This window comes from Mastacembelus armatus, chromosome 12 (genome assembly GCF_900324485.2).
Source record: "Mastacembelus armatus chromosome 12, fMasArm1.2, whole genome shotgun sequence".
Lineage (NCBI taxonomy): Eukaryota > Metazoa > Chordata > Actinopteri > Synbranchiformes > Mastacembelidae > Mastacembelus > Mastacembelus armatus.
In genome coordinates, this window is record NC_046644.1 from 9,618,697 (window position 1) to 9,690,785 (window position 72,089).

The 72,089-nt window shown below is 38.4% G+C and overlaps 1 protein-coding gene across 3 annotated transcripts; it reads right to left on the minus strand.

Annotated features, from left to right (window-relative positions):
• Positions 1-2,684: 2,684 nt before the first annotated feature.
• sfswap (splicing factor SWAP) lies at positions 2,685-42,363 on the minus strand. 3 transcript variants are annotated; one of them, XM_026297231.1, is made up of 20 exons: positions 42,002-42,139; positions 40,139-40,282; positions 39,516-39,679; positions 37,359-37,490; positions 35,483-35,559; positions 33,555-33,780; positions 33,241-33,341; positions 32,308-32,458; positions 29,531-29,789; positions 29,059-29,211; positions 28,805-28,898; positions 22,767-22,836; positions 21,746-21,849; positions 21,487-21,616; positions 17,777-17,967; positions 13,944-14,308; positions 11,982-12,113; positions 11,458-11,598; positions 9,037-9,109; positions 2,685-3,432 (listed from the first exon to the last, which is right to left on the minus strand). In XM_026297231.1, exons 2-20 carry the CDS (start codon positions 40,165-40,167, stop codon positions 3,367-3,369), a joined length of 2,658 nt encoding a protein of 885 aa, XP_026153016.1. In that variant the 5' UTR covers positions 40,168-40,282; positions 42,002-42,139; the 3' UTR covers positions 2,685-3,366. The 3 variants fall into 3 exon arrangements, with proteins under 3 accessions (XP_026153016.1, XP_026153014.1, XP_026153015.1); XM_026297229.1 differs by lacking the exon at positions 40,139-40,282 and having other exon boundaries at positions 42,002-42,363; XM_026297230.2 differs by having other exon boundaries at positions 40,139-42,144.
• Positions 42,364-72,089: the final 29,726 nt, after the last annotated feature.

Consider the following 72,089-nt stretch of genomic DNA (forward strand, 5'->3'; position numbering starts at 1 on the left):
GCAAGACACTTGCAATTACCCTTATGGAAAACTAGCGCATGCTGTCTTAAATGAATCCAATAACGGCTCGCAGAGTCCATATTTATATGGTAGCTCTTTCCTATTTGTTATTAATGTAATGTAAAAAGGCATTGCTGTTTAGGGAACACTTCATTAAATGCAGTAAAGAATGTGAGTCCAGCTACATTCTGCACTCTTCTCTTCGGAAAACTTCGAATACGCACATCTGGCCACTCGCTGATGGAGAAAGCAGGTGTTTGATTTGATTTTTTTTTTTTTTTTTTAAAGAGAGCTTTTCTTTAAGAATGTGAATGATACAAGTCAACCTAAAGAAAAAAATGTACACAAACAGGTTGTGTAAATTAAATAAAATAAAAGACTCTTAATAGTTGTCTTCTTGTTTCATTGCCAGGTTTTAGGAATTATGCTGCTGTCTTTGCTTTAACAGGTGGACCTGTGATCTATTGCTTTACTGTCCCACTTCAGTCAGTGACTAAGATCAGTTTCAAATGTTTAGTTCACTTAGAGCTACTTTAAAATACTTTAAAACAGCTCCACAGTTACCTAGCAGTCCAGTGTGAAATCAATAAAGAACCTTTCAGCTTTCCCTGAAGAACCCTTGCACAAAAAGAAGGCACTGCCATATATAGACCTGTTTTTGGCTTCCAACAGCATTGCTGCACCTCACTTTGACCTTTTCTGTAAGATGTTCAACTCCATCCCTTCAAAGTGGAGAAATAGAGGAAGATAAAGTTAAGGCAAGGCTCCAGAATTACCTTCACTCTAAATCACCAGCAGAACTTGTAGCGTTGAAGTGATCAGCGTTGGTGTTTCCCTAAAATACCACGACTGTGTGGTGTGTCAGATATTTGTGTATCGACTCCAGCGCCCCACAGCCCTCAAACAACAAAACAATAAAACACACAGAAAGCTTCTTAATTTGTACAATCAACTGGAAGAGAACTCCATCCTACTGCACTCTACAGTATATCGTTTCTTTTTCCCCCACCAGCTAGTCATAGTATTATGTAATCTGAGAGAAGACTTCACCTACCGTACATTTATTCTCAAATAAAATTCGATCCATTATTACTCTGTGTTCATGTTAATGTGTTGTGCCTGAAGAGACAAAGTAGTTTTACCCTTGAAGATAAGACTCTTGTAGGAGCAAATTCAGGACAATAAAACAGAAACCAATCCAGTCCAATTTTACACTCTGTAGCACTCTGTGCAGCACTCTTGGGACCATCAGATTGAATACAGACTGAAATTTTGCCAGAATGCGTGTTCTTCCTGAGTGCTGTAATGGGACCACAATTCAGAAGGTAAACATTTAAAGTGGCTGAGTTGTTGGAAAACAGCTTTTTGATGGTTCTACTTAATTGGCAAAGGTCAGTATATGATTGTGGTTAAAGACGCATCAAGGCAGCTTGTGGACAAATTGAGATGTGCCACAGTCTACACAGCACTGCAGTCCCCAGTAACACACATAGTTTGGTACATGTGGCTAGAAACATGGTACCACAGGCTTGTCGAAAATTTAATCTAGCAAACACAGATCTGCCATTACTGGAAACAAGTTCATGAGTTGCCTTAAATTCAGTTTACTGCTGTATGAACCTAGGATTAATAACAGAATTCAAAGGAAGGGAAGTACGGTACAGACCGTTCTGAGCCAGCGTGGTGTGGGGAAGAAATATAAAGAGAGAGAGGAAAAAAAAGGCAGCAAACTGTTTGTATCAGCTGTTTATGTTTGACAGGAGGGAAGGAATATTCAGTGTTTTCATGGCCTGAGGCTTGAAAAAGCTCTTTACTTTGTTGGTGAGGGCCCTAATGTTCCTGCAGAGTTTCCCTGATGATGAAGGCTGACCTTTGAGAAGGTTTAAACTACTTGGAAAGAGCAGATTAATCTGGAACACCCTTAGGAACTTCAGTCTTACAGTTAATAACACATATGGAAAATTTTGACAAAACCTGGGTGAAAACGTCCTATTTGAATCCCAGCACCAATGTTAAATGATGTTTAAAATGAGGTCCTCACGTGACAATCATAAATACCTTTGTCACAATTTTCTAACCCTGACCTGACATTTTTACCACAGGACAGGGGAGAGTTATTAAAAATGAATAGTACTGCAGTGTCAACCAAAAACAGGACTACACCAGCATGACAGAACTCTAGAATAACTTTAGAAGAGTTAAATAAAACGGGCATAGCTCACCTCTTTTAATGTATTTTTTGTGGTTTGCCTGTTAGTTTCAGAATTGATTTAGACATTTCATCGATTACTTTGAAAGGTTATCTTTCTGCAGATTTAATCCTTTGTACCATACCTGAGGTCATCACGTAGTGAGATCTACTAACAATTTCTGTACCCTGATTTAACTATGCACAGTCTCAAACGCCACCTCAGCAGCAGCGGCAGCAGCAGCAGCAGCAGCCGACTGGAGGATATCGCCCAATCAATTGTGATATTTGCATGGTTTATCAGCAATGCTGCTGTGACAATAAACTTCAGACAGTCAATAGAGGTGACGGTTTGGGGCCAGTGAACATAATTTCCTCCCTCTTATCACTGTACTGCAAAATAAAAGCAAGTGAGGTGAAGGGGCTGGGAGGGGAAATCTATGTTTTAGCAAACAAAGGCTAAAAAGGAAAAGAAGGGAACCTTTAGTAAATCATAACAGAAACTTTATTGACAGTTTGGATTAGAAAGTAGTCCTGCATTAAATTCATTACCATAGAAACCAGGAACAGAAACAGAAGGCCACTCACTAGAGCTGACAGACAGAGTAAAAATATTAAAACAGCTTCTAAAGTGGATGGGTGAGGTGCTGGAGAGAAAAGACAGCTGGGAGCGGAAATAAGAGGGAAAACAGCAGAGAATAGTAAATGGAGGCGAGAAGTGCAATTATGAAAACAACACAACCCTTCATAGAAGGAGAGAAAACAGGCCTCCAGCAGCTTTAAGTGATGCTGCAAACAATTACTGTCAACATGTGTAGAGAAAAGTAGGGTGTTTTAAAAGAGGAGGCAAAATAACATATGGATTATATCCACTTTTGATTCTCTCTGCACAAATACATGTCAACATCTGATGAGCTGCTATCTTAGGTCAGGTGTGAAACCAAATATTTCAGCTTAATGAGTGATATTACTTCACTCTTACAGTAGTGACATAATGTAGCCAAACTGAATCTGTTTTTCAAATCAAGGTTAAAAAAAAACAAAACAAAACAAACAACAAAAAAAAAAAAAAACAGGGAGCTGAAACAGATTCAGGCCAGATACATCTCCGGGAAATCGGAGAACGCTGTTTGCTGATCAGCACAGGTTGATGTAACTTGTAGAAAAGCCCCTGCCCTCTAGGAATTGGGTGGTGGGAAGGTCTTGGAGGTGGCAAGCATGGCTCGCACTTTGGCCATCAGATCCTGAAATCAGAGGACAGAAAGATTAATCTGATGTATTTCACATCTCCACATATTTCTCCTGTCATAAGGTAATTAAAACTGAACTTGATGTAGCCCACTAGGATACACACACTGAATGTGAGGAACGCGGGTATGTGACAAGGCTGTCAAGTGTTACTGTTGTAGACTTCAAGGTATAATAATACAGCTGACAAGTGGTGCGACGTCGTCATCATGAAGTCCTGTGGGATATTTACATCAGGCTGCATGTGAACCAGCAGTGGCTCTAAATCCTGCACAAAGTGATGACGGTTTAACGATTAAAGATCTGCTATGGAAAAAGATCAACTGGTCTAGATTCAACAACTGTGCTGGGGACCAACACAGTGCATCTGAATCACTGACAGGAAAACAGCGAACAAAACATTTTTGACCAATTGACAAACGGGAAAACGAGATATGGTCTGTAATTCTCAGGGTATTAAGGCTCCTCAATTATGAAACATTTCTCTTATTGTTATTAAATCTAATTGCTTCCTGCAGTGCCAAACAGCTCTTAATAATTCTGCTCCCACTGGGAATCAGCTCTCCAGTCTGTAGTGCTATTCAGCTTCCAGATGCTTTTAACTCAGTTTTGTTTTAGCTCATATTTTACCGTCCTTTCTGTGTGTGTGTGTGTGTGTGTGTGGATGCATCAAACTCCACAGATAAGTGCGAAAGCGTGAGCAGCATGCAAGTGTACGAAAGTCAACTGGAGTCTACCGATCAAGGCGGAAATGACAGTGAGGTGAAGTTAGAAGAAGGTTTGGCATTCAGTGAGCAACTATCATAGCCTGTTTAAAACTGATATACTGCTGTGTAATAAAGTATGTTTATTTTTGAGAGTGATTCCTCACTTTTAGTCATGGGGAATGCCTTAATCTTCAAATAACTTTAAAGAGGAACATACTTTAAATACAGAATAATACCCTGCAAGCACAATTTTCCTCCTACTCAACTGCTAATCCTTGGTTTCAGCAGCTGACATGCTCAGTGGCCAACAATAAATGTATTATGTAAACAAGTTTAAAAAAGAGAGTGGGGAAAAAAAAACCCCATAACATATAGAAAAGCTGCACTTACAAAAACGAGCAGAGCTCAACAGGGAAAAAGCAGGGAGCTCGGAGTGGTGAGCTGTAGAAATGAAATTTCTGGTTTTCATTTTCCTTCCCTTCCCTCTTCAGGTAGAAATGTAAATTTGCTGACCAGGGGCCAAATGCTTGCATTACTGAGTGGGACGTGTTAATTTGCATCCCAAGAGTGATTCATACACGCATGGACAAACATCCACCCTTGAGCTCTCCTGACAGATGAGACAAATTAACAGCTGTAATCACAGAGGGAAGGAGCTGTCATATCAAATCACTCAAAAGGCTGTTTCTCTAAACCCTGGTGTATCTGTATCTGCGCGCGCACACACACACACACACACACTCTTTGTTCACAAAATGTGGCAAGCAAACAATACTCCAAATTATTCTCAGCTAAGTGGAAAGTAGCTCTAATGCAGCTGAATTCTTGTGAGCCGGAAAATGAAAATCCATCAAATGTTGTATCACGTTAACTGATCGTTGCAATTTACATGACAGCTCTCACACGTGATGGATAATATTGAAAATGGATTAGGCCCGCTTACTACCACTCAACACACAGAATGTCAACCTAAATATTCCTTATCATCCCACATTTAATAAAAACATAAACAAAAGATTACATCTGAAAACAATTTAATGAACCAAACCCAAGGCTCAGTCTGACGGAGAAACACACTCCACGCTGATCTCTTATCGCAACACGGTAAAGTGTGCAGTGACATTTAAATCTGATGTGGCACATTTTACCCATGTTTTCCTATTACATCAATAATTCAAGTGGACACCCACATTAGTGCACCAGTCTAGAAATGAACAAATCTTATGGAGTGCTAGAGGTGAGCAGCTTTAGTGAGGTGAGGTGTCATTTAACAGAACGTGCCAGTTTTTACATCGAGGCAAAGCCACAGACTGATACGTGAGCCTTTTTTTTTTTTTTTTTTTTAAGTCGAGATCGACAGATTTTTGCGAAATCAAATTCTATCTCTGTATATAAGTTTTAACTGTGAGTGCCAGAGGACGTGACTTTAAAGACAATAATGCTGTTTGGACATAATACTTTGCTGTTTCTACTTTGTAAACACACTTTTTGGGGTTTTATTTTTCTCATCAATTCTTGCTCCCAGTTCTCCATCTCTAATCTTAAAAAATAAAATAAAAATAAAAAAAAGTTTACTAACAGTTGTGGAAAAACTTTCTGTAAAAGGAAAGCCACAATTAACCTCATGAACACTTTGTATAATCGCTACCCGGGTTCTGACACTCAATGAGGACTTCGCTTTAAAAGGGTAACCTGTTTGAAAGCATCACGCTTGGGAAGAAATTTCACAAATTTGCTTCTAATTGCAAAGACACACACAGCAACATCGGATAATTAAAGCATAATGCACTATAAGGGATATCCTGAAGGAGCGTGATTTTTACTTTACTAGATACTTGCCTGGGATCCTGAACGGTTTTCCTTTTAGACAAAGGCTATTCTAAAAGTGCACAAAGTACCTATCAAAATGTAAACCACAACCAAACAAAAAGCAGAGAGAGAGAAGGGCAGGGGGACAAAGAAACAAAGACAAACAGGAATCAAATGAGAGATGGGATGGGGCGAATAGCAGCCGGGCACCCTCAGGGAAACAGAGACCATTAAGCAGATGAAGATGTGCTGAATTATTCAAGATGTGTTTGTAAAACATCACAGATGGGGTATAAGTAGTTAGTGGTTCTGGATCTTGTTACAACAGCAGTGAACAGCATGTTTTTCATGAGCCAGCTTATGTTGGCATGTTGAGATGAAGGGAGGAGAAGAGCCTGTGTTTGTGTGAGGTAATGAGAAAGAAATAAGATGTTCTCATTGATGAGGGAGAAGCATCGGGAGATGTGAGACGTGTGGTTTCGTATCTGGCCAGTAAACGCTGGAAGCTCAGTAACTCTCCCACCCACGCACAGAGGTCCGTACCCAGACGAGAGAAGATGCTCTGATTTTTTCCCCTCTAAGCTGTACCAGTGTTCACACAACAGCTAGTGTTGCCTCCCCATTCACACTCTATTGACCTCCATTAGCTACAGTCCCAATGATTCTTGGATTCTGGTCATCACTTTTATTTGTAGACATTTCTCACACCAACTTTTATAGTCTCAACCCAACATCATTTAATTTTCATATTAACGAAGCAACACTTCACACACACTGTGTCCTACTTTCTTGTTTTAAAACATCTATTTGCACACTGGTTGCATGAGTCAATAAACCAAAATATTGCAGGCCTTCATGCAATGCAGGGAAACAGTATGAATGAAACTACTGACATTTTATAATTATTAATCAAAGGCGATGGTAAAAAACCAACACAAACAATGCAAACATACACAGGACAGCTGTGGGTGTTTCATATTGAAATGATTTAAAGCTTCTGACAAGTCAGTGTAATTAACTATGAAATTTGTTTGAAGGGATGTTTCTCCATGTTTCCACAATAGTCAGGATTACACATCAGTATATTCCAGTAATGCTGGACTAGGGTATGGAAAGCTAGAGGAGAATAAATTACAAAAAAACAAAAATGTAAACTCAATGATAACAGATTGAACTGAACATTGGCTTGCAGCTCACGTTGCTCATTTAACAACAGGCGAGAGATCAGTGACATAAAACTAATATAAAGAGAAATGAAGACAAGTAGCTGTTAAGAATCTAGTAATCTTTGCATTTCTTTTTTTCCCCCCCCTTCCACCCCATTTAGTTTTTGTCAATCACACAACAAATGTTTCTTACAGAGCTGGTACGTGTGCATGCATTTCTGAAAGCAGTAGAATATCTGTCATAAATCAGACACTGTCATTTTACACATGGTGGAGAAGGTGTAATGTGGTTTGAATTTTTGGGTTGATTTTTTTTTTTTGTTTTCATGGCAACAGTCTGGGAGAGATGTCCTTTTCTGTGTCAACATGACGTCAACCACTTTAAACACCTTTTATTCTGAATTTTAGAACACTGATTGCAGGCCACTACTGCCCAACATCAGTGTCTAATGTCACTAACGCTCTTATGACTGAATGACTGCAAATCTGACGCCAGATTTAAAGAGATGCTGCTCTGCTATGTCACAGTTGGCAGAGAGCACTGTCACAGAGTGGCTGCATGCAGAGACTTTAATGTGATGGCTGTAATTTTGTGGATGGAAGTATCTATACTGTCGTTTACAACTTGACAGGACACTGGCTTCTGTGTGCTCTTGGGGACAGCTGCAGTCATCCAATCAAAAACACCATCACATGTTTGTGTTAAACAACCAATAACTGATTTGTTTTTTTTGGCTATTTTGGGGGAGCTAATATTACACATCCAGTATTCAATTAGCGCCTTGTTTCAGGTCATTAGTGAATGTCAGTCCAATATTCACTCTCTGTACCAACTTCTAAAGAAAACGTTTGACTCGTTAGCCACTAAATGTTCCACTTTCATCTCCATCTCCATTCATCTAACCACGTCTTTTGGCCTCCTGATGATGAGCAGACAGTATATATTGTACAGTAGTTTGTTTTGTTGTTTTTTGCTGAAAAGACCTGCCTGTCAGAGCTGAAAATGAAAATGAGGGCAATAAGATTGAAGCAAAACCATAATGCTGGTTGCCGGACAGCAAAATCACGAGTTAAGACTCGAAACAAAGCTCTATAAAGCTGAGGGCAGATTTAGATTCTAGCATTAATCCTCTGCACGTTCATCACATTTCCTATTTCCAACTGTTTTCACATTGTCAACTGATATATTATTATCAGCAAAACAAAGAGTTTAGCTGTGGGAAAGTCTGCTTGACAACAAACAAACCACATTAGAAAACTTTTACTAACACAATGCCTCACATAAGCTTAGCCTTCTGTGAAAGTAAGATGTTCACTTAATAAATTTTAAGCTTCAGACGACAACTTATTGAACTTAACCTCCAGTATAGCCCATTTTGTCTGAATTTACAAGTACTGGAAGACAAACAGTTGAAGGGCAGCGCATTAACTCTGCATTCCTTCTCAGCAGTGAGGTGAAAACCCATGTCCCAAGAGATAGTTTTTCTAGTTTTCTTTGCCAGGTTTGCCAAGGCCTCCGCTTTCACCTGCCACCCCACTGGCATCAAACAATATTTAGCATCTCTCCTCTAATATTCTTGGCTACGCGCCCAGAAGGTGCACAGGGGGCAGAAGTGCAATTTCAGCCAGCATGAGAGGCTACAGCTGCAAGTGTGAAAACATTTGTTTGTGCGTTAAAATACTTCCGCATAGTCAACACAACACTGACACTGGATGCACCTCTGTCAAGTCGACAAAACAAAAGAAAGTTGGAGAAGCACTAGATTTAAAGAGAAAGAGCTATTCAAACTGGACGGCTTCAAGTAACAGTTCACTAGAAGGTTCTTCCTGTTTGCCTGGTGGAGCAGTCAATGCTTGTACTGGGCAGGCTGTAAAGTTCAGCACAGGATATATTTGAGATAAAAGCATAAAACAATACCTGAGTTATTTTGGACTGAACAGAGGATACTATGGATGAGGACACTGCCTTGTCTTTCTCCTGGGAATCACCCCTGTAGATAGAATAGAAACAAAGAAAGTGGGGGAGAGAGAAGCAGAAAACCAATCATGTTAACAGGAGATGATATGCAATATTCATGGTCGCTTCTGAGATGTTCAAAGCCAGGCAGGCATCTGGAGCAGTAGAGAAGGACAGAAGAGGCGAGTAAAGACAGAGGGGAAGGAAATGTGACCTGTCAAGCTAAAATATCCAAACCAAACTAAAACCAACCTGTCCACAATGTCAAACACAATCATGAATATGATCATGCAAAAAAATGCCAAAATTAGGCGTCAAATTGAACTTAATCACACTGTCTAAAGCTCTTGATATCTCTACTGTCCGACATTTCATGATCTATCATGGGAGTTTTAAATAGAAAAAGTCATGTGCATCAAGTTGACGGAACACAACAGCTGACAAAGTCCAGACTGCTTCTGTTAGAGTCAATCTTATACTATTGTAGTACAGTGCTCCAGTGCCATTCCATGTAGGAAGTAAACAGCAATATCTAAACTGACAGAACTCAGCCCCAACCATTCACACAGTTTATTAACTTTTGATTAAAAAAAAAGAAAACAAAAAACCAAAAAAAAAAAAAAAAACACACACATAAACAACCCGATCTCTTCCAGGAATGCCTCTGCTTATGTGGCTGCTCTAATAATTGCGACCCTTTAAAAGACCAATTACTTCAAACAAGCAGCAAAAAGCAAAAGCATCTCTTTCTTTGTTAAAAATAAAAGCATGTGTGCCTGTAACACGAGGTACTGTTGAGATTGGATGTTGTGGGCCATCAACACCACTTTTAAAAGGTATGTGACTGTGGGATTCTGAGTGGGAAAACAAGTGAATTTTCATTTGAAGCATATGGCAGTAGCGCTGTGTTAAGTTGTACCTGGCCTAGTGTGTTTGCATTTCTGTGGCCACCCAGTGTAATGTTAATACATGACATACTCAGGCTTGTCGACATCAATAAAGGATCTGATGCCGATATGCATTTTCAGTCTAACATCTGACTGCTACTCAGGAGAAGTGAATTGCTTCAATATTTATAAAGACTTGAGACCTGCATAAATTAACACTGAGATTTGTATGCAGTAACACAACCCCCCTATAATGTCAGAGACAGCTCTTCTATGTTCCATTGCATCATCAACCTTATGTATCACGATTATGTCTAATTTGCTTCATTAAACTAGGTATCATTTGACTTGCCATGTTTGCACACATGACAGTGTGAGGGAATGACTAGCTATAGTCTGTTCAGGTGCAGCAAAAGGCTTGTACTTTTGTATTTACAGTTCATATATAACAGACAGTTCTTTTCTATATCTATATCTTTTCTATGGATATATATGTATGTGCAGCCTTCTGAATTCTGTTTGGGAAAATGTTTTAAGTATAATGGCATATACTAAATATAATGCTATCAGACCAAGACTAATTCCGACTACTGCTTGGCTGCTTAGCTTGGATAAGGCTAGGCTGAAGTTAAGATGATGTCAAGTTAAGATGTGTTACTTAAGATAAGAAATTTGGGAAATATCCCTAAATCCAAAAAAGTGCAGGACAGAGGTGTGACATTAACTTTCACTCTGGTGTAGTAGCGCCACTGGCTGGCCCCCACACAGCAGGTAAACATGTGTAATGTGGTATTATAAAAGGAGTGCTTTTAAATAAAAACTGTAAATCCACAAAATTCATTTAGCTAATGAAATTCTCCTTGGCCTCGGAAATAACAATGGATTAGGATAATGTAATTAGTAAGATAGTTAGCTGGTATGGTAATGTTTGGAGCATAAAGTATGTTTGACGTCATAAACAGTTTAAACCATTTCTTATACTACTTTTCGCAATGGCCAAATAAAGACACTACCTTAAGACTCTTTAGCTCCATATCATCGCTGTTACACTAGGAAAATGCAAAGTTTGACAGACCTGCTACGGATACTAAGTTGTGATAGCACAATTGTTGTTTATTTATTGGGTTTAGTGAATAGACAATCATTCAGACTTAACATAAGAGGAAATTAAACATTATGACAGCCTATATTTGCAGTTTGGACAGTTGCTATAATGGCCAACTGCTGAACTATTAGATGTGATTGTATATTATTGATTCTTTCTGATTCATGACAGATGCTTTGGTCAGAGACAGACACTTCACAGGCCTGGTGGCAATGATCAATTGCTCTAAAAAAGACAGACTTAAAAGCAAGTAGTTTCTATTGTGTAATCTCCTCATTTGTCAACTTTATGCCCACGGCAAGCTCACTGTTGTTTTAAAGAGTGTCAGCTACACCTAGGAAAGCAACCCAAATGCTCAGCTGGCTGATTGACAACAATGGTAAAGATCACCTGGAATGGGCCTGGCTGGAGGCGGGACTAGCTGGCTGAGACAAAACCCTGCCAGGTGATGAATATGGGGAGAGAGATGAACCTGCAGTTTGCATCTGACCTGAGGAAGACAAGGAGCTCCTCCTTTTGTCAGGAGGTGACCTGGGACACAAAAACAAAAGAAACGAACAACAGTAGCTAATACATTTCAGATTCAGGCAGTAAAACTACACAATAGAAAATATATCAAGGGAGTGGATTACTTAATCATTAAATTCCTGCATCTGGTAGCTATCGATTGCAGCTTCTGTCAGTAGTCATTTAGGGATTAAGTGTCTTTCTTATAGGTATATTAGCTAAAACTAGTCTTAATTACACAATGTGAAACACTGCTCACATAAACAATTGAAACTGTGGTACTGTTAATGTCCCCTTCTGCCTCAACAGGTGTTAATAATCCAGTGGTAAAATGAATAGAGCTGTATATGAAGACCCACAACTCTTCCTCTCAACACAGACTGAAGACACCTGCTTTTAAGGGTTACCTAGATCTCGAATGCCCCCTGGGCAGGCTTGAGCTGCTACTGGGATGATGGCGCTCCCGCTCTCTTGCTTCACGCTTCCTTTCTGATGAGGGGACCCTCCTGTCCCTTCTCCCTGGGGAGTGTGAACGGGATCTGGCCAGACAGGAGGGCAAAGAAGGTGTAAGATGGGAAGAAGTGACTAAATTACAGAAGACAGGGCTTGGAAGATAGCTGATGCTTTTAAAATGAAGAACAAGAACAGGGTGGTAAGACAATAACAACAGTCCTGTGCAAGAGAAATAAATAAAGCAAACCATCAGGATTTTTTTTTTCAAGTAACTTGGAACCAAGACTAGCCAGCTGGGGCTTGAATGGGGTTTGCAGTGATTCCATTAGTTTTTTCTAAGACCTGAATGTGGCAAAATTTACATAAAGACAGTTAAAAATACTGTTCAAGTGGGTTACAGGACAAAAGCAAAGATAATTCTGTGAATGACTTCGATAAGCAGTCAATCCCATGGACTCTTAAAATGTAAACACTGTTTTTCTAAACAGAAAACAGCATTAAATATTTATGTATAATGTAAGAAATTAATTCACTTTCTTTCCATAAAAGGCTGACTAAATTCCTTTTCTTCCACTGGCTAATAGAGTGCATGGGATTTACAAACATTAAATGGACCAGGTCAGAAAAGGAAATTATACCTGTTGGCTAAAAACAATGCCAGAAAGCAAAGGGCGGCCTTTACTGGAGTGGCAAAACAAAGCTGTCTCATCAATATTTTTCTCTTTAGCCTGACATAAATGGCACACACAAACCTCTATTTAAATGTTCTTTCTCATGTATTATTTTAATTCAACACTTTAGTTCCTCTATTAAGCGAGGTAGTGAAAAGAGAAAGAAATGAGAAAATGAAATATTTTCTATAAATATTTTTGTTCATATTCTGTATATTCAATGTTTAGCTGAAGTGGAATATAAAACCGAAGGTGATTAATTATGTTCTCAGCCTGTTTCATACCATTGACAGCAGCTGTACCAACCACAGATTTGCTTCTCTAAGTAGGAAAGTAAATTGTTTATATTGTTTGTGGAGATATTGAAAGACTGGGAATAATTTACACATATAATGAAGCTTTTATTTTGAAACTGCAGGGAGGTGTGCTCAACTGCAGAAGACATCTTAATATTTGCAGGCAGCAATAAGGCAAAATACTTGCAAAGAGGCAGGAGTATCTCCATGGTTATACAGTGCAGACTTTATTCCATAAGATGATGTTTCAGCATTAGCAGTCTTCTTCAGAGCATTAAGGACAAAAGTTACATCATACATATAGGCTCCAAGGCACCCTGAAGTAGAAGACAGTCAAAGTGCTCTTTCCCCTTTGCAAGTAAATTTGCTTATTTGATGCATGCAACTTTTACGGTGTGTCTCTGTGTAAAGCAAAGATTTTTCAAACAGATGTTTAAAATGGTTTCATAAACTGATACTTGATCATTATAATGAAACTCAAATGACTATCTAGGGAAAATATGTACTGTGTACTTCTGAATTTCTAAAAACATTAGCTTTCTTCTAGACTCATCATTGTTAAATTTCACCCAAACACAACAGCATACCATAAACCAGGGGATTACTAAGACTGTGGACTGCTTGTGTTGGTCTTTGCCTTGTTAAGGAGATAGCTCAGTTCAGATCTTTAGTGTCCCACAAAAGGAAATTCTTTCATTGATTTTATACAGCGAGCAATGCAACATAAAAAAAAAAAAAAACACCTTTACAGTCTGAAACAATGGAAATCATTATTCAAAGCAGATCTGAATTGGACAGCTGCAGTAAGGTCAAACGTAGTCATACAGTTAGATAAATTGTGTCAAAAAAAATCAAATCCCAGAACCCTGAAATAAAATGTAATCAAACTGTAGGAGACCTGGAGACGCCTTCCACAGATGTGAAAGAGGCTGTGTCCACAGTGTCTTACCGGGACCTACGGGCTCTCCTGTAGGCACTGGGAAGGGAATGTCTGTTCTTCGACCTTGACCTTGACCTCGATCTTGACCTCCTCTTGTGTTTCTTCTTCTTTTTGTCTTTGTCTCTTCCTTTGTTCCTGTCCCTGTCTCGAACTCTGTCTCTCTCTCTGTCTCTGTTCCTATCTCTGTCCCTGTCTTTGTCCCTGTCTGTTCCTCTGGATGTAGTGTAGGAGGAAGAGGAAGACGGGGCCTCCTTGCTGCGATAGGCTCCTTGGGGGGCCTCCATGGGGAGCCTTTGATCCTGTAGATATGCAGACGGCACAGATGACACTTGAGAAGGTGGAAGGTCAGACAGCACTGAGAGGGCTTCTTGCATCTAGAGAAGAGACAGGACACATTGTTTTAACAGACGTGGATGCTGGGCTTTCTCTTTTTAACTGGTTTAAAGATAAATATAATATATGAGAGTAGCTGGTGGGTCCATTGATCCATATATACACATTGGTTAGAACCATTTAACACAATTAAATATAAAAATCAATATATGACTACCTCAATATAGTGCAGTGAAGATGTAGCTACAATAACACAAGGGGCTTTTTAAAAGAAGATACAAATCATCACATGTGCACTAAAAGGGGCTTGGGATCATAGCAGAATGGATCAGGCAGAGTCGATGTCCTTCACTCTCCTGGGGATTATTGCTCATATTCTTCCCTTACTCAGCTGATTAAAAGATGGTGGGGGTTACACAACAGAGTGCAGCCCTCTGGCTACACACTAAGTTACAACTGTCAATTGCAAAGTGCCTCTAATTAACCAAATGTAGGTCTGTCTGCTCATATTATATTGGTTCACTCTGAAAACATGTCCATCAGTGGAATAAACATGATGCTAAATCTTCCAAGGTCAGGGTTTATCTTCCACGGTTAGGCCTTGGATTGCCCCTGAGGCTATCCATGTTACGTATGTATGCATTCATCGCACTGTAAGCGTGTGTGGATAAAGACAGACACAGAAGGGCATACTTTATGAGCTAACATTAACTTAAATGATATGATTGCCCAAGTGAGGAGTAATGAAAATGAAAGGAAATGAATGTTTGGTTGTGTACGTGTCATATACCAGCGCAAATTCATTTAACTGCCCTAGCTGAACTTAATAAAAATGCTGTTTGCTCTCCTAACTTCAAACTCTCCAATTCAATAGGTCATACGGGTAGGAAATGGGTGGAGCATAAAAAGAGAGAAGCAGGAACAGAAAGAAATGCAGGGTGAAAGGATGATGATGAAAGAAGTGGAAAGAAGGATGACTAGGAGGTACAGGGGTAGAGGCAGGTAAGAAATGAGAAAAAATGTTCAAGACAGAAAACAAGTATCTAAAAACAGGCAGGGAAGGAGAGAAAGGGAAGAATATTTATTATACCTTTCTGTTTGCACACTATCTTGTGTCTGAGCTAAGGGAGAGATAATGAAATGATAGGAGGCCAAGTTTGGTTTAAAATTAGGACTGACAAATGAGAACCTTATCCCAACACCAGGCCCAGACAACGTGTGCCCTCTCACTCCTGCTCTGGCAAGATACCGCTGTTCGGACAGTGAGAAGAGTAACAATAAAAAGTTATAGTCCTGAGGTAGAAGCAGGGAGGAGAGGAGGCAGAAAAATCCAGAGGGACATTAAAACTGAAAATACTGACACTTGGGTATTGTTGAGATGATAATTTGAAGCCCCTTTCAGGTGAATGTCTACATAAATGTGATGTAAATTTACAGGTGGGTCCTAAGTCAATTTTATATTAAAAAAAAAAAAAATCACAATAAACTTATTAGTACCGACCAGTAATGTTCTCACAATACCTTCACCACAGCAAAAGTCTAATGGGATTAATGTAAAGACTGCAGCGACACATGGTTAAACACAGATTAAATAGAGATTAAACACATATTTTTAGGCCTGATAAAAAGGCTTAAACACTTAAACATCTCCCAAGATCAAAGAATATAAAATCAGTTTAATAAACTATGAGACACTGAGCGAGCCAATTTTATATTAAAGAAATTCTTCTCATGTCAGATTAGTCTAACAACAACTTCCACAGCACTCCGTATTTTCTGCTTTCATCTAAACCAACAGCATGGAGGAAATACCCAGGAAAACACAGTCCAGAGGATGTGAGCAAATGGGAGTCTCCACTGTTCTTTCATTATAGATTTGTGTGTTGTTGCACATTAGAAAATAGGTTATACAGCAGAAATCTCTAATGAACAAGGAAATAGAGTAATTTTTTTTTTTTTAATTTACTGTGAGAAAATGGCTGGCCACCAGGGAAACATCACTTTAACAGAAGAGGTAGAGAGCTTAAAAAATGTCAGGAGCCCTACCCCTCCTTATTCTGAGGGTTCTGTGTACCCATGACACTTTATACTGACTACTACAGTGCTGCAGTAGCTAACATGATGAGCGCTATGGGAAACATACCGCTTACATCAACAAATCCAACTCAGTTAGCAGCTCTACAAGCACATGGCATCAGCACTGACATCCATCCTCAAGGGTATCTAGGGTAAAAGGACTACACCATCCTGTTTTCAGGTATTCCAAAATACAGCATCAACTTCCAAACTGAGGAAGCAGGAGGAAAAAACTGTGGAAATCAAACTCAAAAAACTCATTCATATGCAAAATTCTGTCACCAAAATTCACATGTATGCTCTAAAATAGCTGTTTTTCTCACTCTCTCACACACACACACACGCACACGCACACACACACACACACACACACACAGAGGCTTTTAGCATGAATCAGCCAAGTTTACAAGATCTAACTTTAAATATATTCAACTACAACATCCATTTATTCATCATGAAGGCCAATGACCTGTACGTAACGGTCTAATGGCCACTGCAGGAGTCTCAGAACATCTGCAGAAGAGTGACTGAGCTGGTGCAATAGTGACAGGAGCCTGCCCACTGCCACCTGGCCCAACAGGCAAAAGGCCAGTTCACCATGCATCAGCTGGGCTCACATGAGGAGCTGACATGCCACATCCATCAAATGGACAGGTAATCTGCACATCAAATGACCACGTCCAGGTCTTATTTGCACTATAAAGTATTCTTGCCTCTTTTTGCCTGTTTAATATGACAGATAAAAGGGTTTTTAAAATTTCTATTGTTGTATCCCTGTGAAACTTTTCAAAGGAGAATTTTAAAACAAATACCTTGTGGTATTTCAGATGCACCAAGAGAAAAAGAAGAGAAGTTTGTAGATAGAACAACGTCAGGTCCATTTTAAGTTTTATTTGGAGCTACACTGGGTGATTTGGTTGGTTTTCCAAGTGTGTGTGCTCTGAGCAGTTCAAAGTAGAAGTACACTTCACCAAAATGGTCTTGGTACATTGTATTGTCTTACTATGATTAGTCTAAGGCTACTCATCACTGTTTTTCATAATAGAGCTATTCCTTTTACAGTATTTTGGCTCCTGATAAAATTCTGTGCAACTTGCCAACTGCAATGGAACCTGTGATTAACCATCTAGTCATTGTTTGATCTAGAATGACTTTAATCTTTGAGTTAAAAATATACAGGGACATACACACAGTGACAAACAAACTGTGGTTGCATGGACAAAGGTTTTTCAATCTGATATCAGAGTTTCCACCCACTGTGAAGTGTTAAATCTGCTGGAAATATAATGATTTGTCCAGCTCTGGCTAGTCTGTACAAACTGAGATGGTTACATGATGTGTTTTTATTCTGATTGAGCTGTTATTCCAATTATTAGTGGAATATTAAGGTCCATGCAAATGCAGCTAAGTGACACCATTTGCAATTCACCTACCTCCGGCTGTGAGTCTAGTTCAGCTCTCTTGGCTTCAGGCTCTCCAGTGAAGGGGCTGCGGAGAGTCTGCAGGAAGAGCGCTGCCTTCCTCTTCCTCTCTGCCTGTAGCTGTTTCTCCTTGGACTCCTTCGATGCCTGGGCCAGCTTCTCCCTGGCTGCAGCCGCAAGACGATCCTCCAGTTTCTGCTTGGCTGAGGGAAGGGACATGAGAGGGTGCAAAGAGGGGAGAGATGGTTGGATGAACACAGAAACAAAAATGTGACCATTGTCCCTTTTTTGTTCATAATGCAGGTAGACACACCGTTACTAAATGGCAGTGAGAGGGGGGAGACAATGAATGAAAGGAAGGAGTTATTGTGCTCTTCTTTTTTTACTCACTCATTTTGTTCTTGGCAACAATTAAATGGTCTTAAGAAAGCAAAGGAATCAAAATGATAGAAGGGAGGGAGAAAAGGCAAAGATGAAGACATGAGAAACATAAGAGAGAGAGGCAAAAGCATATCAGGAATGAGCAGAATGACAAGTGAAAGAGTTAATTTTCCACTCTTACTGTCACATCTAACTAGCATGATGACTGGTATTTTTCTCCAATTCCAACTGAGAATGATGAAGTTCCTGTTCTAAACGCCAAAGCCTAGATAGGTCCCTGGTGGTAACTAATTTCATGCAATTCAAGGTTTATAAAGAAAAGGCAAACTAGGAGGGAACATGTGGGTGGAAAGAGTGTGCAGTTGTTGAGAGATGAGGAAGGAAGATGAAATGACTGAGGCGATAGGTAAGTTGAGAACAAGATGAGCTGCAGAGAGTAGACAGAGACAGAGAAGATAAGAGGGCAGTATAAAGCAAAAACCTTGTGGGAAACAAGTTGCCTAAGTTATGCAACCATTGGGGCTACTGTTATTTCCTTAGGGTTAAAAATAGGTTGGCTGCCGAGGCAAATCATATTTGAGTAGTGTGAACAACAGCCAAGTGGAGCAGAATCTATATGTACCCCAGACAGTGACTGGTCCTGTTGAGTCTGAGCAGACTCATTTAAAGCAACTTATCATGAAGGAAGATCTTACCATGTGCAGTCAGTGCTTATTATAGGCAATGTGTAATAAGAAAAGTGCTGAAAAGATTACAAAAATTGATTTTATCCTGCAAAAGAACCCCCCCCCCCAATTTGTCTAGCAAAAAAAAAAACAAAACAAAACATTATCTTACTGCAGTTCTCAAATGTGAGAATTTGGTGTTTTTAAACAGTAACTAACACACTGAAAAATAATGATTAATTGGAACCTAAAATACATTTTTGCAAGCAAGTCTCTGTAAGCCTTTAAATGACACGACTACACTAAGATTAGAGAATCTCTCTATATGCAATATATTTATCATATCAAAATTTACTGAAGATTATAGTATCTATATTTTCAGCAAACGCTTCTACCACCACTGTTTAAACATGCACATCCACTGGGAAATGTTTGCAGTCTAAACGATTCATGTACTTATCACTGGAAACCGCATTTAGTGTATATGGCTGTTTTCCAACCCATCAATACAGATTAGCGTTCTGCTGTCTGCCACTGATTTCTCGGATGATCAAGTTAGGTCTGCTGACTGACAGCCACTTTGCCACACAGCAAAGCCAATTCAGTCATCTATTTATTAGGATTTTCCCAGCCTCTTTCTCTGGCTGTCTTTTGGCTCCTACAGAGGGAATTACACACTGAGATCATTCCACTGAACCAAAACGGGACCCGTCAGCCCCCTTGATGCTGAAAAGTAGCACATTTGTCTTTGACCGTCTGTCCACCTTTCAGGCCCTATTACGCAGCTGTCTTTCCACCAAAGGGAAATTACTACACTTGTGCTGTGTACTTCATGTGTCTCTGACAAGCAGCCACATGCTGCATTAGAGTACAGTATGGTATGTAAATGTAGGAAATGGCATTACCACAACAACTGAAGAAATCAGTAACCAAAGTTAATAAAAAGGATGAGGCAGGCCCACAGCAAAAAAACAAAACAAAAAAAAAACTAAACAAAAACAACTTACTATAAAATAATTAATTAATTGTACTTCAGCTAATGTTATTTACTCTATGCCCCTATAAGGGGTTTTTTTGGGTCTGTGTGCTTTCCGATACATTGATGTACACTTCAGATCAAACCGACGTTTCCAGCAAAAAAAAAAAAAAAAAAAAAAAAAAAAAAAAGCAACATATAGTGCAAAATATTGTAATATTATTCGTCTTTTCCTTCCTTTTGGCTTGAGAAGAAAGTATGTTAGCTTTCATGAGTCAGATATGCCAGTTCCTGTTCACATAATCAGTTACCTGTACAGATAAACTCACACAAACACACTATATGATGGTTATTTTGTAAAATGACACGACAAATCTGAGTTTTGATGCCTTTGATATAGAAGGCTTGGTTAATGAGTCAGGCCAAATGGATTATTAATAATGTCAATTACTGCTGGCTGTAATGAGATGTCTTGTTGATGTCTTTGTGGAATATCATTTTATACTTTGGCTGCTTTGTGATCACTCAAAAAGACATGCAGAGGAGGGTAACGCTGTCCAATTTTTTTTGAAGCTAAGAAGGTGCAATTGCAGATTTCAGAGAGTGTAAAATAGAAGAAGATACAAAGAATCTACTTCAAGTAAAACAGCCCTGAGTGAAAAGGCCTAGTACTTTTGAAATTAATAGACAGTGAAATATAATATGTGAATATTTTAGGAAAGTGACTAATCTTGAAAATAAAATGGACAACATCCATTAAGGAAAGCTTGCTTTAAAAACATAGTTAAGATTGTCATCCTACCTTATCATCTGCGTTGTATTTATTATTATATTACTCTACTGCCTGAAAACTCCTGATCAGGAGCAGGCAGACTGTAAGGCTCCTGAAGCATGAACCAAGCTATTTGTGTGTGTATGCATTCTGCCATGGAGAAATATGCCGAAATAATCCTACTTTGTTTGGTGGAAAGTGATGCATTCCTGCTATTTAGGAAAGACTGAGGAGAACCAATGTGTAATATCCTATACCCACAACTGAACAAAAGAGGTAGAAAAATAGAGAGAATACATTTCCATTAGGCCTGTAGAGATATATGACTGTTGTTTACTGTACTACACTGCTTGTCTATTACTGCAGGGTACGCCCTATTGAGAGAATTTATAATTCAGCCTCAACGGATTTATTTCTCTCTTCTCTTCCCCTTTTGTTTTACCTTCAATTGCAGCCCGCCCAGAAAGTAACCGCCTGCCAGTAGGTGTGACGGAGATGTGTTGTAAGCACCTGTATTTATTTGGTGATGCTGAGACACACAATTCAATTTTAGCTCATCCATGCTACAGCCATAGAGCTGAAGAAAAAAAGCAAGGGACAGTTGGGACAGAAATAGGCTCTTTCATAACCATCACCAAGTGCTGGGGCTTATTAAAATTCTGTCAGTCACACAGACAGGATGAGTTAGATGACTTTCTGTGTGCACAAATGGATAGTTAGAAATAGCAAAATAAGAGTCTAAATGTGACCAGATGGAGACTGTTCATGTACCTTTGAAACATGATGTTTTTAACCAATTGTCATTCAAAGAGTTGTTTCTCTCTTCTTTTAGCTCGGCTTAGTGAGTGTGTACAGCACCTTAACCAGGCTTAAATAGTGTTTTCAAATCCTAACAATGCTTTCCTAGCAATGGTGTTAACACTGTTACCTTGTTTTGCCTCCAATTCCTCCAAACTGAGGGATGGTCTCTTCTCTTCTGGTGCACTGAGCTGAGGAGGTTCCTTGTTAACCACCTCAGCTCCACCCATCACAGCTTCCAGTCCCCCCTCCTCTAGTAACTTCAAGTAGACATGTATAACAGTTCATTATTTCAAGATGCTACAAATGTGTTTGGAAGGATCAGTTTTATATCCATAACAAATAAACTCTTTCTCTATGTAAATTGAATAGACAGAGCTGAAATAGACCTTATCCTCGTCCGAGTCATCATCCAGTCGAACTCTGTTCTTTTCCAGTGGCAGCATGTCATTTTCCTTTGCCTTGATGGCAAAACAGATGGGGGCAAACGAGGCTGTAATGACACAGAGGCACAGAAGACTAAACTGTGACTCAGGGAGAACAAAAATTATTCAGAAGAGTGCATGTTCATAACACACAGGCAACTGCGTTCTGTCCTACTTTTGATTGACAAATTTAAATGGAAAAATTAATGAGAACTAAATTAAAAAGTTCAGGACAAGAAAAAACGGAAAGGCTGGAGGAAATTTTAGAAGTGGGATGGACAAAGAATAACAATAGAGAAATAGGAGGAAGAAAAAAGGGCAACTGAAGAAAATTTAGGAGTGAAAAAGAGTATATATAAAAAAAAAAAAGAGCTAAACTAGCAGACTGAAAAAGGGACAGAGTACAGAGGTGGTGGAGAAACAACTGGACAGTTGGCCACAATGGGATGAGGTGACAATGGAGTGTCATACTGATATCTGTTTGTAATCAAATGTGTCTGCTTCAGTAAAGATGAGAGGGTAGGGAGTGTGCCTCATTCTCTAAAGAAATAACACTGATCCGTATTGAGAAAAGCTGGAGAGTTTACTTGCACATTATTTCAATTAGTTATTAATTTCACTGGCCTGCTCTATGACCTGTCACCTCCAAATAGTCTGTGTGAATGGATGCCCTGATTTGCATATATGCGTGTGATTATGGCTTCTGCCAGCATAGTGGTAAGCAGACTCTTTCATCTGTGCCCAGACATTTCCAGCCTGATATGACCAAATGAAATTGCTAGCATAAATACCATCAGACTCACAGGCAGCTGTGAATAAACACCCACATATGACACATAGACACAAAGTAAATATATGCATATATACTTGCATATACACACATTGACCCAAAGGCTTTGCATCTCATTTACTCAAAAAACAAACTAAACCACATAAAGGGAGTAGCACTCTGGTCTGTGTATTCCCTCTTTCATTACTGTCCTACCTTTAGAAAGCTTGGACTCCTTGGCTGAGTTGTCTGACTGAAGCTTATCATCGTCATTTTCTGTCCCACTCTGTACGAAAAAAAAAAATAAAATAGAGAAGAAAAAGACTTGTGTCAATCAGTTCCCTGGTTCTTGTTTACACACAAAAAAAAACAGGAGCAGTAATTTTTTATAGCCTATGAAATTTCTACAGACCATCCAACCAGGTTTTACCTTATGGATAAACAACTCAGACTTTGACAAGAGACAAATGATGCTGGTAATGATACATTCCACAAATCTGCTTGGTACAGCAGCCATATGTGCAAAACGTCTTCAAAGGAAACATCCAGAAAAGCGTGTCTGCCTGTCAGTTACTTTAGTTAGCTGACTGAAGAGCCTTTTTATACAGTATTCTTATGATGTAAATACGTCACTGTATAATATCATCCATGGAAGGATCATATTATACAGTGTACTATTATTACTCATTTGAAGTTACTCATCTGTGAGGGACTAGTCTAAAGAATTTTGCTGTAGACAATCTAAGAGCAACTGCAGGTAACAGAAACTTCAGACTGGTAGCCTTATGGATATCCTTCAGTACTTTTACACCTCTATAGTGAAAGGAGGTGGAGGTGCTGAGCAGACCAGTAAAGGTCAGGAGATGAAAGAAGAAGAGTTTCATGAGATAAAAATTTTATTTTACAATCCACCACTGTCGCTGCACAGTAACAGAATCTAAGGGGGGGAAAAAGCAGCAGAGAGTATAAATTATTATCTTGTGCGCAATACTGGTCAGGCAGCATGGCAGTGCAGTGTAGGCAATGTCACCTCATAGCAAGGAGATTCCAAGTTTGCATGTTCTGACTGAGTCTGTGCAGGTTTTCTCCAAGGTACTTAAGTTTGCTCCTACAGCCCTAAGTTTGGGGTGAGGCTAAGTTCTGACTCTAAACTGCCCATATGTGAATGTGAGTGGGAAAGCTTGTCTGTGGCTCTGTGTCAGCCCTGTGATAGACTGGTGATCTGTTCAGTATGTACCCTGCCTGTTGCCCAATGTCAGCTGGGATTGGCTCCAGCCCACCATGACCACAAATTGGACTAAGTAAAAAAAAAAAAAAAAAAAAAAAAAAAAAAAGATAGATGGACAGTAGTAATCTTTCAAGGCATGTCCACATCTTTGCCTTTCTTAAGGTGCGTTTCAGGATGGCTGGACTGGTCTTTCGATCCAATCTCGGGATGGAAAAAAAATCAATTTAAGCAAAATACAAGCCATGTATACAGCATATGTTTTTTGTCAGAAAGATTCGGGAAGTAAATTAAAAAATGAGTAGTACAAAGGCAGTAATTTAAGACCATACTCATGTTTAATCAGTTGCTAATTTGTGTTTTGCCAAATTTTCTATTCATTTTCAAAGCTGTGATTAACATAAAATGACCTTCTTCATCATAAACTGCAATGAACATGTATTTTGGTGGCAGGAAACACAACAGCTGTTGGGTACATGAAACATGAAATCTATGTGAACATTCATTAAAACAATCCTGATTCTTTGTATAAACATCAGTATACCACCAACATAAGAAGACTTGGCCATCTCATACCAGAATGATGCGTACCTGTATAACTTCAAAAGTGGCAGTTTAAAGAGATGAGCTTGAAAAGCCACTGTTTTACAAGAATTAGACTTCCAGTGGCTTCTGCTCACTTCCCTTTTTTCTTACTTGTCTGACAGTATAATTAATTCTCAAAAACTTTAAATACCCTAGTTGGCTTTGTAATATTCCACTGTATGGTATGTTAGCCCTGAAGTCAACAAAGTATCTTCACAAAGCTGTTGCAGCAGGCTTGTGTGCACAGACCTGATAACCAGAAATCCTCTGTAGTAATACCTGTGCACCAAGTGCTCTTAGCTGCTATCCCAAATATAAACCGGTGATGGAATGAGAGTGAAAAGTGACGATGATGCCAGTGCCAAAGGAGGGGGGGGGCGTAACCTCATGAGATTCATTTTACTATGTTTGAAAAATGCATCAAAGGCAACTTCCTCCTATTCTGCTGTAATTGAACAGTGCTTTCAAGAGCCAAAGCACTTTACAGAGACCCCCGAGACTGTAACTCCTTAAAAACTAAAAAAAATCCAAAGCTCACAGGAGAAAAGGCAGGATGAAACTCACTCTAAGTCATTCTGAGAAGAACAAGCTAGAATTTCTCTCTGTTCAAATGGACACCTAGCATAGCCTTTATAGACTGTTGCATTAACACATGAAAGGTCAGAGAGTAATTGTTGTCTATTCTGAATGGGAAATGTATCAGTGTTAGACAGCATAACTGCAAAATATTTGCTGGTTAGAAATCATGAGCCTTGCAAAACTTGGTTATTCAAAGCAGATATTAGAGCATGTGACAGAAGCTTGAAGTGCTGTGACCAATTGTTTTGGTGAAACATCCATCCATTATCTATACCTACTTATTCCTAACCAGGGTCACAGGGATCTGCTGGAGCCTATCCCAGCTCTCTTTGGGTGAAAGGCAGGGGTCCACCCTGGACAGGTCACCAGTCCATCACAGGGCCACATAGAGACTCACACACTCACACACTCACACACTCACACACTCACACACTCACACACTCACACACTCACACACTCACACACTCACACACTCACACACTCACACACTCACACACTCACACACTCACACACTCACACACTCACACCTATGGGAAATTTAGAGTCACCAATCAACTTAACAAGCATGTTTTTGGACTGTGGATTGGTGAACCATCATAGGGATAATTCTCCTAGTAAATGTATCTCATGAATTCAAATTCACATAATTATTTATTTTATAGCCCCAAACATGCTCTTAAAGCCAGACAGAACAAGCTGAATTTTGACTTATACCTATACATTTTGTGAGATGAAAGGAAGGAGTGTTTTCATCATTTGAACTAAAAATGACTTTTTTGATTAAAAAAAAAATTACAAATTTATCAAGTCCATTAAAGCACTGCGAAGCCTTTAATTGTTGTACTGATACTTATACATAACAACAGCAGCTGTACACTCTGCCGCTGTCTGCTGTGACTGATTTTAGCCCTGTTTCACACTTTTTTCATTAACTATGAAACTATAAATAATAGCACTGACAGACAGCAGTGATATCTGCATCCCATTACCCACAGCACAAATCACAAACACAAGGCAGGTTTCTTGATAGAAAAGCTGAGCAGCTGCTTGTTGGAACAGTCTGAGCTGTGTCATAATGGGCCACACTCTTCTGCACTTTGACAAGCTAATGGATTTGATTCATCACAAGATAAATTGCTCCTTTCAAAACTTTCTCACTCACTTCTTGCTTTTTCCTTTCTCACTCAGACAAAGCAGACTCAATTGTAACTATATCTAAGTTTTTGTAGATGCACATGTACATATGTACTGTACATACAGTTGCTTCAGAAAATATCCAGACTCCTTTCATTCTTGCAAACTTTATATAATAGATTTTACTTTTTGGGTGCTAAAACTACAATGTATGACAACACCTAGCTATTTAACTCTTCAAATCTCATTTTTGAAGCTGACACGATTAGGTTAAAATTCCATTAATGTATCCATTATGATCTGCATCAACTGTAGGCAGCACACTGGATTAGTGGTTAGCACTGTTTGCCTCACAGCAAGAAGGTTCATCGTTCGAAACCCGAAAAGCCTTCCTGTGTTTGCATGTTCTCCCTGTGCTTGTGTGGGTTTTCTCCAGGTACTCTGGTTTCCTCCCACAGTCCAAAAACATGTATGTCAGGTTGATTGGTGACTCTAAATTGCCCATAGGAGTGAGTGTGAGTGTGTGAGGTTGTTTGTCTCTATGTGGCCCTGTGATGGACTGGTGACCTGTCCAGGGTGGACCCCTGCCTTTCACCCAAAGAGAGCTGGGATAGGCTCCAGCAGATCCCTGTGATCCTAAATAGGATTAAGTGGGTATAGATCTTGGATGGATGGATCAACTGTATAACCCCAATGACAAATAAGTTTCAGGGTGTTCAAACAATGACTTTGTTATTGGTTTACTAACCGAAGAAAACATAACTCCTTGAAAAAAACTCAGATGCCTTGTGAATATGCTACAATATGCATAGTCCATTCATCTTTAGTGGTGTCATGGGATCATATCCTTAAAGGACCTTGGCAGGAAAACAATTTATGCTTTGACAGAGGTGAACTCATAATTGCATTCATTTTGTGCAGTATGTAAAATTTATTACCAGTGTATAGAGAAAATATATGATGTATCTCTTGTCCTTGTGTCCATTCATAAATGTAATTAGTATTGAAAGCCAAATGGATCATGATTCATCTTGTTTTCGCTAACGCTCAGTGTTTTAGACTTATTTTCATACAGTTTTGTCTTGACAGTGGATAAATACCATTTGTTGGTAATGATATCGCTGAGAATCACTGTATTATATATTGACTGAAAAGCCACATTATAAGTATATTATCGAAGTCTCTTTCTCTACGGTATGTACAAAAATATAGCACGAGACAAAAAACAAGTCTTGAGCAAAACTGCAAGTGAACCTGAAGGAGAAACATAAAAGAAAGACGGTACTGAACATTCTGAGAGACCATGGAGAATATATCCCATGAAACAATCGACCCTTGCCTAACCACAGAGAATCTGTTAACGTCAGTTACATGGTCATGCAACACACCATAAAACATTTAAAGTATGTGCCACTTGAGGAGCTTTGCCAGGCAGGCATAAAAGCCAGTGAAAATGTTACATGTCTGTTGGCACTGCTGCTAATTGGGTGAGATGCCTCATTAAGGTCCTGATACACTGTGATTGGATTTCAGTTCTGATGCGGTTGTAAAAGCAGTGATAGAAAACAGATACGGAAGCCTTGCAGCACTGACAAGGCTGAAACAGTGAAAAGTCTGCAAAGGGACAGTCGACAAATCAATTTCTTTCAAGAATTAGGCAGTTGTGCAGCAATCTGGTTTGTTTCCAGATATTGACACTCAATTGTGTACCATTTCTGAATTCAAAGACTATCCTAGGAACAACTGGAAATAATTGGCATAATTTTGCCTCATATAAAGACTGAAGGTAGAATATGAGACTAGTTGACTGCTTTAAACACAGGTTTTTCTAGCAGTATATGCCATACAGTAAAGGGGCCAGACATACATTCCGACAATACTGATCACCATTTAAAATCTTCCTTGTTTTCAGTGTCAGTCTTTATTCTGCATTTTGAATATTTTGATGAAGATAACTCTAATTTTGACATGGCAGGTCAAAGCATATCAGCAAAGGCAGCTAATTTCAAGGCTGAGTGTCAGTCTGTCATTTTCCATGCCTACAATAACCTGCAAATGCAGAATTACATAAAGATGTGTTTGATGATGGGACACAAATGAGAGAACACCTTTTCTTTTCTGTCTGAAGGTCATCTATGGGGGTGAAGTCTTAACCTCTCATTTACTGAGCCTGTATCTACTCATGTCAATTATCTGTTAGATATAAGAAATCTCTCTAGGAGAGGTTGAGCAAATTTAATATTGGATACAGTCTTAGATGATTTCTTATACTATAAAGCACAGGTCTCAAACTCCAGTCCTCTAGGCGCTGCCACTGTCCTGCTTGTTCTCCAACTATCCCTGCCCTACCCATAGTGGACTACCTGGATCAGGTGTGTTCATCCAATCAGAAGCTGCAAGGGCAGGGACAGCTGAAAAACAAGCAGGACAGTGGCTCTAGAGGACTGGAGTTCGACACTTCTGCTACAAAGTAGTAAAGTATAAACTATATGTGTTTCTTTGTTTTCCTGTTACAAGTCTAATTACATTGACCTTGCTTTATGAAAATTAGCTAGATCTGTAAAACTTCTCCAGTATCCATAATGATAGTACTATTACTCATATACCACTGGGCACAGCTTTGTTAGGCTATTTAGGGCTTTGTGTGGGATACACACACGCACGCGCGCACACGCGCGCACACACACACGCGCACACACACACACACACCCACAAATATATTCTTATATACCTCTGGCAATCCTTTTCCTTCTTTCTGCATGAAGTAATTCTTCTTAAACTCGTAATAGGTGTTGTACTGATGCCAAGACTGCAGAAAATCAAACCTACAACAGGAAGAGGAAGAACATATATAAGAGATCTGCGCCCTCATAATACATGAGCCACAGGAGGATGAAGTGGTTCTGCAGTATCAGAGTATCAGAGAAAGTTCCTAAAACAACACTAAAGTGAAGCAACAGATTTACTTCTGGTAAGAACACTTACCGTGGATCATTCTTGGCACGGACACTGGCCTCAAACTTTAGACCGTTCCTTGCAACATACTCGGCCAGCTTGTCTATGACTGGCTGGATGTCAGGTGGTGGGGGAATGATGGCTGGTGCCGCTGGTGTGGAAACCTGAGTTTCAACTTTTGAACTGTTTATGGAAAAAAATAAAAATATTTATTTTTTAAAACAATTGCTTTCTTACTCTCCAATTGCCCTTCATTTCATTTACAGCGATGACTAACACTAAAGTCCACGACAGGGCATGCATAACTAATTAGGCATTTTACAAACACACTAAGCTGAAAGATTCATTTCATTCATGTCTGATCAAGATTCCTAAAATATAATTACATACACAGTTAAATCAGATTCATATTATAATTTTTTGATAAAGCAAAACACCAAAAGCTCTAAAATTAACATCAAAGAGAAGATTTTATGCTACAGGGATTACGATTACTTCCTACCTGGCTTCAGGCACACTTGCTGGAGCAGCAGAGCTGGTGACCTGAGAGGGGACTGTATCAGCTGGCGCCATAGCAAGAGTTTCTGGAGAGGTGGGTGTTGTCCCTAAATGAGCCAAAGTCCCAGAAGAAGAAGAAGAAGGGGGCGCAGTAACTACTGCTGAGGGCATATTATTATAGTAGGAAGTGGCCTCTATCCCTGGGGGAGGTGGGGCCAAGCAGAACGTTCCATCAGGGAGCATGTAGTACCCATAGTACATTGCTACCATAAACAAAAGAGAAAGAAATCAATCAGTCAATTGAATGGATTTCAGAAATACTCACAGCCAGTCTCAATGAACTTTTGAATGAACAGCTCTGCTTGTTTTGTACGTACACAAATGGCACAGTAAAAAGTAATTCATTTTAACAACCATTAAACAAACACTATCTTTGAGATTGTAATAATGTTCTGTTTCTGTTGAGACTGCCATAATTGTTAAGTCTGAGGTGACGTTAAAGGCCACAGCTTTTGTAACTGTAATGCCTGTGAAGTGTGGGGTGTTTCTCTCGTGTCCATCACCTGTACATTTAAACAGCAAAGCAGAACATTTACAGTATATTCATGTTGGGTGTTGGCATGGCAATCTTTCAATATAAACCTTGGTGAAAAACATCAAAAGGTTAGAAAAATGACAACTGCCATTGGAAATGCCACAAAAACAGAAAAGATGGACAAAGATGCAGCCCTTTATGACCACAACAATGTTTCTAAAGAGTCTTTCTAGGCACTAGGTCCACACCAAACCCATTGTCTCTTTATGGTAAATATAAGTGTGAGCTATTGATGTGTTTTTTTGTGTGTGTTTCATTTAAAAAAAAAAAAAAAAAAAGGCATGTTTTACACAAAAATTTCAATCATGCTGAGCTAATGATATGCTCCTGCATAAACCTGCTTTAAAATGCCCTTCTCCTAGGCATACTTTAAACTGCGTCAACACTAAGAGCTCAGGCAAAGTATAAGCAGCTGCATTTAAATTAGCCAATGGAAAGCAGCACAGTGTTGTGTTGGTGGTTGTGGTGATGATGGTCAGACGACAAGTCTAAAGTGGTGGAGAGGTGTTCATTTGCTGTCAAGATATGTTTTTGTTTAAAATGTCCACCGCAATAATTTAGAAGGACAAAGAAGTGAATATAAATCAAAACTTGACCAATAAACAAGAAAGGTCATCTCCCTTGTCAGTGAGTTTGTATTACAGAAACCCTTTACTAAGGGGAGAGTAGGGAAGATGAGGGTGGTAGTACAGGGGACAGGGACAAAATAAATGGTTGGCATCACAGAGGAGACAGTGTGATATTAACACATTACTCACTGAGTTGGTTGACTTTAATGACACATCCAATTTTCTCTAGTCAGGAAAATGGAAAACCAAAACAGGAGCGCTCATTTACAAACTTGACATGTGCTACAGTTGGGATAAAAACTTGAGATGTGAAAGTGAAAGGCCGAGAAGAAAATTAAATTCAACTGACTGATAGATGTAGAGCTTGCCAGATACATCCCCTAGATTGACTTTGATGTTGAATTTACCTGGTGTTTTTTTTTTTTAACTGATTGTTAGTTCTTTAGCATATTCATATCCACCAGGGTCAGAGGGGACGATAACACCAAAAGGAGGCACTGCAGTACACCAAGTAATGGAGTAACTTATTAACTAAGTCCTATTTTGACATCACAGGTGGTGCAGAGAGAATGAAAGGTGGAGAGTGAAGGCTTTCACACTGCACCAGGCCAAGGACAGCCACATGTATCCCTATCTGAACAACAGCACACATCAGTAGCGATGAAGCTAGGTCATCCACAACCAATTTACTAACATCAACAGTCCTATATCTGCAATAAGGATCAGGTCAAAGCCACACTCCACAACTGTCACAGGAATGAATAAGCTACAGTAATGAACAAGTAAACACTCACAGGTCAGCAGGGGTCATTGACCAAGGGTTTATTTAAGTAGTTTTTTCAGGGGAGGATGTGCATATACATGGTACAATTACTCAAGCAGCAGTGTGATGAATAATGTGGTGTGGTGAGGGTGGATGTGACTCACAATGAATGTATATGCATATTGCCTTGTGTATAGTATGTTCACATGCCAGGTGTTTTTTTTTTTTTTATACAGAGGAAGTTATATTGTTTTGTTTTATTCCTTCTACAAATCTCATTGTAGATGATATTACATTGATTAGAAATGTGACATGTGAACCTCATGTTATTAAACCGTCTGAGTTTCTAATCATAACACCAAGGACAGCTCTATTTAAGTGTGACCTGATCCTGAGACCTGATGATCTAGTGTGTGTGTGAATATGTGAGCTTATCCAGTTCAGATTCTCTGGTTTTCAAGATGTCAGATCTGCCCCAGACCACCACTAAGCCCAATATTGCTTTGCTGAAATGCTCTTAAAATTCCCTTACAAAATTTATAGACTATAGGGCCAGCATTAAGTAGTCAGGAGTTGTACTGAACAACCAGCAGTGGTACAAAATGTTCCAAAAGAAGAATTCAAATGCCAAATTTCAGTGGTCAGCAGTACTCTCAGAAAGAAATATAGTTTTAATACCTACACAGGAAGACAGAAACGGTTTGTATTTCTTCTTATAAATCAAACCATCTCTGTCCTTAGCTTCAGAAAAACAGAAGGCAATTAAAAAGGTGGAACAACATAAAGTAGCTCAGGCCGAACATCTGATGAAGAGTATTTGAGTCTCTATAAATACCATTAAAAACTACACTTACGGTCAGCAGTGTACTGTGCTGGTGTGCTGGTTGCAGCAGTGGCTGTCACTTCCTCTGGGTTGGATGCCATTGCTGCAGTGCCATTTCTTTCCTGTTGGGCTTTTCGTACAAGTGCTGCCAGAGGATGGTCTGGGTCCATTACTTTCAGAGGCTGCAGAACAACAAAACCACTTCAGTGAAAACAGGACATCACACCATTATGCCATCTTTGACTAAAGTTCACTGAGACAGGCTACATGCATAGTACAGTCTTCAGTTTTAGAGTAATATCATAATAGATGCACCATTCAAAACAACATTGAAAGACCATAAAATCATTAGCAAGTGTTTGAATGCAGTACAATATTTAAATATTACTCTGCAATAATCTTATGTAGTAATCTTTTTTAATGCTACACTGAAGATCTACTGGATTAAATTTACATTTAATCCCATAAAATATTACTTATGGGTTCTTAACAGAAAATTAGAGTGGCTGATCTGAAAAGGAAATCCCACTTCATGCGAGGTAACTGTTAGACAGTTTGCTGCTAAAATGAGCTCATTATGTTTCTTTAAAAAGACATGCTTCAGCTCTTGCTGCTCAGTCAAAGACTAATGGCTGTCCTGACAAGGCACATTGAAAGTACTTGCAAAAAATCTACAACAGCATGGAGACAGGGAAAGAGAATATAGTTATTACAGCAGGCAGTTTACAGACGAGGGCAGTGCTAACAGGATGTCACTGTAATTCATAATGGCAGGCAGTGGTCGCTTAACAGTTAGAATTGCAGCATTCTTACACAAGATTATAGCAAAGAGCATGTAATAAAGTCAGTTTCATTCCAAGGCTTTTCGAGGAGCAGTCTAATGAATGAAATGTAAGGTTTTCACAGAACAGCTAAGCAATGAAAGCAGCAACTGTATCACAGATAAAGCTCCACATTGGTTTACCTTCACCAGCTCCTCTAGGCGAGAGCACTTTTTAGGGGCAAACAGGCTGGGATGGAGGTAGTTGCCATCTCCATCGTCATCTGAATCATCTGAACAGGAGTCTAATGCAAGCAAGTGAAAAAAAAGAGAAGGAAGAGCTGTAAATATAAACAAAAATGTTTACCATTTTAATTAATGCAAATTATGAAGATATTCATCGCTTATGTTTGCTGATTGCTCATGTATTAAAGATCTGATATGCATCAGTTACAGAACATAACAGATATTTAGTGACTGTGTCAGCACACACAGGTACCAGTATTTCTCCAACTTACCCTGCAACTGCTCTGGCTTGTTTGTGGAGGCAAGGTTGTATCGACCTTCCTTCATGGCCCGAAGAATGTGTTTGTAATACGGGTTCAGGTAGTGGTCAAAACGAAGAAAGTCAAACTGGGAGTTACCAGCCTGCTTAGCTTTCAGCACTATCTCAAACTGAGCCCCTTGCTGACAGACAAAGTTGGCTGTCCTCTCTATGATGTTATGCGTCTTGATGGTTGCTGGCTGCAGATAAATAAAACAAATAAACACAGATGTTTTAACCTTTACATAATGGAGGCAGCAGTGATTCCATTACTTCTTTCTTTGCATCTGAAATAGATTAGGGTTTCAATTTGCAAAACAAGGAAATTTTTCTTGTAGAAACAATTTAGAAGCTCACATCATGATAATGAAAAACAAGTATCAGTACCGCCACAGAGAAGAGAGTGAACTTGACTGTTGCTCATAATAAAATGCAAGCTTATGAATAGCTTCTTCATACGAAGGACACAAGCCATTTTGTCTCTGAAGCATTTTCATGACAAGTACTCTTAATGTTCATTGTGATTAATTGATTAACTCTGAAAATACACATTGAATGGAAATTAGCGGAACAAGAAATAGTCCATTATTCATTCATTACTGTTCCCTTTGGGTGCTCTCAATGATTAATCATTGTCATTGCCTAGAGAGTACAAAAAAGCAGATTGAAGTGCAGCAATCTCCTGAAGAACACACCTAACAAGATGAAGTCATAATAAATACTACCTTTCAAGACACTGGCCAAAAAGATGCCAGCTGTCCAACCCCAACAGACCATTATTATATTCGAAGCTGCCAAGGACTTTCTGAGCCATGTGAACCCTTAAAAAATTATCTATTAGGGAAGAAGTGTGTAATATTTATTTTATGTTGCTGTGCTGTCTCCTATATTACCTACACCTCAGCTATGCCAAAGACCCAAAACAGAACAAAACTAATATATAACACTCATAAAGCATGTCACAGACCAAACAAGTAAAACATACAGTTTTACAGCCATTTGTTGTTCACTGTAAACAGAGAAAGGAAAAGTCATCTTCACACATCAACTAATTGTGACATCTTGTGTTCTGGTCTCACCTGGGACCTTTACTGAACATCCTCCCATTATAAATACATTATATATTCTGTCATCATCAACCATCAACTATCTACTACAGGCAGATGTCATTACAAATATCTTACTTTAACATATTTACATTAAAATTGAACAGATTACATTCTGCAAAATGCATTGCAATTACAAATCTTTACACGTGGTTAACTTCAACATCATTGTGGCCAAAGACCTTTGACATAATTCATTCTGCTGCTCTGTACCTATGCTGCCTGTCATTCTCAGCAATAATCACAACATTTACCAAAAAATCCCAAAAGAGTGATTTTAATTTAAGATTATAAAGAGACATATGCTCCACTGAAATATATTCAGAAGAAAGGATATCTCTTCAAAGTCCAGGGAGTAGGTACTGATGTAATATGCACACCATGTATTTCACTTATTTTTTTTTTTTTATCTATACATATCCCCTTTTTTTTTTTAGCTATTTTATGCCTCATATAGTAGATGCTGAATATGCATGCAGGCCATGACAACAAAAGGTAAAGCTAGTGTTATTAGTGTTAGTGTCTTTAACTGAGTTTAGCAATGGCCTGACACTCCTCAGCTACCCTCCTCCCAGTTTATAGTGAAGCTGGGAGTAATCAGAAGTGGCCATTAAGAATCAAGGTTTCACAAAGGTCATATTAAATTAAGGCTTTCTGTACTGGACTACACACAGAAATCTCTGTTAGTTTGTCAAACCACTGAATGCATTTTGTATATATAAATTGTATTATTGTATTATATAAGCACAGGAGGTTACCAACACTAATAAGCATGTCGAAATTTTTAAACACTTACCAGTTCTACATCAGACGGGATAGCCAGCCCTGGAGGAGCAACAAATGGTTCCTCACTCTCCTCAGGCTCTGCCTCTTCTATGTATGTGGGGAAGAAAAAAAAAAGAAAAAAAAAAATATATATATATATATATATATATATATATCAATGTTGGTCATTGGTAGCAACAAGAACAATTTGCTCTGCAGGATATATGTAACAAATTGAGCAACAAACCTAAAATTGACTTTAGATTCCTAAAACATTTTTAAATGGAGAATAAATATAGGCCTGCTTCCAGTCTTCCACATAAATATTTCACATAAAATATATTCCTTATCCACTCATCTTTACCCTTATCTGCACTGCGTAGGAATGTACTGTACAGATCAAGGGAATACTTTACATTAGGGCATTTGCAGTGATATGGGATGAACTTTTCATTTAAAATGCAGTATCTAGAAAATATCATGTATCAGGTATGGTCACACACAGACAGGTATTTCAGTGAACACTAATGGGCACATACAAATACTACATGTTCAAATGAAGTTCCTTATTTTGACAGGACATGAAATTAATGGGTGTATTATGAAATGACTGACAATTTGTGTGGGGTTTAAAAGGGTGTTTATGAATTATACCTACATTTGTCATGTTTTGACAGAGAGCAGACAAGAAATTATACTGCAATTAACCTTCTGGCTCATTTAGCTTTCAACTGGGAGTTAAAATAGTGATAATCACTTGATTTATATTGTGATTATATATCCCCATATCCTTCAGCCGTAAAATTCTCTGAGGTTATAATTCGCTTGTGGGGGAGGTTCTTGACTTTTTCATGCATTTCTATTTTGTCTTTAAAGCAGTAAAGTTTAAAGAACTGGGGGAAATTGAGCAGGTGTTTTAAAGAAAGACCTCAGAACACAATGAGATAATAAGACAATTTAATTTGACTCAAAAATGTTAATAGCCAGTGTGACCCTTATTGACTTATTTTCCAAAAACAACATGTACTGAGGAGATTTGGCAGACATATTCATATCCTGGACTTAGCTCTACAATCTCCCCAGAGAAAGGCATCTATTCTCCTGTCAGGCCACTGTGTGGAGGGAAGTGCTGCCATAAGTGTCAACAGCAAAGTCGCAGAAGTGTGAGAGTGTGTGAGTGTGTGTTATGGATTGTTGAAAGCCCAAGTTGATGCTGGCATTCACAGGTGATAACCAGACTGAATGTCATGCCTTATTCCATTCACGGTTAAAAGTGAAAAACCTTTATGCTCTAGCTGTAGAGGCTCCACAGAAAAAAAAAAACAAACAAACAAAAAAAAAAAAAAACTTTTCTGTCAAACGTATATCACTTTGTATTATTGAACTATAAACATTTCAAATATGCATTTATTATATGCTCTCTAAGCAGAAATGTGTGTAGTTTGCAAATGGCTGTATAGCCGAGAAAAGTTTTAAAAAAGCAATCGATAAGATAGAGCTGTTGTGTTCTTCACAGCAGGCTACAATAATCAAAAATTCCAAAAATAAGGCAAACACCTAAAAACATGTAGGTACAAGGGATATATTTATAAATGATCCTCCATTTTCATGCACTACGTTTACATGCACACTTTAATGTGATTACTTTGAATAAACTCAAGTCCAGAAGAAACTCTGGGTGGTCTACAGAAAAGAAAATAATGCTACAGTGTAGGAGCAGGAAAAAAAAAATACTTGAATTGTTGAATTTGCAAAACACAAATCTGTTCTTGACACTGTTAGCTAAAATCCCTGCTGTGTGTGTTGCTCTCCTACCCTTCCAAATGAATGATCAATTCCTTATATACGAGTGTGGGAATAACTGTGTGACTTATTGGACCAACTGTGTGAGTGTTGTGAATTCTCACCAGGCTCCTTGTTAGCATCCTCCTCCTCAGTGGGCTGAGAGGGGTCATAGTAGTCAGCGCTGTATTTGAAGGCCACTGCGTTGTAGGAGCCTTCATCAGCCAGAGCTTCACTAAGACGTTTGTATTCCTCTTCTGTGAACCCCCCCCCAAAAAAAACAAACAACAAAACACAATTAAGAATTCGCTACAGTGTAGTGTTGCACAGCATACCAATACTAGAAACGTATATCTTGTCATCATACTTTTTGAATCCAAAATGGTACCACACATCTGCTTTCAGGCCTGACAGTGCTCTCACTGTTATAGCTTCTGTCATGTTTTGGGTCTCCTTCACACGGTCTCACTCAATGCAATTAGTCCACAGAGCATGCCGGAAATGGCATATATATTTAAAAACTGATCCATGATTTTATGAATCGACATCGGATCTTTCAAATGAAGATTGATTTGAATTGGAAAATCGATTTTTTTAAAACCCAGGCCTAATTAATAACACATTTTTTATAATAAGAAGTAGCACAAGTTGGCTTGTGTCAAAGGCTTACAGACAAGTCATTCCGATATGAAAAATCTCATAAAAGCACATTTGTTTTGCCTTAGTTTTGGTTTTGTGAATTTGTACATTTTGGGAGTGGATTTTATATCATTGGGTTTAAAAAACAGACAATGATACATCACAGTTAATATAAAGCAGCAGTAATTGATGCAATACATACTACAAGTCCATGTGAAGAAACATGGCATTCCCTTGTACAACTACACTGATCAATGGAAAAAGACATTTCAATTACATTTAGTCAGACAAAAATGTCTCTGCTAACTATTCCTACACACCACCCATTTTCTATTGGAATTCATGGCAAACTATATCTTTAGTAAAGAAGCAAGGGCAAAATTCCCACTAAAACTATCAATAATTCTAATGCTTTCCTGCTGTCCCTTCAGTGGACAGATGGGTAATAGCCTGAGTGAATGGGGCCCGACCTCCAAATTCAAGGGCAAACCAGCCTGGGGGATGAACCTTCTGCAGTGAGTATGTGTGTGTATGCCACATATCATTAGCTGACTCATTGTGATCTGTCAGTTTGGGCATAAGACACCATATTTCACTTAAAACTGTGGCTTATTAATTCAATTAGTCATTTAGTCTGTCTTGCAGAAGGGTGCTTTGTCATCAAAAAAGCCTGTTTCATTATAATGCAAAATGACTGAGATGCAAGTATCCTAGATCAAAGTGATTTCCATAAAAATGGCAGCTATGGAGATCATAGTCAAAGGCAGTCCTTTGTACAGTAGCTGAAAATGCCTTAGGAGGAGATGTCGCTTTGATTAAGATCTGCCCTGGAAAATCAGATATTGTTAAGAAGCAGAGAATAAAGTATATAGCAAAATATAGCAAAAAGTAAGACCTCTCAATATTCTATTTGTACAGATAGGGTTGTTATATTAATAAGTGCTAAATGAGGACACAGACCTCTACTTTAAAATTCTTTGGACACTGACTTAAAATCAGACTACCTAAAATTATAATTTTAACTCTCAAACACCAACACAACATAAACAAGTAACTGTAATAAGACAAGTAATCAAAGCAGGAAAAAAAAAAAAGTGTCAAAGTTGACAGCAGTCATGTCATGCCGTCATGCTATGTTACTAGTATTAATGGTCAGTTATGATTTTCCCTTGGCTACCACAAAGATATTTAGCCTAAAACATGGCTGCCTACAAGGATCAGTGTCTGCCAGTAAAATACAAGAGTTGGGACAGCTGCCAAATATCAGTGAAACGCAGGTGTCAAGCTTTTCTTAAAGTTTATGTTTATTTATTTATTTATTGTTTTAACTGGTTTTTCCTACAACTATTTCAACTATGAAAATGTTACAAATTATTTCAGAATTTTGCCGTCAGCAGCATTAAATCCTTATAAAATTACATAGACTACATAATGTGTCTCAGTTACTGTGCTAAGTCGAAGTGATTGTGTGCATGTGAGCAATGAACTTATCTCTCATTTTGATTAAAATAAAAGCAATACACCATCACGTCATAAAACAATAGTGTAAAGGGTGGCTGTTTGTCTTTATTTAATTTGGGATATGTATTAAAACATTTCTGATTTTAAGGAATGTCAGTGTGAGAACAGACACCCACACACACCTTGTCTGGCCTCTTCTTCCAGCAAGTCAGTGTGAAGAGCCAGGTACCTCTCCTCATCGCACAGTGCTTCAATCCTGGCTTCTTCCTCCGACAGCTGGTAGGATGTGTTCCATGACCCACTGTCATACTCTGAAAGGTCATGTAAGTGACCACGCCCATCGTATCTGTTGGATGATAAAAAGGATTAGAGAGAAGGAAGTTGACAAAGCTTTTTTTTTTTTTAAGCACAACATGTACCTACTTACCAAGGGAAGGGGACCTAAACCCCAAAATGCGACATCAAAAACGCACTACCGCTGTAGCATGTCTGTCATAAGAAAGTCTACTTGTAAAATACTAGAAGTTGTGAAAAATTCTCAAAATACTGACAACACAGCAATGTTCTAATTAAGGCTTGGGACTTTACTGCTGATACCTAAGATACTAATAAGCTTTCTGCTGCTATTTCCTTCCTGTACGAGTCTGACAAGCCAACAACCTTACATCAAAAGAAAAAAAATGAAAAAACAAACAAACAAAGCAACTCTCCTCTTACCTTACAGGGTTCAATTCCCCCCTGTAACATCATTACTTCAACATCTGCAAAGAAAGTTACATTCACAAAAACCCAGGCACATAAATACCTATCCGAAAGAACCCAAATGGACGACATTTTCCAGGGTTCGTCCCTCTACGCCACCTCTCAGTTGTAGTTTCTTCATGAAGACAAAGAAATGCGGTGCTGTGGTTGGCATTCGGGGTTTGGCAGGACCCCTTAGCCTACCTTGCTGGGGAAAAAACTGGGTTATGTGATAAAGACACACATACAAAGGCTGTACAAATGAAAACACCAGTAGGGCCACTGTAGGTCAAGGTGAATCAAAAGGATAAATGCACAGATTTTACGGTTAGAAAATTTATTATGAGTTCTGCATGTGTGGCAATAAAAAAATAGTACTCAACATTTTGCAGAAAGGCTGAAAACACATATAAACCTTTTGTTAATTAGTCAAACAAGAGCTTCACAGTAACATTGTAATATTTTGAATCACCTTAACTGCAGCAACTTTAGTCTTGGTTAGAATTTGCTCTGGGTTTGTGGATATCAACACAGCATAATGAAATCCCTTGTCAAAGGGTCTTGTGCAATTTGTCCACATTTTAGATAAAACTCAATTTGAAAATGACAGAAAGTGTAAAAGATTGTGTTTGGTTCTAACTCTGTTTTTAAATTTCAGCTAAAAAGTGTGCATGGAGTTGAAGTATCCAGAGTAAATTCTCCCAACATGCCAAGATGCAAAGCCCACCTAGAAGCTAACTTATGTAATTTGAAAGGTCAAGATATATGTTCATGTCATGTTGTCTCTACAATACACTCAGCTAACAGTTTAAGTGGTACACCTGGCTCAAACTAATCCAGTCAAAAACAACAACTCGGCAGAAAAAACATCACTAATTTTGTTTAAAAAGTTTCACAGTGGCATTGATTGAGCCTTGTCCAGTGTGTTGTATCAGACCAACTATGGCTGTTTTAACTTTAAAATCGATTTCACTTGAATATCCAGAATTGTATTTTGAGTAGTCAAAATTAAAATGTAACTAGTCAAAATGTGACTGGTGAGAACAATTTAAGATATCTACAATTACTACATTATTTGTCTATTTGACATCTACCAAAACTAACTGCATATAAATGCTAAAACTTTGTCATAGATGATGTCATTTTGGATATCCAAAAAGGAGTTCTGACTAGTTGAAAATGCATTGTAGATATCTTAAATACTTTTTACTAGTCAAAATGTAATTATAGATACCTGGAATTCACAATGTGGATAGTCAAAATTCAATTGTAGATATCTTAATTTCCCTATCCATGTCAATGAAGAATTCTTACTACGCAAAATATAATGGCAGATACCTTAAAATGACTTTAGACTAGTCACAATTCCAATTAAAGATATTTATAATTTGGCACATTCAAGAAATATCTTAATGATCTTTTTGGATATCTAAAATTAATTAAATAGTAGAAACAATTATGTTGTAGATATATCGTAAATGTGACTTCTGCCCAGTCAAAATGTAGTTGCAGATATCTTAAATGCCAGTTTTGACTAGTCATAAATACACTAGTGATATCTTAAATTACAGTTGTAGCTAATCATAAATACGTTGCAGATATGTGAAATGTGAATCCTGTCCCTCCAGTTACTTTTAGCTGGTGTGCCTAATAAACTGGGAGCTGAGTGTTGGGCATCATGGCTGAGTTAGCAACAACAGGCTAGGACTCGCATCTTAGCATGCGATACTAGAAACTTCAATATCATCTGTCGTCAGTTCAGGGCGTCCCAAAACATGTTAGCAGACAAGAAACAAAAAGGTGGCAGTAGCGGGTGTTTCCAAATGTCTGCAAGACAAACTCCAAGCGGTCCCTTGAATTTTGAGAGAGGCTAACGGACAGGACAGATGGTTAGCATAGTGTTTCAGTCTAAGTTTGTTCAACCGACCTATCAATCATGATGCTCTTGTCCCCCATCCATGGGATAAGATGTTTTCCATGTTCGTGGTAAAGAGCCCTTTCGTCGTCTCGGAACACTTTGCAGGCGTATCCGAACACCAGCAGGTCGGCGTATTTATCACTGTCGCTCACGTCCTTCTTCGCCGGTTTGTGGTCTTTCTTCGCCGCTCCGCGACGATACATCTCCCGGTCAGCCGTGAAAACAAATTAGCTTGTAAGACAAAATGCTAATGCCGACACCGTGATGGTTTTCTGTGGATCTAGTAGCTCGCACCTGGTCCAAATGTTCAAATAATCCGGGGTGTTATGCTAAAAACAAAAGTCTACGTGCCATCAGTCGCCATATTTGAAAGCAAGTAAACGCGACTGTTATTTCCGGTCTGCACTTTCGAAAATATCTATGCGTCGCTAAAACTAGCCAACGTGAAATATTTACACTTACATTTAAATATATTTGTTTTATTCGGATATTTATTTATGTCGAATAGAAATGTTACAAGTGTTATATAACTTGCCAATTTCCCGCCCACATCACGCATGTCGAATCTGCTGGGAGTGAATGGCTCTAACGCTGCAACCCAATTTTGCAATGAATTAAAGATTGGATTGCACTTTTATTATTAGCACGAGGCATATTATGAAAGGACAAGAGTATATTTAGTTTTAAAACATACTCATGTTATTCTAGGTAATGATTGTGTTAGGGACAAGTTGCTTTCATAGTTTCTACTTTTTTATGTTCTTGAATATGAGTCTTTCAAATCCACAGGACTGGCAACAACTTTTGGAGATGGTTAATGGTCAAAGTCAGATCTGCAGGCTATGTGATGCTCGTCACTTTTATTATTCTTAAAATGTCCTTCTCTATCTCTCACCTCCATCTAACCTAAGGACCTATACAGCCAAAGGAAATGTGTGAGTGAAGAGTGCAGTATATATTTGCATTATATGTACATTGGCAAAGCACTCTGTATTAAAGGCCATAAATTAGTGGGAATGAGGTGTTATAGTTTTAATTTTATAAAATGTTTAAATCTTACCAGTGCAAACGAATGGAATAAATTCAGAGATTTATTACACACATCACCTACCTGACGTTTCCTTTTTTTTTTTACTGGCAATCAATTTGTCTCTCTCTCCATTTTGGTTTACATCTACAACCAAGGAGAACACAGATTAGTTGTCTGTACTAATTGGCAATTCAAACTTGCTTGTAGCTACAGTACACATCAGCATAATATGCATGTTACATTTTAAAGTAGACCAAAGGCCACACGTTCATAAAGACTATAATTTGTTTTTGTAATATCACTGACAAGTAAGACACTCCTTCTGAATCGTGCACTTTCATTTAGGTCACAAACCTACATCATGTTTTCACAGTCAATTTGTGCATAAATAATGAAAATTGTTGAAGCTTTTTCTTTTTTTCTCATTTAGAAAGCTACATAAGCACACAAGGTTATTTCAGGTATTGTTTACCGTGAAACCTAATGTTTTGAGCTTGTCTTAGTATAGTAGTACAAAAACTACAACATAACACAACATAAGAAATTATTTCTCAAGAAGCATTAAAACATCTGAAGGCGATGAACTGTAAAATTATCAAGATACATTTTTTTTAAATGTGGTGAAAACTCTAGGACTTCAAATGGGACAATGAGCATTTTTATGTATGCAGACTAAACAATAGTTCTATTTAATATCAACTTATTTATGACAAAAATCTTAGCAGTCATTAAGCCTAATGTAAAGTATACAGCTGAGCTTCGATCTTATACTGTCGTCACTAGAACAACACAAAGCAGAGTGTAGCCCTTCCACAATGCTTTTATCTCTCTCCTCTATTATTTACAACCCCTGAATGTGCTTTGTTAAAAGTTGTCCACAGGTTCAAACTAACACACTCATGAAAACAGAGTAAAACAACTAGGACACAGAGCAAGACAGACAGAGGCATTAAAGTATTCAGACAATTGTTCATAGTACTGCAGTGGAAAATTTGTGTGTAGCCTACTGTATAAACATATTATGGTGAAGTTTTTGTTATGCAGCTATAACTAGAAGATATTACCTGCAGTAGAAGAATATAGGGAGTCCTGTGATTCTTTACTGATACACAGCTCCAATTAATATGCAAGATTTACTTCTAAACAATGCAGCACTAAAACAATATACATTCAGTAATACTTTGGTATTTGATGGCAAATGTGCCCTGTAATTACCAGTGGTTAATTATTGTTATTAAGAATTATTCACACGGCTGGTATGTACTGTAGGTCACGCTGGGCTTCCTTCTGAGGCATGCAGTAACTCATTCTTAATCACAAGGCAGTAATTAAATACCTTGAAGTGCTGTGTTCACAGATGGCCAGAGAGCCAACAACGAGAGTGAAAGAGGCCATTTGGAAGCCGGTAGGCAGATGTGAAGCTGAGCAACAAAACCCCCTACAGTTATGGAATTAATGTGGATGATTTGTGCCACAGGAATAAGCTGGTACAGATAATGAATGGATGGATGGATTCGTGCCATTCTCCCTATGACTCCCACTTTCTTTGTGCTGGCATCACTACGTATGCGTATTTGAAGAGTGTGACATTTAAACTCTGCTCAGAACCAGCATCAAAATTTTAGTAACTTGGCAGTAGGTGGATTACTTGTTAATGTAATTTCTGATTGCATTTTCTTACTATAACATGCTAGATGATCTATATAATATAAAACAAGAAAAATATTCAATACATAGAACTCTTGTAATGAATGTGGGCAGGCATAAGATGTTCAAGGGTTTATGACAGTGATGACCTGACTGATATGAAAGTAAAGAGACACTACTGAAGGTTTCATTTTTATTAATGCATTGATTTATTTAGTAGGGGCAGTGCACATTAATAATGAATTGCAGTAAATGTACCAGCGCTCCACCAAAAAGACTGTTTTTCAGCTATCATTCCTGTGACAGAGTCACCCAAAAGAAACCCTGACAATAAAAACAGAAGCTATTCAATTAAAAAAAGATCACCATCCAGAGATAAATGTTAGCAGTGATATATATGACACAGTTGTGCTACACTATCTGGCACTAATTAAAATGCGCAATATGCAGAATATTAATGTTAATAGACATATGCCAAAGATGAGATATTAGCATGCTACTGTTAACTTATCCTTTGTTATTGGACACAAACTGAAATATACATAAAATGCTCAGATATCACCTGCAAAAAGCCACATAAGGACAGGCCGACTGCTGACAGCCAACAGCAAGGAGTGAATGACTTTTACTTCTGTCAGAGCTAAAAGCTAATTAACAATTTCTTTCAATGCTTTCTAAATAAATTATGTATCCAGTTCGATAATATGTGCCAGTATAGCACTCCACTCTTTTACAGCTTTATCAGGGAGCACACATTGTGGAAAAACAAGCTGTATAATCTGCCATGCATTTACCTCTATTTGTTTCAAGGCATTCTCTTTGAAAATGACCACAAAAGTCAAATCTGTCCACATACAATTAGGCTACATGCTGACAAATTACTGTTATTAATAGTCTATAAAAATTAGATGAGAAAAAAAAAATTGGAAAAGGCTGAGAGCAATGATACATATTCAACCACACACCACTTCAACACTGGCTGTTGTTAAATGGCGTTGTCTGTCTAATGGGCTAACAGCACCTTGGTACCCTCCATAGGTTATTTTGACATCTTAAATGGGCTTTTGTAAAATTCACACTGTGTATAAATTTAGCATAAAGATTCACACATCAGTGCATCAGACCTTGAGTACCGGTAAATGAAACTAAATAAATGTGTGGAGGGTTTCAGTGAGTGTCATTTACTCCATTCAATTTTTGTGATACCATTGAAGAGGGGGTATTATGGCAAGCTTTCAGGATAGACCCAAGAGCTTCTTATTTATAGTTAGCCTACAGAGCCTCAATAGCAAGGCTTTGCAGTGAGTCCATTCTGAGAACTGGAGAAGAAAAAAAACTTTAAAATTGATCCTTACAGTTCTTTATATTTATCAAATGACTCCCTCAAAAGATCATCACAGTGTGCCTTTTGATTCTACCATTTACCACAGCATGCCACAGAAACAAAGTCAGACTCATTACTTTCTCCATTACATTTATATAATTTATTATGAAACACCTGTCGTCTCAAAATAATATTAGTGTTAGTTAAATAGGTTTTTCTGCATGATCTGAGTAGATTTACTTAAAACCACTGGAGAGTATGTCTAAATAATGGCTTTAATGTCCCTCGAGAAACATTTTATAATATAATAGAGGGAGTAATCGGCTCTCAGAATTAGGGCATGGGGAAACTTTGAATGCTCTTAGTCTATCTTTGATCTTGCTGAATAGTTCTCTGAGAGGATTAATCTGTCATATTAGATAGATTTTCCTCTGTGGAGAATAATATAAATCTTCCAATTCCCCACAGTGAGAGCCGTGACCTTTTGCATCAAGCAACAATATATAGCAGCATGAATGAAAAATGCAAATCTCTCCACATTTAGACTCTGCTTTTTGTTGTTATGCTTGGCACAACATAAAAATTCACAGGAAAGGAAAATCTACACTGCTGCATAAATAGGTTATATATGAAAATTGAATTTATTGTTGCTACTAAATGCATCCTGTAGCATATTGAACCAAATCTTATGACTAAGCATAGATTGTTTCACTGACATGGTTGACTACAGCCGGCTGCTGATCGCGTGATCAGCTCTTTTCTCTGTCAGTCAACCTCATTGTTAGATAATGCTATTAAAAATGACCTTTTGACTCTGATCACCTTCTTCACACAGTATCACACACTATGACATGTCTTCATGTCAAGGTTCGTGCAATCAATCCAGATTATCCTTTCCGTGAGTGACAGGCTGCACAGGACATGAGCCGGCAAGGACAAATGTCTAGATGCAGCAGCTGTCACTATTATTTAGGAGCAAGACAAGTCAAGTTAGATTGTACCACAGAGGCAAGTGGATTTATTGGGAGTCTGAGGCTTAATGGGACCCAGGGGCTCTTATCATTATTTCACACAGAGCCAACCCTTCCAGGTTGGTTTAAACAAAGTATGAAATTAATTAATGAATATTTATGACTCTGTCAAATGAGGCCCTGCTAATCCATCAGTATTTTTCGTGAGAATGGGGTAGATGAGATATTTTGAGCTTACCACCTTCAGGGCTGCTTATTCGCTTTGTTCATGATATTGGAGTGATTAATGCCGTGAATAAGTCTTACCTAAGACAGATTGTAGCTTTTCTTAGCCATTGAGGTCTGTCATCAAGGTGTTTATCAGTCATCTTCAAGTGATTCAGGGTGTACACAAACATGCAGTAATCCAAGCGTACGTGTGTGCCAACACAAGCTCATAAGCAATGAGAAGTTGAAAAACGAAACGTGAGAAGGTTGCCAAAAAGATGAAATCATATCTTATCTATTAGCTCTGTATGTACTGTCTAAATATGTGTGTGTGTTTATACAGTACATCTAATTCTCCTCAGTTACCTTCCATATATTTTCAGCATTTGACATTCAGTGGCTGTGCAGGATGACAAACTGCAGACATGAAATTTACATTACCAGTTACCAGTGATGAGTAAAGAGCATTGTGTGAATCTAGTTTTATAAGTTCTGCACAGTGTGCAATCCCTGTTAATTAGGCTTAATGTGGCTTAATGTGAGTAACAGCATTTGGATCTGCCAGAATCCCAAGACTCTGTCTGGACCCAGAGGCAACAGAAGCAGACAACAGAAGGAGCATGAGGACTATAAGAGATGGAGGGAGCAGCTAGTTTTTATGACATCATCTATATGTATTTTCTACAGTAGTGATTGTCAGAGATACATGTTACTTGCCATATGAGTGAAGAAGTACCTCTCTTAACCAATTAGCACTGAACTGGCATTAAACAGTCCAGCAGCTGAGTCAAATATCTCATCCACATCTAGGTACCATTAATGTATATCTTTGATGGAGCTTCACTGTGAGAAAACTGTTCAGAGCTGAAGTATAGACATATAATAATGAGTGAACAAATGGTGGAAATACTAAACAGCCTAAGGGGAGTCAATCAGTCAGCAAATCCTGAGCCTAACATAAGCAGCAACAGCAGAATAAATCACCTGGAATAAAGGTCTGCCTTTTCTGTTTAGCAGCCATGATGATTAAGCACAATGTATCTGACATGTAATAAGTCTGAGATCTAATAGACGGTCCAGGGAGAGGGCAGAAAGAGAAAAACTTTCCAGCCATAATCTGAAAGCAAAATGATGATCTGAACTATGTCATCATGAAGCTGATGTAAAAAGCATTTTATAAGTTCTGCGCAGTATGCAGTCCCTGTTAATGTGGCTTAAATGGAAAATGTGACATTTTTCATAACTTTTCGTTTTTCACTCACAAAGTAATTGTCACAATACATGCATCAATTTGACCAAAATGTCAATGGCTTCAACCTAAACATATAAATTGATGTATGTTCCTGATGGTCTTGCATTTTCAGTTTTCTGTAATTTTCTGCATCTTTGTCATGTTTCTCCAACTTTCCTCCACAACTTTCTAACAGTCTAAAATAAAGAGTTTTATTCAGTAAATTCATAACTTTTTGAATGCTTCTGACTCCTAATTGGGTTCTCAGACCTGTTATCATTCAGTAAAGAATCAGGTTATTATTGAATCTTCAAGCGTACCATTGTCATTCAGTTATTTTAATCTCACCAGCCAATATTTGCACTTCAATTAACTTATGGAAAGCAGTAGCCATTGGTTTGAGTAAGGACTCTTAAGTAATGCTAATGATTTTTCTCCCACAATCTCATATTTGCTCAATAGAGCGAAATTACACATTAAAATCAAAAGCGTTATCATTTCCTCCTGGATTTCTGTCATCAAAAGCTCAGACTTATCATATCACATGCAGTCTCTACAATGACTTAATCTGCACAAGTAGATTGGCATTTACCTCAATCGCACTCAGCAGCAGGTCATCAATATGAACTCTAAAGTTTTATTTGGGGACTGATCAAAATTTTTATTGTATCAATAACCAATAAAAGCTTTATTCCTGTAACTTGACCTTTTACTGTGGCCTTTTCTAATGAATAATTGAAATTATATCTGACAGTAGCTACTGGCAGGATTAAATTAATGTGGAGTGAAGCCTATTTTATCCTGACCACTGTCACAATTTATAGATGCTTCCATGAGGCCCAGACTTGGCATTTCACTGGCTGTGCTAAAGGTCCAAAATACTTAATCACTGAAAGTATTTGTGATCCAACAGAAGCCCAAACACCACAGCTGGCACTGATCACAGCGCACACACAGACTCTGTTTGGAGTTAAAGTTGCAGGGAACTCAATATAGTCATGCTTGTGAAATGGGCCTGAGGATGTAAGCATTGGTCTACCAATCAACCACTGTGATACATAATCAAATTTCTTAACACCTAATGGATGGAGTGCCATGAAACGCTGGGGTAAATCCTCTCAACAGTGACGATCTCCTGGTCAGCATGATGTTCAAATTTCAGAAATATTTCATAAAGTGTAACATGGATTTCCATGGTATTTGATTCTGACGTCAATGTTCAGGATGAGTTGTAATAATCCTGGTGATCTTATGATATTTCAAGTCAAAATTCAAATTTCTCCAATAGTTGCTCCAATAGGCTTTTGATTAAATGCTTACTAAATAAATGGCATCCCTATCAATCTTTGTACTTTGTATGCACAATGCATTCATGCTACAACTGCTGAATGTGAAAAACCTGAACAGCAGCTGTTTTTCAGATTTACTCCATGTTTTCCCACATTATTCCAGGAGGTGGTTAGTCCTAGTGCTGACCTTGTAGTCACATCCGATAAATATGCATTACAGTTTGTTACCAAGTGAAAACAGATACAAACAAAGACTGTGCAGCTCCAATAAAATGAGCTGAATGGATTGTATTACTTTTAAAATTGGATTTTATTTTGATGTGACTGCCAGTGATGGGACACTTGCAGCCATTCCACCAACAGTTTGTTGAGACGTCTGTAGTTTTTTTTTTTTTTCCCACAAAGTGGGAAATATCAATGTCAGAAATCCGCCACGTGGGACCAACCAATAAATGGATTGAGGCAGACAAACGGCCAGCAGACACTGGCAAAATTTGTTTCTTTTCAAACGTGACTGAGTATTTCTGTGGGGAAATCTTCGAAAACTGTGTGCCTTTCTCTGAGCAAATGATAAATAGGACAATTCAGTGGCAGTGACTGGGGCTGTGGTCAGTGCACTGCAAGAGCTCATTCTTCATCTTGCTCTGGTTGGAGTCTAATGGAATGGCAGTCTGACAGTGTTTGGCAGAGAGGGCACTGGAGGACACAACAGTCGCATATTTAACATAATGGGCATTACTGAGAACATTTTAGTCATTTATTTAACATCCTAATCTTAATCTTCATTTTAAATAGTGTTAGTTGGTCCTCCATGTGGTAGTTGCAGCCACTGAGCTGCAAACCAAATGCCTAACCATCTTAAACGGCTGTCCCTATTTTTAATCCTGTCCGTCAAAACTATTTGCTGGAAACAGCTGTCGATGAGCAGAGCACCAGACTGATTTTAAATTATGAACAAATCCAATAAGTCTGGAACCAGGTGAGTACTTTGTCAGGTGATAAACTGCATGTCTGGGTTTTCCAAAAACAACAATTTCACAGTAAACACAGAGAATACAAAGGTATACCCACTATGGGAAATAAATGCACTAGTAAATGTCTTTCAGGGTTTCATTAACAAGCCTTAGGTGTTAATGGACTAAAGTCACAGAAGGTAGCAGCAATTGAACCACATAAAAAGAGCAGTATAAATCCTCTGAGGACACAAACACAGTATAAGAAACACCCTACTCCACATGCAGCTTTAGATAGCTACCTGTTGAAAAGTGTCATGGAAAATAATTTATTGTCTTGCACCCACACTCTATTACACTGTTTGTATAAAGCAGCCAGCATATGGTGTCTGTGCTGCTGTAGGGAATATTTAGCTGAAGAATTAATTCACCACTTTGGTTCAGTTCCCTGTGACAGGCCTGAAAAGCTTTGTGTACCTGTGTGTAAAAGATTCCAAAAGCTGACTATTGAATGGCTGCAATGCATTTTTGCAAATTCAACACATATGAGATACAGTGAGGTCCCTGTTCAGGGCCAATCAATTGAAAACCAATTGCTCTATGTCCAGCGTATTCTTATCCCACTACACTTAGTTTTATTTTGTTCCTATTAAAGTTTGGTGTCACTGGATAATTTATTACAAAACGTTCTTTCAAACCTTGTTCAGCAAACACACTCTTGCCATATTTTAAACAGATTGCTGTAGTTTGATGTTCCTGAAGACGCATTTAATTGGGCACCATGGATACATCTGTCTTCACTTGTTTGTCAGTCAGTCACATGCGTTAAACATATATCATTTATTGGATTTTGATTATTCTAGGAGGTTTTGCTGGCACTTACAATATTATTCTGATGGCACAAAGAACAGAAAAGATACAGATACAGATGCATGTCTATAAAAGTTGAAGCTGAAGTCGTGAATTCCCCTATATTGTTTTGAATATTGCTATGAAAGATGTATGGGGCTGATGTGATATACATTTCCTCCAGCTGCAGAGTGTATAATGGCTGTTGACAGCTGGTAACAAGAATGGTTCTTTAATGCTTTAATTTTCTAACAAAAGGAGAAGTCGTCACCTTTAACCTCATATAATTGAGGCATGCTTCAAAACAAGACAAAAAAAACTTTACAAATGTTTTATGAAGGAAGGAAATACATTCAGTGTGTTTTGTGAGCCTCAAGGATACAAACTATGTGTTAGTGAGGGTAAAATGAAAATGTCACAAATGAAAATGTTCTTTAAAGCGAAAAAAGTGAAACTTAAAAACTTGGCAAAATTGCAAGTAGGTTGATGCATAACTTCATGTAATTTTTTAAATACATGACGTGAAACTACAGTGACCATTTCTTGTTTGCTTATGTTACTATGTTGTGATCACTTATGTATTGAGCATGATTGATACACTTTACTACTGTTCTAGCAACTCAGGCACATATCTTGCATTTCTAATCATTATCTTTCTCCCTTTTATTCTTTCTTCCAGTTTATGAGAAATGATCACTTTTGTGGATTGGTGCAGGACACTGTAAGGTATTGTATAGACAGGTCAATAATATGGATATAATTCCACAGTCCACCATATGGGCTAGACAGGGTTGGGGAGCAAGGAGGAGAGGAGAGGAATAACAGCATTTGGATCTGCCAGAATCCCAAGACCCAGAGGCAACAGAAGCAGACAACAGAAGGAGCATGAGGACTATAAGAGATGGAGGGAGCAGCTAGTTTTTATGACATCATCTATATGTATTTTCTACAGTAGTGATTGTCAGAGATACATGTTACTTGCCGTATGAGTGAAGAAGTACCTCTCTTAACCAATTAGCACTGAACTGGCATTAAACAGTCCAGCAGCTGAGTCAAATATCTCATCCACATCTAGGTACCATTAATGTACAGTGGGTACGGAAAGTATTCAGACCCCTTTAAATTTTTCACTCTTTGTGTCATTGCAGCCATTTGCCAAAATCAAAAAAGTTCATTTTATTTCTCATTAATGTACACTCAGCACCCCATCTTGACAGAAAAAAACAGAAATGTAGAAATTTTTGCAAATTTATTAAAAAAGAAAAACTGAAATATCACATGGTCATAAGTATTCAGACCCTGTGCTCAGTATTGAGTAGAAGCACCCTTTTGAGCTAGTACAGCCATGAGTCTTCTTGGGAATGATGCAACAAGTTTTTCACACCTGGATTTGGGGATCCTCTGCCATTCTTCCTTGCAGATCCTCTCCAGTTCTGTCAGGTTGGATGGTGAACGTTGGTGGACAGCCATTTTCAGGTCTCTCCAGAGATGCTCAATTGGGTTTAGGTCAGGACTCTGGCTGGGCCAGTCAAGAACGGTCACAGAGTTGTTCCGAAGCCACTCCTTTGTTATTTTAGCTGTGTGCTTAGGGTCATTGTCCTGTTGAAAGGTGAACCTTCGGCCCAGTCTGAGGTCCTGAGCACTCTGGAAGAGGTTTTCTTCCAGAATATTTCTGTACTTGGCCGCATTCATCTTTCCTTGAAGTGCAACCAGTCGTCCTGTCCCTGCAGCTGAAAAACACCCCCACAACATGATGCTCCCACCACAATGTTTCACTGTAGGGATTGTATTGGACAGGGGATGAGCAGTGCCTGGTTTTCTCCACACATACCGCTTAGAATTAACGCCAAAAAGTTCAATCTTGGTCTCATCAGACCAGAGAATCTTATTTCTCATAGTCTGGGAGTCCTTCATGTGTTTTTTGGCAAACTCTATGCGGGCTTTCATGTGTCTTGCACTGAGGAGAGGCTTCTGTCGGGCCACTCTACCATAAAGCCCCGACTGGTGGAGGGCTGCAGTGATAGTTGACCTTGTGGAACTTTCTCCCATCTCCCTACTGCATCTCTGGAGCTCAGCCACAGTGATCTTTGGGTTCTTCTTTACCTCTCTCACCAAGGCTCTTCTCCCACGATTATTCAGTTTGGCTGGACGGCCAGGTCTAGGAAGAGTTCTGGTCGTCCCAAACTTATTCCATTTGAGGATTATGGAGGCCACTGTGCTCTTAGGAACCTTGAGTGCTGCAGAAATTCTTTTGTAACCTTGGCCAGATCTGTGCCTTGCCACAATTCTGTCTCTGAGCTCCCTGGGCAGTTCCTTCAACCTCATGATTCTCATTTGCTCTGACATGCACTGTGAGCTGTAAGGTCCTATATAGACAGGTGTGTGCCTTTCCTAATCAAGTCCAATCAGTTTAATTAAACACAGCTGGACTCCAATGAAGGAGCAGAACCATCTCAAGGAGGATCAGAAGAAATGGACAGCATGTGAGTTAAATATGAGTGTCACTGCAAAGGGTCTGAATACTTATGACCATGTGATATTTCAGTTTTTCTTTTTTAATAAATTTGCAAAAAATTCTACATTTCTGGTTTTTTCTGTCAAGATGGGGTGCTGAGTGTACATTAATGAGAAATAAAATGAACTTTTTTGATTTTGGCAAATGGCTGCAATGACACAAAGAGTGAACGATTTAAAGGGGTCTGAATACTTTCCGTACCCACTGTATATCTTTGATGGAGCTTCACTGTGAGAAAACTGTTCAGAGCTGAAGTATAGACATATAATAATGAGTGAACAAATGGTGGAAATACTAAACAGCCTAAGGGAAGTCAATCAGTCAGCAAATCCTGAGCCTAACATAAGCAGCAACAGCAGAATAAATCACCTGGAATAAAGGTCTGCCTTTTCTGTTTAGCAGCCATGATGATTAAGCACAATGTATCTGACATGTAATAAGTCTGAGATCTAATAGACGGTCCAGGGAGAGGGCAGAAAGAGAAAAACTTTCCAGCCATAATCTGAAAGCAAAATGATGATCTTAGGGTATTCCCCTGATGTTGGCAACCCTGGCCGTAAAAGTCCCATATGTAGAAATTATATGGTTACATGTCATTCTTCGTTGTTTTCCTCCTGCTGCTTTTCACCGCCAATTCTCTATTAACAAGTTGACATTAACTACATGGCAACAGATATGAAAACATGGGTCTCTTAGGCTGTGGTGTTGGCACCTGTAGCCCTGGAGCTAGACATGGCAGCTGCCCCCCACCAGAAGCTGATTTATGAGTCAATTTGTTCCTTCTGTTGTCAATAATGCATTCTTGGAAGGCACACCTCTCATTACTGAAGCCAGAGAACAGAATTTTAATTTGTTTTGATGGTGTAATTAAGTCTCATGAATGGCACAATCTTGCATTGCATTATGGAAGTGTAATATACAGCTACTTATTTACTTTTTATTTAGGAAACAAAAAGCCAAAAGATGCAACATAATTTAAATGAAATGGTATTTTACTTCTAAATTACATTTTTTTCTTACAGCTCTGCTACTATCATGAAGCATTTATAAAGTTATGCGTAAGAAAAGCAACAAACCCTCATTACCTTTTGCTAAGATTAAAAAAAAGCTTAACATACACACTCCAGACACAAGAAAATATGTTAAAAATATCCTACAAGTTTTTTGTTTGTACGACATTAATTTCAGCATATATAACCCTAATGTGTATTTCAACATATTGCTAAAAGAGAAGTGATTGATAAGCTGTGCAAAGTATGCATAAACTATTACTCATATATTATTCTCATACAAAAATGACACAGATATTTGGATTCATCTTGCATCAACCACAGCTGATTAGAAATGGTGCAAATATCGGGGTAGATGTCTGCTGTGCATGTCCTGGTGTACTGACAGTGTGGCCACGTGTTTGGCAAAGCTGTCATGAGTTTCATTCCATTGTTCTTTCTCTGTCTGACTGATGACAACTTGAAATTGTCTCACAATTCTTCTTCATGCTTTCTGTTTTTGTGGCCTGTTATTTTTTTCCCCTCTATGACCTTCTCATTCTGTCCATTTATTTCTTCACTACCTCTCCATTCACTCTCTTCATCCATTTGAGTTTAGCTTTTACAACCATTTCCTCCCAATCACAGGCTTTTACCACCGGTTTTCATGAAAAAGTCAGACATCTTTAAAATTATTCCCACTCAGAAGTTAGACTTGTCTTACTTGTTGTTAAGCTGTGGCATTTTTTTTTTTTAACTGAGTGACACATAAGAGAGAGGTCAAGAACTACTGCTTTGGGTGAATTTGTTAGCTTGGTGCTGTTTACATAATTCAGAAATCTCTCACCTCTTCACACATTTGGCTGATCAGCTCTTAGCCACTGCTGCAGTCTTCTTTCCCAAGGTGTGTCTGCATTTCACAGTGCTGAGCTTCACAATGAACTAAAAGATTTGGCATTTACAGACATCGATAGGGGCCTGGTTGCAAGTATGTCGAGGTGGATGGAATATTCCCTTGTGCTGAACATGTAGTTCTCGATAGTATAGAAAAGCAGATTACTATACATATATTTGCATTTGGAATCCACAGACATTTGTACGCACAGCTTTGAACTTTCCTAAAATATAAATGTACAGTTGATCTTTGGTGGCAAATAAGCGTGTGTGTGTGTGTGTGTGTGTGTGGAAGTGCAAGCTTGTCAGCATCTGTTTGCATGCTGAGTGTTTCCATGGAAACAGCTTTAGTTAAGTATCTGACATTTCAATCATGCCATGATGTCTTTCATTTACTCAGCACCAACACACAGGATCACGCATGTTATAACATTGCACTACGAAATATCCTCTCCTGTCCAGTGTTGCCAGATCGTCAGATAATCACGTTCATTTAGTTTAACTCTTTTAACTTTTTTAGTTGTTTTATTTTATATTTTATTTATTTATTTTATTTTTTTATTTTATATTTACTAGTTTGCAAATCAAGAACACATCGAAGTGGAAGATGCCATCATCTTCTTAATGCACAGAGCATACTCCCATCTGGAGAGGCAGGGCAACACTGTGAGAGTAATGTTTTTTGACTTTTCAAGTGCTTTCAACACTATTCAGCCCCACCTGCTAAGTGCAAAGATGCAGGATATGGAAGTTCCTGCAGATATGGTGGAGTGGATCAAAGACTACCTCACTGGGCAGCCACAGTTTGTTCGCTTAGATGGCTGCATATCTGATGTGGTGATGAGCAGCACCGGTGCACCTCAAGGAACTGTACTAGCACCATTCCTGTTTACACTCTACACCTCAGACTTCCGCTACTTCTCAGGAACCTGTCACCTCCAAAAGTTCTCTGATGACTCGTCAATCATTGGATGCATCAATAATAATAACGATGAGGAATACAGACACTTGATAAAAAGCTTTGTTGATTGGTGTAACAACACCTGTCTAAAGCTCAATATCAAGAAAACCAGAGAACTGGTGGTGGAGTTTAGGAGGAACAGGAAGACCCCTGTCTCCATCCTTGGAGACGAAGTAGAGATTGTGGACTCCTACAAATACCTTGGAGTCCACATTAACAACAAACTGGACTGGTCAAACAATACAGATGCACTCTTCAAGAAAGGACAGAGCAGACTGTCCTTCCTCAGGAGACTCTGTTCTTTTGGTGTGTGCAACAAGGCACTGAAGATGTTCTATCAGTCTCTAGTAGCGAGTGCACTGTTCTTTTCAGTTGTGTGCTGGGGAGGTGGCATCAAGGCTGGTGAGGCCAACAGACTAAACAAGTTGATCAGGAAGGCAAAATCTGTTGTTGGACTGGAACTAGACAGTCTGGAGGCTGTGGCAGAGAGGAGGATGGTGGACAAAATAAACTCCATATTGGACAATCCTGCCCACCCACTTCATGAGGAACTGTGGCGAATGGGAAGTTCATTCAGCCACAGACTAATTCCCCCTAAAGCCAAGACTGAGAGATTCAGGAAGTCTTTTGTGTCCACGGCCATAAGACTATAATTCCTCAATATAAACAATAACACACACACACACACGCATGTACGCACACGCACACAAACCCCCCCAAATAAATAGTTAATTACTTTATTACTTTATTAATGACTTTATGAATTACTATTAATCAATATAATTTAAATAATCTCAAATTTAATAACTGCTGTAACAACTGAATTTCTCCTTGGGGATTAATAAAGTACTTCTTCTTCTTCTCACTGCTTTGCTTGCCCCCTTTTGGACCTTCTGCTCATTTCTTGCACTTTGCCATTGTCTAATCCTTAAGATATTTACCTGTCTGTTTGGATTAGCTGCCTACGTGTTTTAAACATCAGTCCGTTTGCTGCTTGCTGCCAGTCTTTGCTTTCCTGGAGTTTGGGACTTTGTTTGGATTTAGAGTAAGCCTGTTCATACTTTTCATTAAAATTACTCCTTTATTGCACCTACCTGCCAGAACCACGTCTGTGTTTGGGTCCTCTCTGCCTTGTGTTATGTACAATATGTGCACAGAATAGTCAGAAAGCTAGATCATTTTTCTGGCTGCTACTCCAGATTATAAGCATTTTTATTGATTTTGTTATTTTTTTAACAAAATCTGAACAAAACTAAGTGCCTGAAAATTTGTGGTCATGTCTCGTCACATTTTGTGATGTTTGCAATTCATGCCGTGTCTTTTGTTGAAATTTTAAACTCTGCTGGGATCATTTTTTTAATAATGGCTGTTTTACATGGCCATCAAATTCAGAATAAGTCATAGAGATAACACAATAGGAGTGAAACCTCTAAACAGAGTTATGGCCAGAGGGCTATACTGCCTACAGAGTTTAGAAATACTTTTTTCTGATCTGTCAATTGCAGCAGTTGGGAATCAGTTTTGTCAACCGAAACAGGCAGCAAACTGGTACTACTGGTTACCATCTTCATGTCTCTTAACCTGGCTGCATACTGTAATACACTATGGTTCCTCTGAATGACCAGAGAGGTCATAGTGGCTGCCTCATAGTGGTATAAGAAAAATGTTAGTTAGTGCTCAGCTCATGAATTGGTTGGACTTTGAGCTGCTGCACTGAACAGTGGGAAGCACCCTGCGGTTTCCATACACACACAAACATGTAAGACTCTCCTGGCATCCTGCCGATGGAAGGGCACTGTGCCATCAACAAGGCATCAAAAACCCACCAAAAATATCAAAACATCACAACAACTGGTTAGTAAACTTTTTGAAAAAGGCCCAGCATCTGTTTATTACTAAAGTACAAGATTTGGGTTAAGACGGGGTTTAATTATAAGATAAAAATATGTGGCGTTAGCTGATCTTTGCAATTAATGGATCTAGACAGCTGATCATTTCATAAATAAAGAATGTATGTTTTACTTAATTATTCACTCGTGTACAAATATCAAGCTACAGAATGAACAGCAGTTGAAAGCAGTTATTGATTGTGTGTATGCATCCTAAAAAAACCAAACAAACAAAAAAACAGAAATGGGGCAGAGGGAAATGTGTGCAGTGTGGGTTGTTTGCTTTGCTTTAGTGACTAGAGAGGGAAAGTATTAAGCCATGATGATGTGTTGTACTTGTTTTTTGAACGTAGTTTCCAGCTGTTCTGCTTTCCTTGTACATTCACGCTGATTATTTCTGCTCGTCAGTGCCGGAACATGTTTTTACATATCTGACAGTACAAGAACAATGCACATTTTCTGCTGTCATAATCAAACATTTATAAATGGATTTCTGAGATGGCTGAGAAACTGGGTCAGACTGGCTCTCTCAGAAGAACTAATCCTGTATTCAGTCAGTTATATCAATGTGACTGGCTGATTGCCACGCTTGATTCTGATTGCATGGTAGGTGTTGGTTAAAAATAAAAAGCAGAATATCTCAAACTTTGCTCCACACAGTCCTCGCCAGAACCTCTCCATATCAGTGGAGATGAATCAACAACTCCCATATACAAAGACAAGAAAAAAAAACAAAAAAAAAACATTATGGAGTTCACAAAGATATTATTTATTGCAGCGTTATTGCTGACATTGAATGCTATAGTGTGGGTGTATTTAATAAACTGGTAACTCTGTAAACAAATATTAGGTTACCTGACAGTACTTGAGGCAGAAGGCAGGTAATATTGTGGATTGTTGATATAAAAATTAAATCTCTTCAGTAAATGTAAAACTATATCAAGCAGTTATTCAGGGACTTTTCAGATGGGGAGTGGGAATTACCAGTGTCCTTTGAGTGTTCATACGAAAGCAATACACCATGAACTCAAAGCAGGTAAATTAGTAAAATATATTCTTAACTTGTTTCAATATTACTAACTAGTACTAACTAGTACTAAGGTACTACCTTAACTTACTAATTTACCTTCTTTTGTACATCACAGAAAAATTTGTAGTTCATCCAAACAACCAGTGTTTTTAATTCCTTAGGAGTCACTTGTTTAACAGACCCCCCCCCCCCCCCCAAAAAAAAAATTAATTAGGATTCAGATGCATCCACCCGTGCCTTTTCAAATGGATGCTCACAGATTCATTTCTAAATATTCATGTCACTGGTACCCTCATGCCAACCAGCAGAGCTAACGCTACGCTCTGTGATACCTCTAAACCCCTTAACCCCCACTGCACAATTTCTAAATCCCCTAACCCCTTTCAATCTTTACGTGATGGTAAAATGTAAACGGCTAACTCCTCTCATTTCTGTGATTGAAATAGGAAGGAGAAAAAACAGGCATATGTGAGAGACACAGCTGGAGAGCAGCACCTGCTGGGCTTACCTCCCTAGGAAACCAGAAGACAAAGTAAGCAACTTGTTTAACAGAACATGCAGAACTCTTCTGCAATGAGAACTAGTAGATGCTCTAGGTGAGCTGGCTCCGAGGATCAGATGTTTGCCCCAGAAAACAGCAATTACAGTCAGTTTTGGATTAGAAAATTCATTTTCAGACTTGTAGGTGGGAAAATGTTAATGTGTCTTTGACTGGAATTTAAAGTTTGTCCTACATGAGCAGGAGTTTAATTAAAAAAAAAAGGTCTAAGAACGGCCTCAATTTTACATTCTAACTTCATAAATGCTTCAACTTCACAACTTGATACTGCAGAGGGTCATGAGATGGTGAAGAAATCAAGAGGTGAATCTTGAGGGTTTTTTTTTTTTTTTGGCAATTTACATTTGCTGCTGCATAGGAAGAAAATGAAAAATGCAAAACTTAAAATGCTGCATTAGAGTGAAACTTCAGTGTCCTCTGTGCTAAGAACTTGGTACTGGAGATTTAACACCAGTACCAATTTACATCGACATATGTTTTTATCAATGTGGGATTCATTAATCTGGGATTCATTCAAAGGGCAGCAACTTTTCCACAAAATTGTTTTGCTCTAAATGATCAATTTCTTCAGTAGGTTACTAAGCAACAATAAAGACAATAGTGGTGAAGCTTATGTTGGAGTTCTTTTTAAAAAAAGCCATCTGTGTAGCTCAGTTAAATCTATATGCTGATGTTTTTATTTTTGTTGTTGACGTGCAACCTAAACCAACTTTTCCCAAAGAGCTCTGGGACCGCCGGAGACTGGCTCAGTCATATACTAACTGACACCGCCAATAAGCACTTAATAGAACTGGAGAAGCCTTTGCCAGCAGTTTTTCTCAACTCATGTTGAATTTGTTTGTGCTGAACATGCTGTTCAAAATTGCTTGAATTGCAAGGTCTTTGCTGTGTTGTCATAAGCTGTTTCATATGGTACAGGATGATTGTATATACTCTTGGCACATAAAGTCCTTATAACAAGGACCAGGACATATGGCAGTACTCTGTTTAATCTTTTATGTTTAGCTTTTCTTCAAAGGAATGAAGAGACTCATTTTTAATATTGTTGACGGTCACTGATTTATAGTCTCATCCTTATTTTTTGAATTCTTGTGGTTCTGTACTATTTTCAAATGTTATAGCACTTGATAACATGGTGAAAACCAAAAGCATCTGTTCTGTTAGCTTCAACACATCCTAGATAAAAGGTAACTTTTGGTTTCTTATGACATACAATGTCAATTTGGTGGCCTGGTATTTCCTGTGATTTTCTAACTGTAACACACAAACACACCACAGTTAGAAGTGCCTGATTGCTGTCATCTGTCAGGGGGGATGTAAGTCGGTTGTGGGTTGGATCCAGCTGTATTGATGTTTTTACCTCCCAGAGGGCATGTAAGTGTATTAGCATGAAGACTGCAGACGCACCAACATTCAAACATGGTTTACTTGCCTGTTGTTATATAGCTACTCTGAACAATGAAAGTCAATACTGGTATAAAAGGAGCCCAAATAACTTTAATTTTAACTTTCAGAATGAGACAGCATAATTCTCAATAAAACTACAGACCACAAACGCAAACTACTACTTTACTGTTTTATTTACTTTACACAGCATCTAAGTATTTTCTATTATTGTAGTTATGTTTTCATATGTTTATGAACATGATATATATACCTTGATTTCAAAATTATGTAATTTAGTAAAATATCAGACTTTAAAGTAGTCTGGTCAGAACAAATGCCTTCTTTATTAAAATGCTGGGTGAGCAGATAGACCAAGTGAATAAAGAACAACACTTTGGCCAGTGTTGCAACTGGGGAAAAAGGCAAAGGTCTGGTCATTCCAAGGTGCTTCAGTTCCTAAAGTATAAAGGACAAGAGAGGCCAATTACTGAGCTTCAAGGCCTGAACAACCTTGGAAGCAAACCTGACCCTACAACAAATAATCCTCAATCCTCAGTGGCAGAAACACCTGGCAGAAGGGTGTCTGCAGAATGAGCCTTTGGTTTCATTGTGTTTGTGGAATTACAAGGAAGATAATAGTGTATTGCTCTGGAACAGGAGAAGGGTCTACAATACAAACTATAGCATCTGTAGCCCAAAGGAGTTTAATGTCCAGAGTATTGGCTACTTCTACAATCTTACATTCTGCATGACCAAGCAATGTCCTAGAACTGAGCATGAAGTATCTTTATATTTACCCCCTTTTTACTACAAAATGTCATCTACTTGTGTTTTGTGTATTTTCTCAGACCAAATTGTTTTGGTTCAGGTAAATAAACAGAGTTGTCAGTCCCTGTAGTTTCCTGTTGATGCTCAGACTTTTGTGGCTGTTTTGTGTTTGAGTTCCTGTATGTATTATGTTGTTTCCCTTCATTTGGCACAGTCTGACCTCTGGATTTTTGTTTTCTTGTGCTGTCTTGTTTGTATTAAGTTCCAAAAAAGAGTTTGAGACAGTAACATATTACATGTTCTTGCTTCCATTTGTTGCTGGGCACTTACTGGTTCCATGAAAACAAGTACAGTCTTACACGAAAAGGACCTGCTGCACATTATACTATTTGGGTCTTATGTGGCATAGAAAGCAATAATAAAAATAAAAGAAATACTTAAACAAGACTTTGAAAGTAACAACTCTATTTCCAAATGTGGCCATTCATCAAACACATTTAGCAGCACTGACAGATTAGGAAGCTGGTGAGGAATCCTGTCCTTATCACTTCACTAAAATACCTTTGCAGAAAGTGGTGGGATCTGTGAGTAATATCAGAACTTTTACTAACCAGATCAGAAATGGCCTCAGCCTACGTTTCAGAACTTGTAACCCTAACTTCAGAGAATACATCTTTAGCACAGATTTACACCAAAAACAGCCCTCCATTAATACAACATAGGGAGCCAACATGCTGTTTAAGATACTGCTGAGACAGTGAAATGCAATTTAATCCAACTGGAGCAACAATTTCTTGAGTTTAAAGGCTCATCAGTTGCCAATAGACAGCAGAAACGTTTGTGTTTATGCTGTTAGTTGTGGGATGCTCTTGGATGAATTTGACAAGGGATATATCAAGGAAGGTAGCTGCATATTTAAACTTGGCCTGTTTTATGCACAGGCAGAAATTTACCCATGTGTAAAAAATTATTTGCTGGTTTGAACAATGGGCCCTTTTCACTGGTTTGCACCTGGGCCTGGCATGATCTTATCCCACTGGCTATTCTTGCTACCATATGGCTAAACAACCACACTGCAACAGTGATTAACAACAGTTATCGAGTGCCTAACATGTTGGCATGTAGAGAAACAGAACCCTTGTACCCCGAGCCTTCACTGTAGCCTTCTACTGTCACCACACCGACTACAACAAAACACAGGACAGCACAGCATAGATTGATTCTGCCCATCACAGGAGCCCACTGACTTACAAGAAGACCTGGACAAGGGAAAGGCAAACAGAAAACAAAGCCAAAAGAAAACATTGGCCAAAAAACAGCCAGGGATATCACCTGAGAACACGAGAAATTAATTAGCTGAGGCTAATTTATAATTTACATTTGGCTGACATATGATTGGGCCTACCATCAAGCAGTAGAAGTGTTACAATCCCTTCCACGACTGAAGTTTCAAATTATGATTCATCACTTCAGAGAAATAATCTTGGAATCTGTAACGGATGGTGGCATTCTGTGCCAACAAAACTCTGGCATGGCTTGGCTGCTTATTTTTCAATACAGAGACATGAAGCAACAGTTAATTCCCAAGGTATGTTTGTATTCTGACCACCAAGCCCTGGGTACTATTAACAAACATGGAACCTAAACATGTTACCTCTGGTTCTATTACAGAGAGAATTCAATCTAAGAATAATTGCACTGTGAAAAGAATAAAGAAAAATAAAAGCATTGAATAACATTGACAACTAATAAAATAGTATAGAAATCTTACAGTAATTTCACATGAAAACATGGTAAAATTAAGACAGCATTACATGGCACCAAATATTAGTGAATCAAATTTGTTTTATCCAAACATTTCATTCTAGATTAAGACCACTTCAGGAGGCTACTTTATAAAATGGGGCCACAAATATTTGCTTTTGACTGTGGGCCATAGGATTATGAGCAGTTTTGAGGACAGCGTGAAGCTTCAAAAATACACAAAGAAGCTAAAGCTCGGAACCAAAATACTGTGGGATTAAAGTGATCTATTTTGCATGTTTTAGACAGACATTAGTCTGCCACGTATTGAAGAAGATGCTATTATTGTTGCTGAGAAAGGAGCACATAGATCTGAAGGAGTCCTGTCCAGAGTTAGTGAAGTAATACTGTCATGCTCTCATATTCCTAACTGATGGATTTCTTAGCTGACAGAAATATAATCAGGTTAAGCTTAGTCGGACTACATATCTTGTGCAGCTTTTGGAGTCTGAAACATGATGTCTGAAAATTATGACCTAGGTTTTCCTGGGTATGCAGCAGAACTAACTGGATTTGAAGGTAAACCAGGGTGTCGTCAGCGTAATTGTGGAAGGCTGCATTATCATTTCTAACAGTAAGTCCCAAGAGAAGCATAGGAGAAATAAATTAGTACAAATAATTAGAAAGTAATAAGGGTTACCATAGTACAGAAATGTTGAACATTGAACAAAAGTCTGCCATTTTGACTCAGACAAGAAATACGTATTATCTGTATAGCCATGTAGCAAATAGGAGTAAAAAACTATAGTGGACTTAAAATGCAATGCTGAACATTAGATTCTGTACCTGAATATAATGTATAATATCTAAAGAGGCCAGTTAGTTATGCAACATTTGCCTTGATTACTGACAGACCCCTTGACATCTGATGTATTTACAGTGCTTATGGAGGCAATAATCCAAAGCTGAGAACATCAACACTTTTCACATCCCTACCATGTCAGTGTAATTTAAAAGACCAAACACTGTAATGAAGCTCCATAGTAGGACTCAAAGAAGTTGCCAGGAAGAGTATACTTTATATTTATACTGTGCTGATGAAAAGTAGAGGCTTTGTACCAACTGAATCCAAACTGAGGTTTTGTTAAAATGTAAATTATTGAAGAGAACATTTCACAACATAAATTTGGTCATAATTAACAATGGCACATCACAGTGTCTCAATTAAAAATGGCCCCAAATCAAGGAGTAGTGGAAAACTTACTGGGGCATCAAGATCCCTGAACTGGGACAGATTTTTGTAGAGTTAACAGCTGGAACAATATTGAAATAGGCTTAATATATTTGAAATATATAGCATTTATTATGTTTACCAACAGATATGTGTCTCTGTGTAATTGAACGATACGATCTGCCTTTCAAGTAATTAAAATTTCACATCTGGGCTTCATAACTCTCAAATGAAGAGGCTTTACCTTTCATTCTATCAGATATACACCCTCAATCTTTTATCAAGGTCTCTATCCTCTGAAGCACTTTACTAATAAACACTTGAGAACACAATAAAGCCTCGAACAGAAACTGGATGAAAAGCAGGGAGTGATGGATTGTGCTTAATCTCTAAGGGAGCCATAAAGAGAAGACAGACAGAGAAACACCCAGAAAGAACTTGAAGACAATGGTTTGACCTTAAATTTATGTGCAGTACTACATCGCCAGATTGGGATGTTGAAAACACCCAAAAGCTCGGACTAGCTACAAACTAGCTTAACTCCCTCTGAAACCTTGAAACACCAATTTCACTCCACTGCAGCTTTAAGCCTCAGCTAAAATGTCCATTGCATTAAGATTTCTATTAGACCTCATTGCACAACCTTGATAATAACATTGTGTCACTCAAAGTAGAGGCCACAAACTAAACAAATATGACCATGTGTTTACATCATGAAAACACACTTTGATGGTGTATGTTTTATGTGTTTAAGAGCTCTTGCCATTTTTTATCAATGCCTACATGTGTACTGTTATGCATGTGTAGCAAGAGACAATGTCGATCTGGTGTTTTGAAGATCTTACGGACCAGAGTGTGGTGCTGCTGCAGGTCATTCATCATTCTGGCTGTTATCTCTTCCATCGTTCCAATCTGCTTTTCACATTCTCTCTCTTTCGATCTCCACATGAGATGTTATCTTGGACCTCCTTAATCAGGTTACCAGTCACAACTGTTTATGCCCCTGGGAGGACAGAGTCTTGTCGACTGTCAGGACATATTGTTCCACCAGTTAAGAAGAGGAGATGAAGAGATTGGGAGTTGCACTCACAACGGTAGAGAGACCTTCGAATAGACAAACAGATGAAGGGGAAAATTGAAGATGGAGAAAGAAAGGGGAATGTAAATGATCAAACGTGTGTTAAAGCCCGGTAGTTCAGTTATCAATCTCTATTATCTCAGTCAGTGTGAAAATGGACACAGGAGCAATTCTGACTCTCACGTCACAGTTATTACATCTGTTTTAAATGGACGCTTCCCCCGATGACACACTGATCAAAATATGTTGTGCTGTCTTTGAAATATCAGTAAACCTTTTTGTTTGCTCTGTAGGTCCTGAAGTGGTTCCTTTTCGATAAGCAACTAGTGTATTGGTCTGCCAGTGAGATGGATTGAACAATCCGAGTGCCCACATTGTCATCCCTCCACCTCCTTTCAGTTTCTGCCTCCAAACGCTCAGCCCTAGATCCCACTAGCTGCTTGTTTGCTTGGTTCTACACTGAATGCCCTTTTAATTGAAGTCAAAGCACAGAGATTATATGAATGTCTTTCCAATACAAAGCTGTCATCAATGAGGGAACTGTTGCTCTGTTGATTGTTGGTCACATTATTGAATAGTTTTTTTTACAGACTTTTTGCATTTCTGTCACTTGACACGTCTGAAGCTCGTGTTATCTTTGCAATATCTAGCATCACAAAACCAAACAGCGTCAATCATGGTGATTCTCTCTTGTGAAGGTAGTAATCAATTTGCTGTCAACCCAGGCTTTTCTAATCCATCTATGAGCGCAGTGGGACGGGATTTGTGACAAATTGTCTATGACATGCCACATGGACAGCTCCATGGTGAATGTGAGATAAAACCACTATTAGCCTGAGAAAGAAGGATTGTTGCGGTAACAGTACTGATGCAAAAATCTAGTACTTAGATCATAAAATTTTGAGATAAGTAAATGCGTCTAATATCTCATCCAGGTTTGTACAGGAACAGGTGTACCCATTCTATTTTAGGTGTTAAGATGTCATAAATAAACTGTGATCCCTTCACATTACAAGCAGAGGCAAAATTAGTTCACATCAAGGGAACGCAAATGATTATTACAGATTCCTTCAATACAGCATTAATCCTCCCCTAAATCCTTTTAACATATTACTAACTGTTTCATTTAGCATGCAGTGCAATTATTTTCTTTTCAGTCAGGGGATAAAGCAACATTTCTTCTCTTGTCCACGAAAAAAAAAAAAAAAAAAAAAAGGGACGTACTTAACTGCTGCTTCATTCCCAGCACCAGTCTGTCAGTTTGACCTTTCTGCACTTTTGTCACGCTTGATTATAATCGTACAACAGAAAGTGGCTGCACAAAAATGTCAAGCAGGTACATTAATAATGAAACAACACATTTAACATGCTGGCAAATATATACTGCAGCAGAATGGGATTTGAAATTATGAATAGAATTGTAAAGCTCCTGCAAAGTTGTCAACAATTACACTGTCACTCTGCCAAAGGACAGCAAGTTTAAGTAGAGAAACAGTTAAATAATTCACAATGATTTATAACATAGCTAAAGACAACAGAAAGTTAGCTTTCCTAAAATTAGAACTGTACAAAACCCAGGAAAACACACTGAAAATGAAAAGGCAAAAAGTATATTTTCAAAGGCCAGTTTAAGAGTAAATTTCCTGGGAGCTTGTAAGTCGACATTAATGTGACAAAGATGAGAAGGTTATCACTTCTGACCACAATAAGTAGGAAAATGTACTGTGTCAAGTATGAAAACGCACGACCCATAAAGTTCACACCATTAAAACTCAACTATTCTCCCGCTACAAAGTGAGAGGCAATTAATCGTAAATTAATGGCATCCCTCTAAAGCAGATTTCAATTTGTGCAGAAAATTCACCTGAGCAGCGAGTATGGTGAGAAGTTTAATAAAGCCTAGCAATGTTCCTTCACTGATATGACTGCATAATGACAGGCTGGTGTGTATTTAATAACAGGGATCATGAGAGTAAAAGGGAGGGCGAGAGATAAAGGAAGAACTGAGAAGGAAATTAAATTCAGATGCAATGACTTCTGCTGAGTTGATTCTTATTCGGTAATGCTGATTCCCTATTCATTTTGATAATGGGCTTTGTGATGTTCATTTAGGTATGGTGATAGTGTTGTGCTGTAATATTAATTTGAAGCCAGTGATGGAATTTTCCGTTATGTGGATTTGAGAAGCTATTCTACGTTGGCATTGAAAAAATTAGCTTTTCATCATTTCATAATATCACATTTGATCCTGCTCTGCATTACGGTGACAGCAATTATCACCAGTAAATCTTTAAAGAGCTGAGTGAGTGTGATACTGAAGAAGCCTGGAGGCTCTGATGAATATATTAATAAGGGGTCCTGCTTGATTTGTGGAAATGTAAACAGCATTTTAAATAGTTGCTTGTGTTTGTTTTTGTTTTTCTCCTTTATCCCCAAAGAAAAGAGTCAACAGGGATTTAGCTGAAATCAGAGATACCACTTATTATAAACGAGTGAATTATTTATTAACAGTGATTTTAACTGATGAGCCTTCACTTACATCTTAGGTGCATCGGAGTTCATGAATGGTAGGAAACAAGAATAAATATTATAGAAACTGAGTGGGTGGGAGAACAAGAGCTTTGAGAAAGTATAAATTGGGTTCCAATAATAAATAACAAATAAATCTGGCTAAGCCTTGATTATATTGCTTTTCCAATTACACGTGGAACAAATGAATAATTAATAGGAATCTAAATGTACAGGGGCTTCCATATTTTGTTGTTGAAATAGTCCATTATTAGGTCATCAAGCTAAGTGCATGTCAGCAGTGGAATTTTTAACTCCTGTATGGTTCCTGGAGAATTAGAACGAGCATTTTCCCTTAAATCTGACTCAGATTAATGACTTCTTTCAGTTTCAGGTTTATACACCTGACAAATGTCACACAATTATTTTGACTTGGCCCACAAGATAAATAAAAAAAAAAATCTAATTCACAAATTCAGCAAAAAAAGGAGTGTGTGTGCGCTTACATAATGTGTGTTATTCTTGTCTGGAGCTCACTGCAGAATTGAGAATGACAAATTATCCTTAAAGGTGTTTTATTGGTGTTGCAAATGTATAAACACAGTGGATGTAAATATGCACCCTGCTCACCTCGAGGACTGATGAGTTCATATGAAATACACTGTGGCCCTGGCTCCTCCTACCCTGATTGGTCTTTGTTCACAGGCCATAAAGTGCCTCTTTACTTCTCAGTCTCTGTGCAGGCAGTTTTTCTGTGATTGTCACTGCAGAACTGGTCATTTCCTGTTGATTATGTGGCTTCATTGACTGACTGAGTGACGGGACTAGTCGGCAACCAGCGACACTGTGTGAGAGAAATGACTATAATAGGCTGTTACTGCATAAGAACTCCTCATATGCAGCAATCTGTCTCTGGGATGCTCACCACCAGTGGAGGGAATACCACATAGTAGAAACATTGAGAGGCAAACAGGCAGAAAGACTGACTGGTTGAAAAAAAAAAAAAAAAACATAAAAATGCCAGGAGGAAATTCAACGTGCTTAGAAAGACTCTAGATATGGGAGAAACGATGATTTAGAGAGTTAGCAGGACCACTTCAATTTTAAAGGCCATGAACAACTAAAACTTGGCAAATGTCATGTTTGTATGATATGAAATTAAAAAACACATTTTGTGATCCAAATGCAAACAAATCACCACCTTCCCTGTTGTCACTCATAATTCCCAACAGTCAATATAGAGCATCTGTTTCCTTCTGTGAGCTGTTAATTGTTTTGTGACTTCTCATCTCTAGTAACTTTCCCAGAGCTCTCAGCAATTATTTCCTAAATGTTACAAAATTATTTGGTTGACAGTGTTGTGCCAAGCCTGGATCAAATGATCAGCACTGTTTTCTTCCTGCTGGTGGCAGATATAAGGATGTGGATGGTGGGCAGCTTGAAATAAAAAAAAAAAGAAGAAGATGTGTTGATATCTGCTCTCTGCACTTTACTCCCAGGATGCCTCAACAAGGACATAAACATCAGTCCTCGGAGGACTCTGATCAGTGGCTATGAAAGCCTGTTTGTTGGCCCAATAAGGGTGCATTAGGGCTCTGTCTTTGTTGATATGTTTTTACAAAGTGAGGTCATAACTTTCCTTGCACAGTAAATGTCTTCTGCTGTGTGTGTGTGTGTCTATACCCTTAATTTATTTAGCTTGCTGAGAAGGTATTGTTCTCCTCAGGCTGGATAATAATGTTGCCTGCTCAACCAACAACAATCCCCTCAGCCCTTGTCAGCTCATAGGCGTTTTCTAATAGCCTGCACCCCTGGTATCCCAGGTACCAAACGCTAGCTGCCCCCATTTTACACTGTGTGTATATAATAATAATAATAATAACAATAATAAAAATAATAGTAAATAAAATGGCTGACTCCTAATCTCTACCCATATAGTAGAATCTTTCTTTAAGTTGTCACCTGTCATTTGAATGGGGATGCTTTTCACAAGGTTTACAAAGTTCAAACAGCGTACTGAAGGCAAACGCTGCCTTTACCTTCCAGAAAATGTTCGTCTGCGCAGGTTACTGTGGATTCTCATTTGCTTTTCAAGAACTAACAGTACATAATAAAATGTTCTTATAATGGCAGCACTTTGCCGGAGCACCTTAACTGCATGTGAAATTAGAAAGCTGTGAAATGAGACAGGAATGGCAGGACATTAAAGCTGCCTGCTTGAACAAGTGAGGAAATAAATGCAGGAAAGTGAGCTATAGTTTATTTGGGAAAGTTAATGGTAAAAGTTAAAAAAAAACACAAGTATTCACTCACAATGTATTTTCAATTAAGAGTGACTCAGGTCATAAGAGTTTTATCTGTTGTTGCCCTTTTAAAGTCATTAGTTAAAGAGGCCTGTGCATATAGTGCAAAATTAACACAATATTCAAATCCAGCGTTGTTGCTTTATTCCTTCTCCACCCCGTCTTCTAAACTATCAACTAAAGAAGAAAATAAATTTTAAAAAAAACTTTAACGAGGTGTGGAAATAGTGTATTTCCAATCTATCTTGCAGCCACAGTTTCTTTTTCTGTGAAGCTCCCTTTTATAAGGTAGGTAATAGCAAGAAAAGACAAGAAAAAGCTTGTCAATCTGAGGAGTTTGTTTTCCACCTTAAAAAGAGCAGTAAAGTACATATAATGATGTATTTAAAAGGGTGACACAAGTCCTCACTAACACTATGACTCTCACATTGACACTGTTACACACACTGTCTGTGTATCATTGTATCCCTATCCCATCTATATCACGGAATAGGGTTACTGTGAAATTCACAATATAGAGTACAAGTTAAAATCAAAGACCTGTGCTCTCATTTTTTTCAATGTACAAGTCCAGCAAAACAAACTGCAATGTTTTAACAGACTAGCATTGAGCTTTTTTGTGGTCTAACATGCTCAATCACAGGCCCTCTGGAAACTGACATATAGTAATTTTTTTGAAGCAAAAAGAAAAACAGAAATCACCCGGAAAAAAAGTGTACAATAAAATATTAAGCATGGCTGG

Excerpts from the sequence above, each read along its gene's own strand:
- sfswap (XM_026297229.1), bottom strand. The coding sequence starts at position 42,195 with ATGTATCGTCGCGGAGCGGCGAAGAAAGACCACAAACCGGCGAAGAAG. Across the intron at positions 29,790-32,307 it reads AGCACAGTACACTGCTGACC|CAATGTACTATGGGTACTAC; the intron begins GTAAGTGTAGTT and ends TGTTTATGGTAG. Across the intron at positions 3,433-9,036 it reads TTCAGTCCAAAATAACTCAG|GATCTGATGGCCAAAGTGCG; the intron begins GTATTGTTTTAT and ends CTCTGATTTCAG.